This window comes from Pelodiscus sinensis, chromosome 4 (genome assembly GCF_049634645.1).
Source record: "Pelodiscus sinensis isolate JC-2024 chromosome 4, ASM4963464v1, whole genome shotgun sequence".
NCBI classification, from domain to species: Eukaryota; Metazoa; Chordata; order Testudines; family Trionychidae; genus Pelodiscus; species Pelodiscus sinensis.
Window position 1 is genome coordinate 94,130,507 of NC_134714.1, and position 72,089 is coordinate 94,202,595.

Consider the following 72,089-nt stretch of genomic DNA (forward strand, 5'->3'; position numbering starts at 1 on the left):
AGCTGGGCTCCTTCTTTACACCTTGTCTTCAGGCTGAGCATGCTTAGGAGCGATGGACTGTTTGGCTTCTTCAGTCTGCCATACACAATTAACCCCTGCAGGACCAGTGTGGAGTAAATACACACCTGCACAGAGTTTGGCCAGGCCACATTTCTACTCTATGTAGAAACCTTGGACTAGGGATTTCTCTGCTATAAAGTTCAGGAGGAGGAGGAAAAAGACAAGTGTTTTAGCGGTTGGAGCTATCTCCATTTTCTGTGAATTGTGAGCAGGGCCAGCAGCTACTTAGAAAAGAGCAATGGCATCTTACATGAGGGTTTTGCCAGAGAGGAGTTGCTTACATGCCGTGTGTTATGATCCCCGTTGAAGGAAAGAGGATAGGTGAACCTTTTGTAAATAAGCAAATGACACTATGGAAACACCTTATTTTGTATCCTTGATTCCTTCTTCAAAAAGAATATGGACCATGTAGACCTCAGATTTTGCTATTGCTCAGCAAAGAAGCAGAAATGCATTCTGCATTGCTGTTCTTATGCTGCTGTATCTGTACTGTGCTTTGCACAAAGCTCCACTAGATCTCTGAAGAGTAAAACAATTAAATTGCAAGATTTTCTCATAGGCTTTTAACTTGCCGTACAAAATTTACCCATACAACTCTTATGGGGTGATGCATGTAAATCAATTTGTGCACATAAAACATATGGCTGAAGTGAGTATTCAAAAGGGTCTTTTAGAGTTTTGCCATTTATAATTTGCTCACAAATATTGACTCCTGCTGAGCCAGGGGAGGGATCTGGTGGAGTGGGTGGGCCTGGATCCCCCTATCTCCTGCTGCCAACACCTCACCGGGGGCAGGGGGTAGCTTCTCCCCACCTTAGACCTAGAGGCTTGCAGTTGTTCACCAGTCACTTGAGTCAGAATGCTGCTCAACTGAGACTGCAGGTTTGCCATTCTCCTCACCTGAGGCCCTGAGCAACCCAGACTGGCAGAATCGTGGCCAGCATGAATTTAATACTTCATATATATTTCCCCAAAATGTAATTTGGCCATTTGTTAGTGATATGAATATATGTGAAAGGGAATGGGAGATAGAATAAATGCACTGGATTTTTTTTTTGTAATTGTAAATGGCAGTGTAAGCAGTAGTAACTTTTTCATATCAATGCAAACTTTACAATATCTTTAAACTGAGTTCTTGTGATACAATCAAAGTACAGTAACATTGTCATGAAACAATCCAGGGTATGAACAAACATATGTTTCCCAACAGAGATATTCTTTAGTTAAAGGTCAGAAAAAAATCTCTAGGGTAATTTAAAGTAGTCATTCTAGATTGGGGGGATGCCAATAAGAGAGGATCCTAAGACAATTTGAGCAAATATAATTTATCTGGGGGAATGCAGTTTAGTCTGCATTTATGAGCTGGAGTTTTAACTTTGAAATTTCAGTTCTTCATGAACATAAGACAGAACTGATTGCTTACAAAGGGTCTATATTTGGAGTGTGGGGAGAGAGAAGAGGAGAAGAAGGATTTCTGTATAAATGAGGGCTTATTTTATATGGACCTAAACATTTTCTGATGTCAGATGTGACACAATTACTGGGCTCACTGTACAGGAGTCTATAGAATCTGCAAAGCTTTTAAAGCCCTTTGAATAGTAATCCCAGCATTTGTAGTTCTATGTTACCTAGAAATAACGAGTGAGAGAGAGAGAGAGAGACTGTTGACATGAAATAAGCCAAAGCAGTTTTGGAATTTATGCTCTGGTACATCAGCTTCAAAGGGAATTTACAGCCAATGAGGAGGCAAATTGTTCCTTCTTAGACAAGTTGGAAGTATTGCTTTAAGGTATCTGTGGTAAATATTTTTATTCATGTAGCTTGTCTGTATCTTTTAAAATTCCTACAGGCTTAAAGTTAGTTAATTGGGGTTTCCACTTTTAAAACACAATGGCTTTGTAAGCATAGCACTTGTCATAAGACTAGCGTGTCTGCTACCTACTGTAACCACATACAAATGATTTTTTTTTCTCTTCCAAATGCTAAACACAGGCTCTGTTTCTATGACTCTATCTTTAGCTAGGTGATTATATGGCTGTTGTCACTGTAGTATCTGAGGGCTGAGATGACAATGCAAACTCTGAAATCCCTTGTCTTTTAACATGCATAAACCAGCAAAATCTAAATGGATTTGTAATGTTTAAATGTAATATTACAGACCAAATGATTCCCCTTTTCTTGGGCAACAGAGTAGAGCCTGAAGTTGTTTCTCTTGGTAGGGAGTGGGGTGCAGGTTGGGAGTGCTGAAGTGTTCCTCTGCCACAGTGGCTACAGAGTTTGCACTTTAGGGTTAGTTGAGGGAGAAAATTGAGATGCGGACAGGAGAGCCAGCAGCACCTCCCCCTCCCCCAGATTGTCTCCATCGCCCAATAACGCTGTATAGAAAATCCAGCATCACTTAATACTGTCTGGGCCAGCATTTGCTTGTGAGAGTCTCTTCTCTATACTGAATGTACTCATCCTCTTCTTTACTTGACAGGGGAACCTCCACGGCAGCAGGGAACTTGTGTTCAGTCTAGTTCTGTACTGTGAGGGACTCTAGAGGAGGGGATAGTGGCCCTCTGTATGGTTCCCTGGCTGGATGTAGATGCATGCTCAGAAGGTTTCTAGTCCTCACCATAGATTATTTCCCCATGATCAAGCTATGAAAGTTACATCCATGTTACTGGGGGCCCAATGCAAAAGACTAAAGACTCCACACTAAAGATAATGGGGAGGGGGGTCTCTCCTTTGACTTCAGTGGGCTCTGGATCAGCTCACTTATGTTTAGTTCTTATACTGCATTCCCTGCCATGGTTATTGAAAGACAGAGCTCCAGTAAGCACAATTTGTGCTCATATACAGCTGGGGGTTGTCTTTGCAGGCGTTTGGCTAGTAGGACTGCTTGTACTGATGTTTTGTCCACACCTGAGCAACAAATCAAGCCAAATTTTAAAAACTGCCAATGAGTGTGTGTGTTTGTTTTAAATACAGATGACACTTTTGTGGTTTGAATTATTTTTGGGAGGGGAGGGGGGTTGATAGGTGTGAGGAGTGCTCAGGTTACAGGTCTAGTGACTCATTCTTTACCCTTGATTTGTATAGTCCTTTAATAATACAAAACTACAGCAGCTGGATGATGTTTCTATGACAAACCAAAACACTGGGAATGCAAATATAAGCTTAGCTTTGAGTTGAATTGTTTTTTCTAGCATCACCCATGAACAATCCTGTACCTCAGGCTGCAAGAATGAATTTTACAAAGCTTGATTCAGAGAAGCAATCAAAAGTCCCAGTGCTAATCCACACATTTTTTTCTAAATCTCTAGCAAAGCCAGGCTGTTTCTTGAAACTTCCAGTACTTCCTCATTAGGGACTTGTTGTAAATACCACTATAGAGACTCCTTTTGCTATATTATCACACTTCTCTCTTTGGTTAACAGGAGGGGTCTGAAAAAATAAACAATAAAATGAACTCTTTTAAATCTCAAAGATAGTTTGTGGTTTGTGTGAGATTTTGATTCTGTTTATATTTTAACCAAACCAGTGCATTCCTTTCTAATTCAATAGTCTTGATAGAATGAGACTTTATTGGCTAATTTGCATCCTGTTGAGAAATTAATTGGAAGAGGTAGGCAGTGAAGCAATGGACTGAACATACCTGGGACTGCATGAAATGAATGTCAGAGCCTTCTCATTTCAATTTAATTTTGCATTTCGGTCCAATTCAAAACATATTTTGCCATGGTTTTCTAGCTGAATAATTTAAAATCCCTTGACTGTGACTCCAAGATTCCAAGTTATATAAATCTTTTGTGTCTTACTAGAAAAAAGGGGAAAAAATTGGATAAGGGTTGCTAAAGCTGAATTTTAGTCTCTGCAGTCTTATTATCATCAGCCACTCAAGACCTGCTTTTCTAGTTCATCAACTGGATTATTTACACCGTCATATTTCAAAAGTGAACCTAGAGGTCCTGGTTGCCTAGCCCATATGTTAAAATAACAAAATAAGCCTATAAATATATCCACTTCAGTCCCAACACCCCCTCAACAGCATTTGGAAGGAGGAGAGAGAGAGAGAGAAAAAAAGATGATCACTGCAGCTTGCCTGAAGAGTAAACAAAAGTTCCAAAGCCAAGACCCACTTGCAAAGAACAGGATTAAAGCACGGCAGGAAGAGCTCTTTCATATTATTCCACACACTGTAACCATTTTAATATTTGTTATGGCTTTTGTTAGCCTTATTTTTAAGACAACACTAAAGGGTATATGCATGTGTGTTTAATATAACTGATAATCTGCAGAAGTACAATTTACTAGGTTATGTGAAGGAATTATTGGCACTGATCTCTTGGGAAAGTTGCAACAGTGGAATCTAAAAAGATTTTTTTTTGTAACTTATTTGAAAGTTTTCCATTCATCATGAAGATTTATTGATCATTCTGTGACTATGGTATAATTAAGCGTACAAAGGCTTGGCAGTTAAAGCAGAGGCAGATCCTTTTAGAAGGGCTAACAGTATATTAACCCGAGGAAATTCCAATCTGAAATAGAACTCTGTGGGGGTCAGATACAAGTTCAATGTAATGGATATAAATATACATGGTACCATTTTCAAAAAAACAGGTACATGACCAAACTATAAATATCGAATGTATGTCTCATTTGTTCAGTTATTTATTAACATTACATAAAAACCCCATCACCCTACTTCAATTTTAACCATTTTTCATACCTGAATAAAATCAGCTGTGCCAGATTCATAGATATTCATGGTCCTGGAATTCATGAATTAAATGGAAATATATAATTCTAAAAAGAATCTTCAAGTTTTTTTGGAAAATGACATCTTGACATACCCCCCCCTCCCCCAACGCAGTTATGAGAGGGATCTCTGTATCACCTTGAAATTTGTCTTTCACCAAGAGAAGTTGGTTCAGTAAAAATATATTACATCATTCATCTTGTCTCAGCTACAAAACAGGTGGCTATCAGCTCTCTAAATGAAGTGTTATTGCTAAAATGAAGTAAACAGTGTTTTAAAGCAAGGAACACACATCTTCATAGTAAAACTCAAGCTCATTTTACAATTAAGGAAAAGTGACATGGTCCCTATCCCTTCCCATACCCAAGGTTTTTTGTATATAGATATGTATTGAAAATATTGTAAAAGAATACAAAATGTTATACTTAAACATATATTAATTAGTACACTTAAATATAGCTTAATTATATTTACAATATGATGCAGATACTATTAAGTTTTAATGCCAACTTCAATGTTTCCCCAAAAAACATAACATTATATAAATATACAATAAATATTTGTTACACATCGTGAATAATAGAGAACAAGTCCACAGACATTAACTTACATTTGCACAAAAGTCTTTACTTTAACAAAGCAATAGGCCTGCTGACATGAATAAAATACCTTTGCCACAAACAGACCACAGCAAGACTTCAACTGAGTGTCTTAAAATAAAAATCTCATTTCAACCAAAACTGCCAATCTGGGGTCATGTGTGTGTTAGACCTGGCATGTGACAGCCATGGAAACATACTCTAATTAATTGTCTGGTTCATCTTATAGAAATTATAAATATCAACACCTTAGGGAATAATTTGTAATGTAGTAATATACTTGCATAGAAGATTAATTTGCTATTCCTGTTCCTCCCAAAAAGAATCTATGGATTTTTTTTAAATATACAATTATTAAAGAAAAATAGAAGTCAGATTCTTCACTCTTTGCCACTTTGTTTAATAAACCACTCCATAAGTAGACTCATTAATTTCAATTACTCAAGAATAAGAATCTGGAAGAATCTGGACATAGATCAAGGTACAGTATTTTTAAGAATCTGCAACATATAGTTCCCACATCTGTCCTAACCATGTCTGACAGTTTTGTTTGAGAAAGGACAAACCGAAAGATAATTTTGTAAATTCACTATCAATATGTTCTGTCTAGTATATACTATGTTTGAAGACACAGACACTTCTCTCAAATTTATTAAAGTCAATTAGAAATTCTTATTTTACACCTATGTTCAGATTAGATTCCTGTTGTATTCTAGATAGCCTTCTATTGTCACATTAAAAAATTGGCCATAGACCTATACACTAATTTTCACTAATGAGAGATAATAAAACCATTGTCATATCTAAAGTTAGACCTCAGGAGAGTCAGTTGCTCTTTTGGCTAAAACTCCAGCGTCTGGCAAAACTTTCATTAAAATTCCATATTAAATACCATTGATTTCAGTGAGGCCAAGTTTTCACCCCTTCTGTCTATCGAAAGAGTATGGAAATATTTTTGAGGTTGTAATTGCTTCATACAGTATTATCAGGGTTATAAAAAATAAGGATATTTAACACACACAATACTGAACAAAATCAAATTCTCTCCCACCCAACCCTTCAGTGCATAAAACAAACTCAAACTGGAGCTCTGAGATCTTCAGGTAAGTACCTTATTTGTAGTTCCCATCTGGGAGCAGCATGCCTGAAGTCTCTCCATAAAGCCTGAATTTTGCAACTTCACAGGGATAGAGAGACATCTATCCGAACCTCTTGGATTTTCATTGTTAAAGCAGCAAACTCTTGCTAGCAGGCCCTATGCTTAAACATATTGAGGATGGCAGAAGAAATTGTCATTTAGCAGGTGGAGTAGCTAAAATCTGAGTTTCATTTCTTCTGCTGCACTGAAAGATCCAGAGTCTGTTTACCTTTAATATACGGACAATTTATTTAATCAATCCCTGGCTGACATGGCTCATTGGGTTAATTTATGGGATAACAACTACTTGTTGGTGGGTTATGTGTGTTCAACATAAGACAGGGATCAATTGTGAGAAGAAAGTACATTTTACAATACGCCTGATCTCTGGGGATTTAGAATAGAGATGCAAAGTTTTGCTAATATTGAATTCTGGATGAATATTGTGAAATTCAAGTGTCCTTGTCTGAACTATTTTCCAATGATCTCTTTTTATCCTACCTATCTGAATTGCATATAAAACTGAACTATTGGACTCATTCTAGAAAGCAAGTTTCTCCCACTGTATTCACTGCAATTCCTGTACTTAGTCCATACCTACATTTTGCCTTTATTTAATCATGTATCTCTGTTTTGAGTTAAAGTTTCTAACTAAAAAATACTGATTGTGTGCAATTGGACTAGTAGACGTCAGCTGCAACTGGATATTCGCATCTAACTGGATTTGGTGTTTGTTATTCCAACAGTAAGTATCACACCTACTTTCTTACCCTCTTATTTATTCATAATGCTATTTGTTTAATGGATTAAAGGAGCCATGTGCTGCACCTGAAGATTTAGAATCTCTTGAACATATCCAAAGTTATTTGGTACTTAAAAGCTAGAGGTAGAGCCCTCTTTTTAGCTCATTCCAGAGCCAGTCTTCAGGAGTCCTTCAGGCCTGAATTCTCTCAATTTCTCATGTGCCATAATTCCCAGAAACTCCAAGGATAGAGCATATTAGATATTTCCTTTGTCATCAGTGGAGAATTAGGCTCCAGTACATGCATCAATATGCAGGGCAATGGCATTGCTCTGCTGCTGAACACATGTTGCCAAATTCATTGCAGATTTACACTCATAATGCCCCACTCAAACCAATGTGTTGTAACTCATCATTGAACTGGGCCCCGAGTGTACAATCTTGTAGTGTCCCTGAGTTGGGTTTACTGTTCTCTGTTCAGACCACATTATCGTGACATTTTATTGTGCTTCAACAAAACGTTTGATCCAAGCACAAAACTTCTTTTATTAAATTTTAAGTAATTGCTCTCAACACTCTATATGATGTTTTCAATATGACAAGCATTAGTCATATGGGGAGGCATGAAATATTTCAGAGATTGCAATCAATTTCCTGCCCAAGAGAGGAAGGGGAGAAAAACTCCAAACACCCGCCCCTGCCAGAAAAAAACACACACACAAATGTGATATAAGTAAACGCAGTTCTTTCAAAATATAGTCATTAAAAAAGAAGAGAAACAAGGAGCCAGGCAGCTACACAAGTTCTGTCCTTGAGTCTGAAGTTCAGCAATGTGAAGCGGAACATTAGCATTCTTTTTCAGTTGCCTCTTTTTTTTTTATTTAGTCAATAGCCTGATTCAATATTGCAAACACCTTCACAACATACAAAAGAAAAACCAAATTTGTGTTATCCAGCACATGTTTCATAATGCTTTTACCCCTTTTCCAACCTTGTGGGAATTTAAAAGTAAAAAAATAAAACAGTAAAACTATGACAACAGCACCTTGACATTGTTTTAATTCCAACGCTATCAGAAGTTAAAAGCAGTAAACAGATATAATACTAACAGGAATAAAGATACTTACTGTGTAAAATGTAAACGGAATGTTTTGGTTCAAATTATTTGTCTGAAAGAGAACAGTTTATCATCAATTCACAATTGAAGCAGCATGCAATTTTATTATTTTTTTAAATTTTTATGTTATCAATTCTTGGCAACGGCAACAAACCACAATGTTATCGAGGAATGTAATGCAGAGAGACTTATTTGTTTTAGTTGTGCGCAAATGACATTTGTTCCCCTTCAGGTCATGGATATGTTCAATAAATAGATTGTGGAACCACTGTACTGTATAAACTTCAGTTATACATGCAGTCCATAAAATTATTATTTTACTGAATAATTTACCCTGTTATGTATATATACAAATAGATAATTTTGTCTCAATATAATCTATACAACATGAATCCACTATCTTCCTCTTTTAATGGTCAATGTACATACACAGGAAGTGTCTATTCTTATAAACCTCCAGCCAACTCTCTTTTTGTTATCCATGGTGAGAGCTCGCACATAAGACTGGGTAGTTCGGCACTGGGAATTCCAGTGCCTCTTGTCTATGCCCCTGCAACCCTCTTTCGTGTAACCTTTGGGATTGCATTTGGTCTCATAGAAGTATTGCTTCAGTTGGCCTTTGGGTACGGGAACTTTTTCCAGGACCGTGACCGTTGCACCAGACATGTCCACTGCTGTCTTTTTTTCTGCTGCTGTTACCCACTCACTAGTACTGTCACACACGCTCAGTTCCCCACGGCGAGCAGGGTCAGAGTGGCGCCGGACCCTCATGGACATATTTGCAGCATCCAAGTAATTTTTGTACTCCTCAAGCAGAAAGAGCAATGGTGGCTCCAAAGGCACTTGACTGCTTAGCATAACCCGAGATGTGTACAAGTCTGCATCTTTGTTTTCCTCACTGGGCTGGACATCCTGTTCCTCATCTAGAAGCTCCTCTATGACATGTTCAAAAGTGTCTGCCAATGATGTCAGTCCTCTTGAACCAGTATTGGGCCCACTTAGGCTCTCCAGAGTCCCATGGGTCCGAAGACCTGGGTAAGCCAAGCTGCCTTGTCCTCTGACACTTGCTTCTTTCATAGGGGCAGCTTTCATGCAACTGAAGTATGAAATAACCATAGTAAGGAAAAGGATGGTCATCACTCTTCTTACTTGGTGGAACTGTTAAGGACAAGACAAACAAGAAACAACAGAAGTTTAAAATTTCATCAGTGCCAAAACAACTTCAGAGCTATTTAGTTGACTCGAGGAAAAAAGTTTACTTTGTAACAGCTGTTATGAATATCCGTGGAACAAATGTTCAGATTAATATCAAAGGTGCATTGTTATTTCCGTTTCATAAAAAGACACTCAACATTTGTCCCTTGATTTAGATCTTCAGCCAACACATAAGCCAATGAATAGGCAACCCTGCCCAAAGTCACTCGATAGTAAATGTCACACTTCAAATACTATCTAGGCTTACGATTTAAGGACCTTCCATTAATGGCACAAGTGTAACAGCAGATTAGAAATGGCACTAAGCAGCCGCAGCACATCTGTAACAATGTAAACAATTTCAGAGATAGCTGTACCAAACAATAGACTTTAACGTGGATGTAGCAGTCGGGCTTAAAGTAGGACTTTCTTGGCTACTAAAACAATTGGACATTGTGTAGGTCACAACATGGACATTCTGGGCAAAAAGTAAGTAAGCTATACTTAAACAGTGCTCGCAACAGCCGCACTAAGTAAAGGTGGCTCTACCAGAACCTACACCAGCAACTGTTTTCCTGTGTGGTTGTTGTTTGTGTGGCTCAGACAAGATTTCCATTATGAGTGTGCACACAGGTCTTTCATTCTGTGGCCCCAACCATGTCACAGCCTATCTGCCTGAGGTTGTCTACAGCACCTGCAGACACAACGGCCATAAGCTGTACCTATGTTTTGAAAAATACCTTCCGTCACCTATGGAAGGTATACAATTATAGAGTGTTAGCAGGTCTATTCTTGGCCTAGAAGTAGGGGGTGTACAGAAATGGACAATGCAACCTGACAAACCACCCCCAGAGTGGCTACTGTAATAAACACCTTAAAACGCAGCCTAAGTAAATAAACTGTCACCTGGATGTGATGGAAATTTTTCAACACGTTATATTGAAATGACAATAATAAAACTGCTGTGCGGTACCTGCCGAGGGCCAAATCCTACTGTCGTTATTCAGGCAAGCTAGCTGGTGAACTCGGCCTGGATTTCAATGAAAATTTTGCCTGAGGAAGAATAGCAGCATTTGGCTTCGGCACTTGAGCACAGGAGCTAGCATGAGCATCAGCGGCAGGCCCAGCTGTTAAGGCCCAATCACCATATCAGCAGTGTCCTCCTGCCAAATTTAAATATCATGACTGTCTAGTTTGCCTTTTGTCACTCAGCCCACAGACAGAGGTGTGAGGCGGACAAGGTAAGAGAGATGTTTGCTTAATTTGCTTGCCCATCCACAGAGACAGCAGATCCCATTGGCTGCAGATCACCGTTCCTGGACAGTGGGAGCTGCGGGAAGCAGTGTCCCAGTCCATGTCACTTCTTGCAATGCCCATTGGCCAGGAACAGCGATCTGTGGCTAATGAAAGCTGCAAACAGCCATTCCTGTGGAGGCACAAGTAAATAAAGTGCCAATGGCCCACCAGGGGCTAACACTGGTGAACCGCTTCTGGCTTATTTCATGTCCCTGTTTTAGATGCTACACTGCACATCTGAGGTGCTCCTATAAGCAATCCACACAATCCTTGAAAACCAGCAGTGACAAAGAGAGCTGTGTTTGCTGATCTGGAAATGCTTTTACAACATCCTCTAAATCTACTTGTTACTTTTCCCCCCTTCCGATCCCTGTTCATGCCAGTCCACAGCTTGCTAGAAAGCAAGGGCATTATTCACATATTTGAAGCTGCAGCTAATAATCATTTCAGTGTTTTTGAAGTTCATTCGGAAGTACCTCATACTTGGCATGTATTGCACACTGGAGTAAATGCTGTATTTGTCTGGCAACAGGGTGCTCTGTAAGTCTTACTTCATTTCCTACAAATATTCTGTGGGAAACAAGTACTCCCAAATTTGCAAATGGAAAACAAACCAAACTAGTAAGGTCAGATACTAGAGGGACACTGTCCAGGTTTGAGGGCCCAGTATTCACTTAGTGAAGGTTTATTTCTTTCAAGGGCAATTTACTTGTGGATCTCACAGACTCAACTCACCCCTCTGGTCCAAATCATCCCTCTTGTTTTAAGTGTGTCATTGTTTCACGGATAGTGTAACAATGGTGTAGACGGAGCTTGGTCCTGCCTTGAGGGCGGGGGGCTGGACTCGATGACCTCTCGAGGTCCCTTCCAGTCCTATTATTCTATGATTCTATGATTCTATACATTGACATTAAATAAGCCTTATGGTTATGACTCACAAGAACACAGTATTTGCTCTAATGATGAGAAATAATAATATTTTGTACATGAACGGTGTTTTTAATTCTTGGAACTGGGTATCATTAACCGAAGGGGATGTCTACACAGCAGGGCAAAAGTTGAATTCAGCTACGTCAATTGTGTAGCTGAAGTTGAAATAGCTTAATTTGGCTTTTGGTGCTGTCTACGCAGCAAGAAGTCAAAGGAAGAATGTTCTTCCTTTGACTTCCCTTTCTCCTTGTAAAATGAGGGTTACAGGAGTCGGAGTAAGAGGTCCTCTATCTCAACATTATTTCGAAATAATGTGAGTTATTCCAAAATAACGCTGCTGTGTAGACATAGCCTTAGTGACAGACAGGGCTCTTATAGCACTGAAAGCTTAGCTCCTTTTGGTTCAAGTAGCACCCTAAAACTAAGACATTGAACAGTATGTGGACAGTTTGAAAAATCTGCCCTAATTTGTCCAAGATCACACATTAAGTTAACAACAGTTCTAGATACAAAATCAAAATCTTATGGCTTGCATTCAAGTATTCATTACTCTTGTTATTTGTATTACAGTGGTATCCAGAGGCCCCAGCCAATAACTAAGTTCTGTAGTGCTGGTAGCTGTACAAGCGTAAAGTAAAAAAGACAAGCACCATGCCAAAAACTTTACAGTCTAAATCAGGTGGGCGTAAAACACAACAGGGTGAGGATGAGTGAGACAGAGGTAATAGGGACGCAAGTTTGTACACACAGATTGAACCTCTCTAGGCTGGCACTCCTGGGACCTGACCAGTGCTGAACCAGAGAATTTGCCAAACTATAGGAGGTCAATATTGTCTAGCAGCATTACCAACACTTCCATTGCTTGCTGGGCTCTTTGAAGACATTTAGGGGTAAACTAGAGCTAAATAACAGCACAGAACACTGAGAGACAGGACTGGTGGCTGTAAACAAACTTGTTGGGACCACGGGAAACTTGGCCATGCCACTGATAAGGACTTCCGGGTAACTAACATCATGCCAGACCATGGATATTGCTGGACCAGAGAGTGCCGGACGAGACAGGTTCAATCTGTATTCTCTAGGTGTACAATTTGTAGGCCTCAAAGTTTGTTTTTAAATTAGGAAAGTGAATAAGTGACAGAGTGAATCATGAGCAGGCTGCCTACCTAGCCATTAATATTAGGCAGTTTACAGTGGGCAACATGATGACAACAGGTCTTAAGAAGGGATTTGAAGGCGACCAGAGTAGTGTGTATGCAAAAACAATTTAGGATGGGCATTTCACTCAGAGTTGCCCTAGGTGTTGTGCTGGCCAAGATGGAAAAAGTTTTTGTACCTTCCTCTCCCACAAGGGGCTGGGGCCGGGGAGGCCAACCAGAACTCAGTGGCACAGCCATTTAGTACTCCTAGAAGTTGGTGCCTGCCTCTAGCCACAGGAAGCCATAAGGAATCATATGGAATAGAGGCAAGACAGTGCTTCTGGGAGACTGAAAGGCTCAATCCCTTAGTTTACAGGTATCCTCTGACAGCTGGCCATTGGTCCTTCCAGTCTGTCAGTACTCCATACCACCTACTTCAAAGTCAGTTAGCACACAGTGCACCTAACCAGTTCTTCCCCATGGCATTGTAGAAAAGCATCCACCTTAATCTTGATCAGTTTCCCCCCTCAGAACATGACATCTGATTATCCGTTCAATCCCATTAACAATCCTCTCAGCTATCTAGCCTCTAAACTGCCAGAATTGTATAATGATAGCATACATGCAGATTTATTGTTGTAAGGGTCACCAGTTCCCCCATCCTCCCCCCCCACTTTTGTGATTTAGGCCGGCAGCAAACAAGAATTATATTTGGAATCCACTTTAAAGCACCACAAACACATGTTTCTAGTATGTGAATTTTGGGACCTAAAATTTCAAGTCTCCCCTTTAAATGAGTTATGGGTCAAGTTACATATCCATTGATCCATCACAAAAGCTTGGACTGTATTTCTTTATATAGGAAAGAGGCTGTTAGTAACTTGTGCATTGGGCATAATCATTATCGCTGGCACAGAATGAAGTCAAAATGTGCTAATATGGCAGGACACCCTTTTAACACATACAAAACCTTTTCATTTCATAGGCAACAGTGAGGTCATTCTGGAAGCACAGATGCAGTGAAACAAAGTCGCTAAACTTGTAATATGAAGTCACAATGGTATGACAGTGTTAAGTCTCCGTTCGTAGATAAAAATCTTTTGGTCACTTTCAAAAGCTGAAGACTTTCGCTTTGTTACTTTAAAAGTATTACCTCAGACACTGCAAATTTATTGATGGATGCAAGGTTCATCTCTCACTTAATGATTGGCACAAGATCCTTAATATTGTAACGCAGTGTCATAAAAGGTCACCGGAAATAGTTATTACAGTTTGAATGTGAGTTTTCAGTTCTTTTCCTTCTGTCTCCAGATCACTAAAGTTACAGCCTGTCCGTTACCATAGATGTCTTATAAATCCAAATGCTAATACAGGTTACATATGCATTTCTGTTTGGTCCTTAGCTACCATGCTAGCACCCAGAGGAGAGAAAAGGGGGAGCGACCTGTATTTGCCTACCTTCCAATCTTCTTTACTAGCAGAATTTCTAAATACCCTTTGGTATTTTATCTGTGCAGGTGGGGGAAAGCAGTGTTTCCGGGATCGGTGCATGGTACTTTCCCTCTCCATGCAGAAAGACAATCATCTCCATCAAACCTTGCATGGAGGTGGCCTCAGCAATTCTAGGAATCTGCACTCAAAGGGAGGCCCAGGCTATGATAATCTGCTCTCCCCCCCAGAGGCCAACAGTGACAAATACACTTAGAAATGAATGCAGCATGCCCTATCACTTTCCCAGGAGAGTCCTGGGGCACAGACAAATGCTGTGAAACAGGACCACAAACCCAGTACAGATCCACAAGGCTCCCCTGTAGATCATCCTTTCTCTATAGCATATCCATGGAGATCTCTCCAGGTATTCCAGGATTTGAGGACAGATAGAAATTCTGCCTGTTTTGGTGGGAAAGGGTGGTAGCTAACTTCCTGCAATGAAATAACAACTTATTTTCCCTCCCTGCCACAGCCTTCCTCTTCTGCTTTTTCTTTTGCTTAGCCAGGGCAAAGTCTTCTTCCTTCAACTCAAATCACAGACTGGTACCTGATCCTGCATGTTCTCTAGGATTGCTGAAACTTCTTTCCAAAGTGTATGCTCTGAGATGATGTCTTAGGCTCCAAAACAAGCGTGACACCACCCACTTGTTGTTATTAGTTTGTACCGTGGTAGCATCAACAAGCCCTGACTGATAACTGAGCCCCATTGTGCTAGGTACTCTACATGCACAACGTAAGAGATGGTCCCCGGCCCATAGAGTTTACAGTATAAATAGCCATCATAAAGGAGGTACTATTTTGGAAGCGTGAGTCCTGGGCACATAGAAATTAAGAGAATTATCTAGGAAGTCTCTAGCAGACCTAAGGAATTGAAATGAGGTCTCCTGAGTCTTGTGTTATGATCATAGAAATGTCCTTCTTCTCTAATACAGCATGGAAGAGCAGAAGCAACAAAAAGTGATGTTATACACCATGAGCTGGAGCTCAGATAAACTTATCCTCATTTGCACTGGTATAACACCACTGAAGTCAATGGAATCACACTAATGTAAGTAAGATCTGAACTAAGCCACATAACAAACAATGGGAAAGCAACTGGTTAAATGTTGGTCTTGCCAATCATCCAGAACTAGTTTACATCTCAAGTTCTATGATTGTATATCTGTATACTCTTTCAAATAAAAATAAAGAGTCCCCATGAAAAGTCTAATTTAATGAGACTTCATTGAAATATTTTTTACACATATACACACACAGAATTTAAGCAGATTCTAAAAAGATTAACAGGTCCTATTTCCAACAGAGAGACCCAGTCAACGGCTGTGTATAAAGAGCATTTCTCCACTGGATCTTGACACTAAAGCCATATGGTTTCGAGAGTTAAATAAAGGGAACAAATTAGGCAGTGAATGGTATAATAGGCCTTTAAATTATCAAAAATGGAACCCCAGGTGGGCAATAAAATTAGCAGCAAGTAGCTATTCAATTTCTGTCTTGACATTTTCTAAGACTTTTTAAGTTCGATTTGCTACATTGTATTGAACGGCATAGGCATGAGTTCCTGCTCTATTTATCTTTACCGAAGTGTGTGAACAGATACAAAAATGAAATGCGTGTCAGCACATGATTTGCAAAGACTAAATGTACTGAGAACAAACAAGATTAACCTTTAACATATGCATAACTGGATGTTTGATGCGTGTAGTTTATCCTTAGGGCTATTTGTGCATTCAACTTTATAATTATTTTTATTGCTGAAAACAAAGGAAGAAACCACATGCACACAATCTAATGAATTAGCGTGTTCATAAACTGTTGCGTGATGTGAGGGAAGAATTATTCCCTACTCTTGCTGGCGCCTATAGCTTTCTCAGGTAATAAAACCAACCAGCTATATTACCAGAGATAGCAGTGACTGAACCACACAAGAAAGTCAGAGTGGGTTGCAAACTACATCTTATCAAAATGAGATATTTTTATTGTCTCACAGGAGTCTATCACAGCTGCTATGGTCATGATAGTAACATGTGGCTCTGGAGAAGTACACATCTATTCAGGGCACCACATGTCTAGAAAACATGAGATATGAGGGAAGATTTAAAAAACTGAGTTTGTGTACTTTGGGAAAAAGAGAAGACTGAGAGGGAGCATACAGTTTTCAAGTACCTAAAAGGGTGTCGTAAGAAGGAGGAAGAAAAATTACTTTCCATAACCTCTGAGGATAGGACAAAATGTGATGGGTTTAAACTGAAGCAAGAGAAGTTTAGGTTGGACGTTAGGAAAATTTTCCTGTCAGGGTGGTTAAACACTGGAATAAAATTGCCTAGGGAGGTTGTGGAATCTCCATCCTTGGAGATTTTTAAGAGCAGGTTAGGCAAACACCTGTTAGGGATGGTCTAGCTAGATGGTGCTTAATCCTGCCAGGAGTGCCTTTATGACTTCTTGAGGTTCCTTCCAGTTCTATGATTCTTTATGTTTTTTTATGGAGTTGACCAGAGCCCTTGCTCCCAAGGAGAAGGAAAAATGTCAACAGCAATCAGGGCGGGGGGGGGGGGGGGGGAGGAAAGGGGAGGAGAGGAAAAGGCAAACCGAGTCTCAGAAAGCCACCAAACATTTGTGCCAAGATGTCCTGACACTACATTGAAATATTAGCTTGATGATACCGCTGGGAGCACTTGTGCTACAAATTCCTTGGGCTGGAAAAACTATGGGCCACAAAAGCCATGAGCCCGGATGATGGTAGGGAGATTGAAATTTGGGGGAACAGAGAGCCAAGCCCAGCTCTTCCAACAGACACTCAAGGTCTTCCTCACCCTCAGAAATACATGAGGCAGGCGCTCCTGGCAGCACCTCTACTAAGCAACCTATGAGAGGCCCACTATCCCTACAATGGGAGGTGGAGACAGTGCCAAGGTGGCAGTATAGGAAGATGAAGAAATGGCAGGCTACCCTTCCAAGCCTAGGAGCTTAGTGACATCCCAACTCTTGTTCATCTTCATTTCAGCAGTGGGGTGCTGTCCATTGGGTGGTGTGTGTTTGTGATCATGCACATTATTTTAATACTTCTACAATGGGAAATGATTGTTTAGTCCAGCACACACACAGCCCCCCTTCAATGTTTTTATGACACCCAACACCATGGAGACCTGATCTGGACTTCCACAGTGAATAAAACAGCAGACTCCCGGGAATAAAAACAGCAGCTTTCCAAAAAGGAGTTCACATTGCAATCCAGGCCAAAGGTAGAACACTACTCAGAAGGGGAATGATTCAGAAACTTGTGAACATGGGACTCTCACTGAAACAGTGCTACGAACTGAGCTACACAAAGTGCTAATGAGCATGCACTAATACAGTTTAATGCACTAACCAAAAAACAGCTTAGAATTTAAATATCCAACTGTACAGAAAAAGCATCACTCAAATAGTATAGCTACCAATAGGTTTACTTACCAGTTGCCGAGCACAGGGATGGGGTGGGGTGACATGCTATATTGCTTGCACCATTGTATAAGAACTATACAGAAAAGGCATGGCTTTCAGAAGTGATGTCCAAGCATCAGCAAAGACTACTGACTGGAAGTAACCTTGATTTCCAGACTCAAGTAAACACTGAAAACTGTATGCCGCAATCTTAGCACCACTTACCCTTGTGGTATTTACATCAGAAGGATTGATTCATCAGCAGCTTCTAGGAGGAGACATACTCTTTATGGAATTGACCACTTACTCTTTTTAAGTCTGCAGCAAAACGTCACCATTCTATGTCAATAAGTTAGCAAGTCCCACAATGAGGGTAGGTGTTTCTTCTCACTCATTTAACAAGCCACGATTTGCTCAACCTGCTCTCCTTCAATAGTTAGGGTTGCCAGTCCTCCAGGATTGTCCGGGAGTCTCCAGGAATTAAAGATAATCTCTAATTAAAGATTATGTTGTGATGCAATCTCCAGAAACACATCCAACCAAAATTGGCAACCCTAAGAGCCATTAGTACACAAGCTCTTGCCCAGTTGGATTGTAGCCATGATCATGCTGGCACATGAGTTGTCATACAAGTTTTGTTTGGGGTTTAGGTTGCCTATCAGCAGTTGGAAAGCTTGCAGAATCTTCCATACAAGAACATTGCTGCAAGCAGTAATTCCTTTCTAGCCACCTACAGGGCCACATAGGTGGCAGTTTGGATCCGATGTAAGCAACAGAACACATGGCTCGTGTTGCTAGGAGGACTAAAAGTTAGAAAGTATAATGCTCAGGTGACACACTCACCTCATGACATGGGCAGATACATAAGGCTGTAACACCTCAGCTGATCCTCAGGGTGCTTTCTAGATCAGAAACAGCAAGAGGGATGCTACAAAAATTTGTTCTATGCAAGATACCTTTGAGGTCTTGCCTGTGTGTAGCATTAATGTAGGTGACAGAATAGCTGACTGGATACCTTGCAGTTAGCCAAAGTCAGTCCTCCAATGGCATGCTGTGATAATCACGACCCAGAAACCGTAAATGCCTGCTATCAGAGCTTAGATGGGTATTAACATAAACTGTGCCTGTATTTTTGTTAATGGTGTTGTCAGTCATTTTCTGTCCATCCACACTGTGTGTGGGCTTCTCTCAGCACATGCTAAGTCCATTCATCAGCCTGGCATCTCTATGGGAATACTTTCTATACATGGGCAAGCTTACATTCAGGTTCCATAGTGGCTATATGTTAAAGGCAGGAGTCCAAAATTCCATAGAATGTAAAGGATACTATTGGTTTGTTAGTAAGAATCTGATTGGTTAGTGGTTGAACTCAGGAAGTTTGAAAAGTCTCCATGATCTATGCCATGGTGGGGAATTTTTGTTGAACACAGACATAAATACTCATCAGAAAGCTAAACCACCACTGTCACAGCACTAAAGCAGAATGCTGGGAATTGCTGCATATAATTCACCCTTTGATTCCATGCTTTGAATCTTTCAAGCTAACATACGATATTAGTATATCAGTACCTATAGTAACACATTAGCAAAATTGCACTGCAGAAGGTTGGATATTGAGCATGGTCTTTTTTTAAAATAATGTGTGATGACAAGAATCATGCAATAGAGTCTGCAGTATCATTATGGTAAAGCAAAGTTTTTGTTGCTGTTTTTAATAGAGCACAGTGCATACAAAACAGTAACTTTACAAAAAATATGGGGTAAGAATCAGATAACTCTTTTGTTAGGCCTCTATCTTTACTCTAAAATGTGAAAAGAATGACTTATTTTCTTGAAGGAATATTCTTCTGGTTTGTATTTCTATAAAGAGAGCACATTTAAATGATCTCTTTCCCTACGAATTCAAAAAAGCTTGCCCTTGCCCGAGCAACTGTTTTTGTATTCTTTATTAAGAAATGTATGTGGGTTTTTTTCAATTTTCCATGGTAGCTTGTTCAGCAAGTGATAACATAGCTTTATTTCATACTTGTCACTAGATCTCATGATAGGCTCCCTGACACTCAGACATTATTTCTATCAGGGAGCCTGCTATGGTAACCCCCAGAAAAGTATAGGAGGCCAAATCCTTAGAGGGTGTAAAATGCTGAGTTAAGCTATACTGATTTATGCCAGCTGAGGCGATTGCCCAATCAGTATTTCCATGGACTGATCTTGTGGGAATGAAATTAAATGGGGTCATCACCTGAACAGCTGCATCAGAGCAGCAGTCTTTTGCCATGCAGAAGAGAGGTTCCAGGGAGATAGATTCCTCACGCACAACACTCCTCAGGGACAGATGCATATTTGGGAGTGATTGTATATACAGTACAACTATAAAATGAAGGAGTGTAGATGGCTTCCCAAACATGCCTCTCCCCCTAAATGTCTACTATAACTATTTGAAGAAGTATACAAGTAGCACTCATACACCAGTGATACATAAAAATAGCCTGCTGCCAATCTAATACTCCACCCTTCACTAGAAATGCTTTGCTTCTGGGAAATCCTCACACAAACACAGTTGGGGGAGGAGGGAAGTGGGTTTGCTGCCAAGATTCAGCTCTTGTTGCAAGACCCTCAAGCTCCAAATGGAGGGAAGCACATAAGTGTTTTTAAGCAATTAAGTTACATATCTATGAAGCAACCACAGGACCAGCTCCTTCCCAGAGATTCTGCTGCCTTGCAGGGAAGGGGAGTCTCTGATCAGTTAGCTGAAGAGAATGAGGAAACAAATAATGGTTATGGAGGAAAATATATTTGTTCCCCATTCCAAACAAAAACTAAACAAACAAACAAAAAAAGTCACACAAAAGGGTGCCATGCCAGCTACCCCAAAATTTCCCTATCAGAAATCAAAAATAGCTCTGTATATGGACAGATAGACAAAGAACCAGGTCCAGTAACTAGAGAGCTATTACTCCTCAAAAAATTAAGTGCAAGGGAACACAGATCTAGCACTTAAATTGTGTAGTGCCAATATGTATAAATTCTAACATTCTTATAGTGCTTGTCATCTGAGATCCCACACTTGTCTGAGGGAGGACTTGTATTAAACATCCCATTTTTCTGATGAGTAGACTGAAGCCCTGAGAGATTTAAATAACTTACTTAAGGTCACACAGCTAGTCAGTGCTAAGCCAGGAAGACAACACAGGAGCCCCTACTCCTAGTCCCCTGCTCTAACCACTACAGAACGTTGCCTACCTGTTCATATTACTCATACTTCTTGCAAAGCAAAGGTCTCTTTAGCAACCCCAGAGTTTCTATGTCACTGAGAGGCAGGGCTGCTGATTAAAACCTTAGGGGTATTATTTTGAATACATATGCTAGCTTACTCCCATCTGTGTTGTTAATTAGTTCCTGATTGTGGGTTAAATGTAGGGCATGTTGTCATAACCCAAAGTGGGGTGGCCAGACCTCCTGCTCTTGCCATATGGCTTTTCCCCTCTCCCCCCTTCACTCTTCAGTTTTTAACCTGATCTCTGTGCTTTTAATATGGGGGCTCAACAACAAATTATATGTTGTCAAAATAGAAGTGACATGCTAAAGTAGAAACATGCTCTTCCATGCTGAGGCTTCTGGGAGGGTGAGAGGCATCACATCCTCCATGGCTCATACACAATGATTATGCTGCATGTGAAAGCAGCTTAAGAAAAGCAGGAAATAAATATTCCCCTGCAGAAGAACTGCTGTACAAGTAGGTGATAGCCAAGGCTGCAAAACTCCATTGATCTAGGAGGACTGCATAATATTTTGCCAGGCACGCGTGTCTCCCCTTAATAGGTTTAAAATAGAGAAGAATGGAGCTGCCCCATCTGGAATACAGATCCATTGCCCTCAGAGAAGAGGAGATCCGGGAAACAGAGCATCATCTTGATCCAAACGATCAGAAAGAGGCGGGCAGGCACACTGGATTCCATTATGTCCAAGGCCACATCAAGGCATGAGGGCCTTGGGTCATATCACAGAAATCAATGGCTCATATTCTGGGATACACTTGAGGATTATCAGTCATCATTAGTGCTAAGAACTTGCAACTGTCAATGAAATCAATTCCCAATCAGCTGAAGTGGACTGCAGAAGCAGATTGCAGGGACACTGCACCAGTCAGCATTTGGCCCCAAATCTGTTTGCTTCAGAGCAGCCTTTGTTTAAACTTCTTCCTGACTGCACTCAGTCCTGTTTTCCATTTCTCATTTAATGGCTACTGGTCCATTAGTAAGGAGGTTATAGAAGAGCTTTCCAAGAGCATGGTTTTATAGTCTCATACAATCAGGGGACTCTATTCAGAAAAAAAGGCAATATTGAACAAAGCTAAACCAAATCCAGATGAACAAGCTTTCTGCACTACTCCTGTGAAACTGCCATCCCTAGATATGCCAAATCATCAGAAGAGACTCCATAGAGGTTTAGTGCTCATCTCTCTTACATCCTTATATTACTCTATTATTCAATGTAGTCTTGCACAGTCTTATTCTCTCACTGATTCTGCATGAACTTTTGGTTTTGGACAGCCAAATAAAGCATCATGAGGTTTTGTTTTAAATTTACCATTATCATTGTAAGGCTGGAAAAGTAAGTTCTGTGCCAAGGTTAGTAAATGCTATGACAATTTTACAGGGCAACTTTAAGAGGGACTTAAACTCCACACTGTTTGGTCTGCACCCCAAAGAAAACATGTTGCAGAGGTGAGAGACAGGGCTCTTCAACAAACCAGATTCTGCCAAGAGAAAACAAGTATATTGGTTTACGGATACGACACCATTGCAGTGTTGAAGTACCAGGGTTGAGAGGAGGTTGTACAATGGATTCTACCATTTTCTTTAGCCACTTAATACAAGATCCTATACACAATGGGTAGCGTAAGAAGAAAATTATTATAATCTAGATGCTTGCTGCTTATATAAATGATTGTGATGTGGAAGCATGTTTTGAGGTCTTTTAAACCTATGTGTTTGTATAACAATATTTTTGTTCAAAAAACCTCCTTGCAATTTAGACATGTGGTATTGCTAGCAGTCTACTCCTACATAAGACTGCATACATTTGTGGGCTTATATGGCTACCTGAGCTGCAACAGACCAACTTCTGCTCTCAGTGTGCACGCATAACTCAAATTGTAATCAGTAGGAACCTCTCCAATATCTGAGATCATATCTGGTACAGTGAATACTCACCATATAACTCTTTTTAATGTAGCATAGCATCATATAAGGCTTCTGCATCTGGGGTCCTAACTTGACTATAAAGGATTGCCTTCAATCATAACAACTCCTTGAATGGCAACAGAAATTTAAGGAACGTAGATTAGTCATCCACCATAATACACTGTGCAACTGTAATTGTAGGTTCTGAAGAGTCTTAGAAATAACCAGAGTCAGCATTGAAAAAGACAAGGTGCTAAGTAAATATTATAGACTAATGGCTGAAACTTAAATTTGCTTACGAGTTAAAGTCTCAACTTCCATTGCAATTCTGTGGGAGCTGGGGACCTCAATCTCCTAGACATCTACTCAAGCTTGGTGGCTTACGTCTACTTTTAAGTCACTGGTCTCTTATGTGAGGTCAGGGAGAAATAATCAAAAAAACGACGAAGAGTTCTGGGAGTCAGGAATGCAGAGACACACGAGTGTTCTGTATGAGCAACTCCTGATGGCTGCACCAAGGAAGGGCATATTCCCAAATGGAAGGCAAGTACTATAATTTTCACCAGACAGAAGGATATAAGAGATATTTAAGAGGGGAAGTTGTGGAACCCAGAATAAAGGAGGGCATTCTCTGAGGCAGTCGCACATAGAATGGAAGCATCCACTCTTCACTGTCCAATATTTGGAGGAAATAAACACACATCTGCACAGCCTTTCCTCAGTTCAATTTCAAAACTGTATTGAAAGATAGTGGCTGAAATTCTGAACACAGTCCGATCAATGGCGGAGGTTTTCAATTTACTGTACTTCAATGCAGAGTGGACTTCATAGCCTCAAAAAATTCTTAAAATTCCTATCAAAACACCCTTACTTTCATGCTCAGTAAAATGATTTAAAATAGGTTTTCATGTATACTAAAATAAAATATTTGAAGGGATTTTCTACTCATCTATTTGGTGTACACTTTGGACATGCATCAAGTCTCAATGACACCTGCAATAAACCCAGAGAAATTTAACTGGCAAATATTTCCCCAGCAATAATATAAAGCAGGCATTTGATTTACTGAAAGTGATCCTTCTTTGTTTATTTGTTTACTCCACACAAACTGGACCATGTGAAGATTATGACTTTTCTGATGAGGCAGATAAGTAGACACAATTTTAGTGCATAAATATTTAAAAAACAAGACATTATGCACAGCTAAACCTAGATTCTGTCTACTCAGAAGCAGTTAAGATAATAGTCTCATCACTAAATTCAATCTTCAAGAGTTGCACACAAAAGAAGCTGTTGGCATACCTGGCAAATGTGTGGGACTTATCTCTAGGTGGCGGTAGTAGTTCAGATTTTGAGCTATTCAGATCTACAAATATTTATCTAGAATTTAGTAATAAGTATTCCTCTTAACTCCTTCAGATACCTTTTACAATTATTCTCCTCTGAAATTAAAACATCGTACCTACTTCTCTGTAAATTTATAATACAGTCGGAAATTAAGTTAATAGGATTTTGGCATTTTGCTGTCAAAGTGTATAGAAAAAGGCAAATAGATTTAATTGCCCCCAAATTAAGGCACATTTATGGAACAAAGAGCCATTACATTTCAAGCATTTTAGAGGATTTACATGCTTTCAATTCTGTACACACTGCCATGGTAAATAATGAGAGTTTTAATTAACTAGTTGAAAAGAGAATTACTTCATGCAAAGAGACTACATTCTAAATGAAGTAAATCTACAACTGCTACAGCATGATGACAGCTGTCATGGACTCATGAAAATGTAAGTATTTACGTAAAGTCTTATTTTACTTTTCCTAGTGGTCCAATGGAACTCAACTTCAGACAGCTGAATCAATTAGCGATGTCTAGAGATTATGCTGTAATGGGATGTTTGGGACAAGTCAGGGTAACTAAGGGACTATAATCATAGCTAGTCAGTATTGTCCCAGCAAATCCTTTGTTTGTATTAGAAAATATAAACTACTCCCTTCCTTTTCACTTCACATATTTGAGTGATTTATTAAGAATTGGAATTAATACTTATCATGATTAAAAGTATCCTAATTTCATTTTGAGCACCTCCTTTAACAAAGCTGATCTAGCACGATTAGCAAATATGTGGTTAATGTCATCATATCTTCAATATGTTAACAGAACTCAGCTAGTCAGTCTGGCTCAGCTGAAGTTAATGCAGCTACTTTACACCTGCTGAGGATCTGTCCCAGTATTGTGAAGAAAGTGAAAAATTAAGACCCTAAACCAGCAAAGACACTTTTGCACAAATTTACTCATGTGAATATTCAGAGATGTTGGTGAGACTTCACATTTGAATACAGTTACCAATATCCATGTCTGAAGGATCAGCACCTAAAATTATAGCAATATATGTCTAGCTTAAATAATTGTAAGTGGTATTCCAACAAAAGAGCTGTCCTATTAACACACCCGTCTAGTCCAAAATTTAAAGAATTTTCTTCCGTCTTATATGGTGTCTATTAGTATTTAGTCTGCCTCCAGGTGGCACCAGGATTTAATCTGGCAACATCATTTAATACACAAGTTAGTATAAGAGCAAGCTGTTAAATGCACACACAGGGTAGTTAATCTACATTATTACTGTGACAGCATCCTGGAGTCTCCATTGTGATAGGTGCTGTGCAAACATGGTACAAAGCCACTCCCCCCAAAGAGTTTACAATCCAGGTACCAGACAAAAGACAGCAGATGGATAGTCAGACAGGAAAACATAAGGCAACAATGAGTTAATAGTGCTCAGCATGATTCACAGTAGTCACAATTTACCAGCTGTCAGTCTCAGATCCAGCTGTACACCAATCCGCTTGTTTAAAAGCACATCTGTACTGTTTGTTCACTGCAATAAGATGCCTCAATGGAGATATTACTCACATTTTTCCTTTTTTGGAAGTAGAGTCTGTAATTTATTCCACCACGTCTCATTTCAGAAGTATTTTTTTTAAATTACTGAGCCAGTACTCAACTTTAGCTGTCTTTAAAAACAACTATTTAAAATACAGTTCACTGTTTGATATAACCAAGCATGCCAGCATATGAACTGCTGTAAGAGATGATTGAGAGTCTTTCAATTAAGCAGCAATTCTGCAATTAGGAGGAACTGAGTGCTCATAACAATAATTTGAAAACAAGTCAAGACAAGTTAGTAATTACTCTACTAAAAGGATATATCTGCTTACATCAGAGCCTCTACTACCCCACGCAGTGCCAATATGAGATTTTCAATGTAGGCACACAACACATGCTTAAAACTGCACTTCAGACATACATATATATCTATAAGGCAAACGCTTAAAGTAAAATTTGAGGGCCTTTTATTCTTAAAGCAGTGGTGTACTGAGTATAGAAAAGTGTGAAAGCTCACTGATCTCCATTCTCAGGCTAACATACCCAAAGTTTGAAATTCTTCTACCCATAACTTCTCCTTAACTTCTGCTTTTCTATGTGCACCTTTGAGGATCTATTCACTGAGCAATAATGCAACAACTTCTACTTCTTCAGCTATTATGTCCTATTGTTTATAGTGAGAAATTACTGTCAGGATAATAAGTTAAAACTGCAGACTACTTTCAGTGCTGGATCTTCATTATGCGTGCAACTATAAAAAAGATTTATTGGATGTTTATTTTCCTACGTGTGTCTTGACTGAACATTAGAAAAATGAATTTAAAAAAATGTATCTCTGTACTGTGTTTTCAGCTGGGTCCTTCAGTCTTCTGTGGCAACATATAAACTAATGTGTTTTATGTTTGAAAGCATATTGATGAGAGCCAGCCTTTTCAGTTTAGCCTTCTCAACCCCTTACACGTATAATATACACTTCTTGCCCTCTCCTTCACACCTCTACACCCAGTCCTCCATTTCAGCAGGATTATTCAGATAAGAATTAAAATGTTGAGCCTGAGGGCCTACTTTAACCTGACTTTACAGCGTTAAAACCATGGGATCCTCTCTGCAGTGCTAGGATGTGGTGGGTCTGAACAGAAAGCATTATATTTATATTTGGGTTTTCCCAGCTGTGGTTTGGTGAAGTTGAACTTTAAGTAATAGTATGACAGCAGAGAATTGGTTAATTTATGGAGCATAGTAGAAAGAGTCTTCCTGGATGTGTTAACTAACAGTGACTAGCAGCACTTTTCAAATGATTTTATATTGGAGGAGGCAAAGTTGGGGTTTTGTCCTGAGCCCAGAATAAGGGACAACATACTGTTGCGCCACCCCAGGAGTGTACCAGAAGAGTCTCAATCTCTCTTGCAGGTCCCCTCATAGTCTGAGTGACAGGTACCCTGCATATGGTCCATCTGCACAGCTAAAGCACCACACATGCCCAGTGGGAGGAGATATAATGCCTCTGTGAAGACTTCCTCTTCCTGCACATCTGTCTACCCATGGTTCAGACAGCTAGTAAATGGATGCAGAAAGCGTTATTCCTGCTTACATCACTGCATAGCTTCACAAACCAGGCCACCATTGGACCCATAGTAATTCAAATGCTACAGGGCCAATTTTGATACCCTTACTTGCATTAATTAGTATCTTACTCAGCAGATAGATCTATTGAATTTTGTGCAATTCAAGGACTAAATTACTATTCATTGTGATTAAGGGATGAGAAATTGACCCTAAATCAATAATATGACCTTTTATTGTGAGGTAACTGATTAAACACATTCAAATAAATTACAAACTTCTTATTCATGTTGGTGAACAACTACCAACCCAAAAATCAGTGGGACTTGTTGAATGACTAAGTGTTCACATGTATAAGTAGGGGGTTCACAGCCTGTCCCCTCTATGTGTAGATGTATATGAAATAGCATAGATTTTTCATGTATATGTATTTTTATCAAACCACAAATGACAGATACATAAATACTTGCTGAAGAGAAAATATCACCAGGATAGATTCCCTGCATACATTAAAACTCAGTTACTAGAAGCATAAATAAGTAATGAATATTGATCTCACAATGGCAATAACTTCAAAACAGCAACCTATAATAAAGTGAAAGTAAATATGTACATTGTAAAAAAACTTTACTGTTCAAGTGAAGACACTAATAGTATCTCTGGAATTAAAAATTATGTCCATAATTATATTACATTATAATATTACAAGAGTATTTTTTTAAAAAAAGTCAGTAGCAAGGTATCCAAATCATTAATTTAGTTTTTTGGCCATTCAACACAGCTTACCACTTAACACTAATTCCTTTTCAAAGGAAAGAGAAATATTTTCAATGCAGCCATGAAACAAGGACAGAAAAAAAAAACATCAATTTTTACCATCTTCCTAATTCTTAAAAGAAAGAACACATAGCTATTATCTAATTTACTTAAAGATAGAAACTTTTGCCCCTTAAAGAGTTCCCTTCTTCATTGAATGCACCCAGAGCATAATCAGTTTAATTGTTTACTGGACATTTTCATATTCTTTCTTCAGTTTAACACAAAGTTGATGAACAGGACAAAGACTTTATGACATTGGAATTCCAGTTATGGTAACCAGCATGTTTTAAATTCCAGGAAAGGTTACATTTCAACAAGTGAATCTTTCCATTCACTAACTGTACCTCAGTTGATAGTATAGATACATTATTGTGAGCGGCAGTCAATGAGTTTCTTCTCCTTATACTCAAACATTCCATTTACCATTTCAGGCAATATGTTATACATACACTTGTGTGTGCCCCTTGCCAAAACTACACCGCTTAATTCCTTCAAGCTATCATAGCTTGAAGCTGTCCATGTCATATCCAAGTAACTTTAAATCTGGAGAAAATCTAATGTCGCACAAAACAATGAAAGCCCACGCGTTACTTTTACGACTATAGAAAACAAAAACCAGTCTTGAATGTGAGCATGTAAAGTATCAACTTTTAGCAAACAAAAGATGTACAATGTTGGTATTCACTGCGCTATGTTACAGCTTTCCTTCAGGGTGCTGTACTGGAAAGCTGTTTAGCAGCTTGAGTTACAGCAGTGTAGCCAGCAAACTACCATGGCAGAAAGAGATCCAGTACTGGGGAGATTACTCTAACACCTAGAAATCCACTTGGCCTTCACTCCTGTGCAAGTGCGCGTCTTCCTCTCTGTTCGCCGGGCAGTGCGGTTACCGACTGGGGGAAAAACCCCACAGCAAGCTCACTTAAGACAACACACACACGTTGGAAGTGATGCCAGCTGTGCCCCGCTCTGCCCCGCTCGCTACGGCTTGCCAGACGCAGCTACCCATCCCGCCTTCCCTGCGGGAGCGTCTCTCCCTCCCGATGGCGCTTAGCGGACAAAGCGGGCTCAAGTGGCTCCTAAGATCCGTGGAAGACCCACCAGCCTGCAGCCGGGGACTGAGCTGGCTGGTCACAGCTCCTCGCGGCTGCGCCAGCACCGGCCGGCAGAGGGCCGCCTTTCCCACCAAACCTCTCCCGGCTCCCACCATGGGCACCCCGCGCGGGGGGCGTGCGCCCAGGGGCGGCAGCCTCCCTCCGCCGCGCCGCGCTCCCTGCCGCCCGGGGGCAGGCGGCCGCGCTCCCCGCCCGTAGCGCGGGGCAATCCCGCCCCCCGCCAGCCTCCTGCGCAACTCCCGGCTCCATTACGGCGCGCGGGGCTCTGTGCAGCCCGCCCGCCAGGCTCTGGCAGCCGGGGAAGCCCGGCTCGCTTATCGGGTCCGCCTGGCGCGTCCCCGCCCGCCCCAGCTCCCAGCCGCCGCCGGGGTGCCCCGGCTGCCCGGAGCGGATTCCAGCAGCAGTCCCGCGCCCCGCGGGGGCTGGAGAGGAGCGGAGCACTGCCCGGTGCTGCCTGGGACCTGCCCAGCGCGCAGCAGGCAGACAGGTGCCTGCGCGCCCGCGGATCCGGCGGGGAACAAAGGCAGCGGCGGGGCTGCTGAGCGGGGAACCCCAGGACCCCCTAATTAGGTCTGGTTCCGGCTTCGGGTCCCCCCCGCTGCCGCGCAGCCCAGCTCCCAACCCTCCCCGCCCGCCTCCTTTCCCCCCAGCTGCAGAGCCCCTAACCGCGCTCCCCCCCCCCCCCCCCCCCCCCCGCTCCCGGCTCCCTGCCTGCCCACCCTTCCCCGCTAGCCATGCGCTCCGCTCTGCACGGGATCCCCTCCTCTCCTGCCCTGGATCTCCCCCGCTCCCCAGCTGCGCCTGCCCCCGAGGACTGGCTCAGGGGAAGCGCGGACAGAAGTTGCTCTGGCGGCCCCCCGCCAGTGCCCAGCCCTGACACTCAACTTTCCCGGCCGGCCGGCCGCGCTGGCGGAGAAGAGCGAGTTAGTTGGGGCCAAGAGGCGCCTCGTACCTTGTTGTCCACACAAAGCCTGCTCGGGTCCCTCCGGAAAGTCACATCCTCTCCCAGCCGCCCAGTCCCACCAGCCGCCTCCTGCAGCCCCAGCAACACAGGAGGCAGCTCAAGTGTCTCATCAAAGCTTTATGAAGGGTGGGAGGGCAGCAGAGTTGTTGTGAGGCTCGGATCTCCCCCCACCACCCTCCTGCTGGTGCAGGAGCCTCTCACACAAGCCTCTGCCTTGGCTTCTTCTCACTCAGGAATTATTTAGATCTCCGTTTGGGCTTCTATTGGTCAAACTGTCTCCAACAAGCAGCTCCAGCAAGCCCGAGACACCAGCGCTGGGCTGCTTGGCTTAAAGGAACCGCACGCCTTTTCCCCTCCATCAAGCCGAGTGGGAAAAGCCCCTCGGCCAGCCCTTCGCTCGCAAACACCCTCTCTCCCGAAACTTCTTGCCCTGAAAGGGGTCTGATCCACAACCCCCCAAGCCCCTTCATTCTCTTTTCGTAGGTAACACCCCCCCCCAATCAGTTCCTGCTCGGGTGGAGGGGGGACGCACCAGAATTCCCCTCTGCCAAATTAGTCTGATCCACACACTTCGGGTTCCCCAGCGGCTCCCTGCTGCCCTTCGTGTGCCACTTCGGAGTCCCCGCTGCCAGGCAAAAGTCCTGTTTTATTTTGCTACAGAACACGGAGAAACCAGGTAAGGACAGCGAAGAACCCAACACAAATAAAAGCCACCGGGAGCCTGAGTCGGCCCCTAAATCTGTGAAAAGCGTGAGAATATTAGTTTACTTGTGAGTGCATTACACAAACCAGATCCACTTAAATATAGCTCCCTGACTGACCCCTTCATAGTTTGCTATTAAGAATGCAATCAAGATAATAACAAGCATTGTTTATTAATGAACGCTCCAGATAACGTTACGCTAGTCACTTTCTGGAGGCACGCAGGGGCATATTTGCAGAATCTAGACAGCAAAGACTTTCTCTGAGGCATAACAACAGACGGAAATCCAAAACCCACCTGGCTTTTTTTTTTTAGTGGCTACTTGTAAAAGTCAGTGTCAACAGCGCTGCATGGGGGACCTCTGACGAAACTCCCAAATTGACTGTGGTTGGTTTGGGGGCGGCTTTTCTTTCCCCTTCAAAAATCTGTCCTGCCGGTTTCCCCTTCTGTTTGTGCAGCAAACCGATTAAATTATTGATAGTGGAAATTGCATAGTGGAGGTAATAATGGCATCCCCTGACTCAGTAGCTCCATTTGATCTTGGTAAAGACAGAAAGATTTCATGCTCGCTCGCTCCCTCGCTAGGGTTAGCTCAAGCCTCATCAGACCGCTAGTGCTCTGAATGGGAGTGTGGGTGGGAAGCCACACTAGCGCTTGCTCTACACTCTTGACGTGTATGTCATATGATACCCTGGCTGCCTCTAATAGACACACTACTGCATGGATTACAAGAATCAAAATACCATGCATTGAGAATGATGCATCTTTTATTAACGGGGTTTAGTTTCAGTGCCTTACACATGTTTATAATGTTCTCACTTTAGTTGCTCTTATTTCCCCAAAACAGGCACAGTGTGATTTAGTTTAATTTCAAGAGGGGAGCATCTCTCTCTTTAATAAGTTGAAGCAAATACATTTGGAAACCTTAAGGCTGGTCAATGACAAAAGTCACATTGACTTCAGTACCTCATTTTTGCCTTCAGACAGCCAGTGTGCCTTTACTATGAGGCATTTGTGCTCACTAGGCCAGAAAAGTAGTGATTGTGCCAGGCCTTTGAAATCTGAGGATACCTAAGACTTTCTATAAAAAACAACTTAAGGCAAGCATCACAACTTACACATGGTTAGCCTGGTTTGTTTCCCTACTACTGTTTTAAAAACTGTTTTAAAAATCTGATTAAAGTATCACATTACATTCAGACTTGGAGGTTGGGTTAAATAAGTTTGGCTAAAAGTGTAGTTGTATCCTGGAAAGAGTTCCACATTTATTGTTTCAATGATTTCTCGATCAGACTAACTAAGCCTACAAGTAAAAAAAAAAATGCCATTTCAAACTGCCAGCCCTCCACCTGGCCTCTAAAAATCATGCTTTGTTCTTTCCGTCTGGCATACAATCGCATGTAATAACAATTCCACTGGCCAAATATTGCCCTCAGTTGCACTTGTACAAACCCACTTCCATTTCTGTGTTTAAGGATGTCTCTGCCACCCTTTTGCCTATTTTTATGTGCTCATATCTATACAACCAAGTCTCTCTCTCTGGTGTTGCACAGATGTACTTGAAGGCAGAACTTGCAGACAGGAGGATGTCACACTACTGGAACGAGTTTAAATGAGTCAGAAGTTAATACATCTATTTTAAGTTTGATCACTCTTCAGTAGGACCATTCAAATTTACAACTGTAACTGCACAAGTATGAGAGTCTTGTCTGCAATTAGGGACATCCATACATAAGGGTTTTTTAAAATAATGATGGGAACAGAACAACATTCTTTTATATTGAATATTCAGAGCAACAACTCTGAATGAGCCACTATGCAAATGTAATAGCAACAAGCTAGTAAAAGGTTATATATTAGCTATAATTTAATTAATATATTTTATTTCTACAGGGAGATGTGAACGTGAACAGTATCAAGAACCTTATTAATTGGTTTCTGGAAGTGGTGGTGGTAACAGAGAATCTGTAAGATATTTGTGATTAACACTGAAGGGTTTAAACTGTGTTTAAACTCTGAAGGGTTTAAAGTCAAACAATTTTTTAAAGCAGTTCAATGGCATACCTGCATAGTAATTTTTCCATATTGAGGGCTGGTTTGATAGGACACTATAACTTCCCAACTGTGTTACGACTTGTTTTGGCTTTGTCTGCATAGGTATGACCAGTGTTTTTAACCTGGGAAATGAACCACGTTACAGCGCTTTAAAAACGATGGGATCATTAATCATGCTACATTCATTTGCACTGTGCTCTGGTGGTGAAAAAAGGACCATAAAGCTGATTTAACGAGGCAGCTGAGGATTCCCCCTGCATGCAGGAATCTCCAGCTGGCTCTGCCTCCCCCACTTGTCTTTTGCCTTGGCATAGGACATACCTGGGGGGGACCAGGGCATGGTCAGAGTACCATTGTGCTCTGATAATGCCTAGTTGGCATAACCAGCCCCTTGGGGAGCCTTGCTAGCCAGCCTTTCAAGGCCCTGCTTACTGGGGAAATGAAAATAATGCTCTGTCTTGGTTTCAGTATTGAAGTTTACCATACAGTCTATGTTCCTGATTTTCCAAGCCTTGGCATTATCTTCAGTGTGGGCTTTGCATGAGAGGATCAGGCCCGTAATTTATTAGATTTTTGAAACAACATTCAGAATACAAAGGCAACCCCATGGGCAATTCTACCCATCATTCTGAGATGTTCTGTCAGCTTTATGAAATATAGAGCCTACTGCCTACAAAATTCCTATTGCAAGGATTATTCCTCCTAAGATTTCCCACTGACTCCCAGGTGAACCCATAAAGAGCACGCTTATTGTATTTTCACCTCATTATCATCTGAAAAATGATGTCTCATAACCTAACAGTGTCAGGTGAATATATTTTTCCCCAGTGGGATTTTCCAGCATTAGCATACAAAGATACTTTGAACAAAAACCAAAAAATGCAGGCTTCATGGAAAGGAACAAAGTGATAAGAAATTATTTCCTTATCAGATAAACTTCACTTTCAATCAATTTGCCATCTCTTAGTGTTCTTCAAGGGTCTTGGAGTCATTATCATGGCACATCAACAGATACAAAGTTTATTTTGATCCCTAAATAATTAAAATGGTTTTTCCTGTACATAAAATACATTTTTCTCTCTCTTTTTTTCAACTCAACAAATAGAAAGAGTGTACAAATAAAGGTTGCCAATCAATGTAATGCTGATTTATCCCTGCAGCAACAGGAGATTGCAAAGATCAGTGCTGTCTTGCTGACTTAAATTTGAACTATACCATAAGCACCAATGATGTAGTAGGTAGCACATAGAAGAAGGGGAAACATGTACTTCTGGTTTCTGTCCAGACCAAACCCTAATAGGCTGTAGTTACTTGATATAGTAGTGTGCAAGTTCTTAAACTATCCCTTTCCAATGCTAGTGGAAGCAGTAAAACTCCAATATTTAAAAGGAATACTTTTCTTTTTAAAAATGTGTATTTAAATAACAATAGGTTTTGGGGTAATTTTTTCAACAAAAGCATTTCTTGCTATCTTTATAACATCTGTTTTATTAGCATACCACTATCCCAACTTGTTTTTCAAAGAGAAAAAGATCAAGAAGCAACCATTTGGATTCCCATCACTTCTTCTTGTCAGGAAATTTAAACTAATCCTGATTATACAAATGTACTCAAGTTTTGAAACTGGAGTATTTTTTTTCTATTAATAATTTGTTTAATTATGTTTATTCACATCTCCTAGTTACCTATCTTCGATATTTTTTCAGATGAAAGGAATGGACAATTGATCAGAATCAACCTGACCAATTCATGTGATGCTAAAAATCCCAATGAGCTACATAATTTGAGTTTGCAGACAAGCCATATTTGTAATAGAATGACTGAACTTTGACTCTTTTGTATGATTACATGACAATCATAGCACAAGAAACACAACAATTTAAGGTCCCAGAGCTTGATCCTGTAGTGGGAAGGTTCTAAGCACCTTTGTTTTGCTCTTTGCAAGTTCTCACACCTTGCAGGATTGAGCTATATTTGTCTCAGGTATATAAATACTGAGTAACCAAACTTTATGAGAATGAAATCACCATAGTGGGGATCCAAGAGACAAAATTGACCCCTTCAGTCTAGGGCCAGGGTGCAGCCAGGAGCCAATCATCTTGTGGCTATTACTCCCCTTTGGCTACAGCCTCTCCATGACGTTTACATGGTGTGTTAAGACCACTCGATCCATGTCAACTTGAATGCTATAGCCCTGCACTGGGCCTACTCTGTGGCTAACCCATGGAGACTTCCTGTGAGTCTGTTCCTCTGGTGGTCTTCTGTGAAGCTAGAATATGTGGGTGTCAGTGGTGCAGAAGGATCATCATCAAGCTGAATTTCATCGGTTGTGTGCAAGGTCTACTCAGAAATTTAAGTGCCCCAGTCACTCTGCCACTAAAAATGCAATTATCAGCATCACCAACAACAATAACACAGGAGCATTTATACTTTTTATAATAGTCCCTCTGCTACTACAGTGCGCATGTGATAAATCAATGAAATCTGCCCTTCAAGCCAGGTGATGATACCTCAGTGTTGTTAAAAAGGAAGACATCATCTTGTACTACAGAATCTTCATCTTTCAAAGAGTACTATAGAGCAAGAGAATTGGCGGCTTTCCAGGAGAGCAAAAGGTGCAGTGAATGGTTAAAATAGCTATTTGCTAATCATGTCTGCTAGAGACACCAGCATTTTAGTTTACAGGTGCATAGCACCTTCTATCCAAGGATCTCAGTACACTTTACACTAAATAATTCACTCCTAACACATTTGTAAGGTAGATATGTATTATTGGCTTCATTAATTTTTGCAGATGAGGAAACTAACTTACGGCAAATCTATTAGCAATATGTTCATTTAAAAATATATATATAATGCATCTCGTCTGTCTTTATGTTTGCATTGTGCAGACATTCATATCATATTTCATTGGCACAACTGTTCATGGAAAATGAATTTTCATCTCACATATGCCACTTTTCACAAAAGCTGACTGATAAATTTGTACACATGAGTATGTAAAAAAAATAAGACACATTTGGCCAATCACCGCTAACCAACACAGATCAAATTTCAAACACTAGCGGAGAGCCAAGCTGTACTCCGTATAGGGCACAAGGGTGGGGAAAGGTGGCAGCATACCACCTTCCCATTCCTCTGTCCCCAGGGCTGCTTGGAGTTGGTTTGGTAGGAGAGGCAAGATGGAGCAGCCTTAATGCCAACTTGCCTCTCCTACCAGGGATCCATTGCAGAAGCCAGGGATTGTTGTGCTCTGTTCCCATCTCCAGCACTCCTTATATGGCTGGGGGGCTAGGAGGCTTAAAGCCAGCTGTACCGGCTCTATGCCAACTTGAGATTCCCCATGGCAGAGGCATCAATACCTACCCTGTTACAAGTAAGGAAGGGGGTCAGCATCTGGATTAGGATTTGGTCAGTATGTATATAATGGTTTCTTGGTCTTTTTTTGGTATTTTAAAATAATCTAATTTACTGCTTAAGCAATTTTAAGAATGTACTTGGTAACTTCTAAGCAGGGCATGAAATAACTTTCAATATGTAGAAAATACCTGCAGGGTATCCAGTATAATAAATATACTGTCTGCATTGACTCTTGTAGTACTGTACTATTAAAGTTGCAGTAATTTTATAGTACTGCATCTGCTCTGCACAAGGCTTGACAAGAGAGGAGAACAATCAAAGACACCAGTACAGTGGAATACAAGATAAGGAAGGCATAATTCAGGAGGCAAGGCCTGGGAAGAGCAGGAGCAAAGGATATACACAACTTAATACAGCTGCACAGCACACAAATGGCAATGCACAGACATAGAAAGGAGGATGTACAGCAAGACTTGTCCAGAAGGAGAATATGTTGTATTTCTACGTGTCCTGCACTCACAAAATGCATAGAAACTGAGGATTAGTTTAATCGATGTCATTACCTTACTCCCATGTGCTCTTGCAGGCATTAAAAAGTTAGTGCTTGAACTGAGAGCAAAGTATCTGGGTTGTGCATCGGAGTATCTGGTGACTACCGTGCACTATCTGAGCAATTCTAATGTTCACTGCATGACCCTGGTGACTAACAAAGAAAGGTCCTGAATGCATATCTCTTGGTGATGATGGGGAAGAGTGGATGAAATAACAAAAAGAGGGATCAAAGGCAGTGGCAGACACTGTAAAGAAAAAGAAAATCCATCCCCTGCCCCCTCCAAAAGAGGCTGTATGTGATTCTGCAAGGCAGGGGAAACATGAGCCATAGTCAAGTAGATTAGATAGACAGAGAGAGATGTACTTCTGAGATGAATCCTGCTATTGGAGCTCTATGATTAATGGAGATCAGAAAACTACTGCTGCACTTGAGGGTGAAAGGTGTTGGGATTGAGTCATCTCCCCTTTCCTGTACATGGTCAGAGTGTTCAATTAGATGTGTTATAATGAATTATTTTTAAATTTTAAAAAGATCAAATTCTAGCAGTATAATAAACTAAACCGATCATCTAGTCTACCCCTGCAGTGCACGTTTCTTACCGAAGATGTACCAGTTAATAATCTACCTATAGCCTGTTTTTGATAGCTCTTAAAAATAACACTGCAAATCTCAGGCTCAAACAGCTGTAACAGACCTTAGAAAACTCTTCATGATAATATTCTTTTTATTTAAAAAAGAAACATCCTGTGGCTTGATATTAAGAGGGGTCAGAGCTGGGGTTGCATATGTGAGGGGAGGCATCTATGTGTGTGTCTGAGAACAGAAGATTGCCCCTAGATTTTACTTTGTAGGATGTGTAACAGGGCAGCCTCACCACCCAGGGCACCTCCTGCTGGTCACTCATGGAATTAGCATTTTTAGTGCCACAGCACCCCCTTCTGGCTGGTGTCTTACCTGCTGTTACTTGTTATTCTCCATTACTTTGCGTCAGGGCCCACATCTCTCCCAGACCATGGCACCCCTCTACCAGGGTACTGCCCTACCGTAGTGCTCCCACACACTGCAGCCCTCCCCTTCTGGAAACCCTCAATCCCCCTATGCCACTTTGCCTCAGTGACCCACTGCTAGTCTTCATCTAGCCCCTGCCTTAGGGGCAAAGTGCAGTCTGAAATGGCCACTCATTATTAGCAAGGGGGTATAGACCTGCTGCTTTTGCCTACTCTGGCTGCCTCCCCGCAACCCTAGTACTTTGAGGCCTTGCTTCAGGCCCTGCATCCTGGGAACTTGCCTGCCCAGAGCTTCCCCAGCTCTACTCTAAATCAGGAAGCCTCTAGCTTTCCTGGCAGCTAGGTCCCACCTACCACCCCAGCCAGAGCAAGAGTGTCTCTTCCTTCTTCTCTCCTGGAGCCCTTATTTATACAGTCCACAGCTGGGCCCTAATTGGCAGCTCTCTGCTGCAGCTGCTTGCTCCATGGCTCCAGCTCTCCAGCCCTCACTCAGGGCTGGGTTTTAACCCCATAAAGGGCCAGTACGGGGTAGACACCCCATCACAGATGTCATGCCAATAGTTTTGCACTGTTGCTGTATACTTTTAAACAGCTGCCACATTCCGAGCTCAGAAACGAGTTAAGGGGATTCCTGTTCAGGTAAATGTTTATAAAGCTCCTTGAGACTCTTGAGCATTCGGTGTGTCACCTATTATAATTATTTCCAGTAACCCATCCTTTTGTCACTTCCAGACTGGGGCATCCTATACCATGCACTGCAATGAGTCTTGATTTTGAGTCTTGAAAGAGTCTTGATCTTTCTACTGAATTTAGTGGGCTTTGGATCATCCCTTTCAAGCAAAAGTACATGTAAAGATGCATAATCCTTTCAGTTTTTAACTACTCAGTGGGCATTTTTAAAGATGGATTCAGGATTTTTTTAAAATAGCATATTCAAATAGCTCATCAAGAGGTACTTCTGTGCATTGCACTGTCCATGTTCAAGTGTCAGAAAATGAAAAATCTGACACAATATGGAAGACAATTTAGTTTCAGAGTATAAATGCCAGTGCTTTAAGACAAATTAAATACCATACTAGAAACTAACCCCAGGCCCACACCTCATTCTTCTCATTCCATGTTGATAGCTTGCGGTGAGAGAGAGACCTTTTTTAGATGACTTGTGGATAGGACCAAGATTGGTCTTAATACGCTTTTGTTTTCTGGATTTCATTTTATCACATACTTGGGATTGTAAATCTGCCATTTATTCAGTAAATGGTATCATTGTGGATGTAGACATCAAAGCATTCTTCAACCGAGCTCTACAGCGGACAGGTATCAGTCTTACAGAAATATAACTTTTTCTTCAGATAAAATTAGACAAGCTCTTTATTGTGGCTAAAGAATACTTGGTACAGCTGAAGGGATGCTGTGTGTACATGTAACCCACACACCTAGTGTGGTTCACTGTCCAATCAGTGGCACCTAGACCACAGCAACAGTTAAGAACAAGAGACTTCAACAGCAGGGGCTGAGAGCCTGCTGGCTTTTAGCTCAAAGGGTAGATGCTTCTACACTAAGCTTCGGAGGCCCCAAGTTCAAATGCGCCTGGTGGAGGTTGTATATTCTCTTGATCCTTGATATACTTTGGGTCAGTTTATTCCCTCGTGCATTTTACCTCAGCCAGAAGGATGCCAATGCCTCTGCAATGAATACCGATATCCGTGTGAAGTTAGTTTCATGGGGACCTTACAGCAGCTGCTGTTAGTTGGGATGTTGGGGATAGCCTAGCTATACCTTCTTTCCTCCAGCTATATCTCCAGTGCCAGCCACAGGGAGCAGAAGTTGGTGTAGAAGCCACTATGGCAGAACTATGCCCAATGAGAATACCCAGAAGATGCTCTGGGTAAATTGATGTATGGGCAGCTTTGCACTGGCAGAGCAATTTGTATAGTCCATTGTTTTATTAACTGTAATTGTGAAGCTCTTGTGAGTTTTTTCCTTCCACTAACTTGTATATTTCATGCTTCTAAACTTTCAAACTTTAGTGCATAGAATATGTGTATGAGCCACCAACTGAATCTCTGGACAAGGCCCTACATGATGACTATGTTCCTTGTGCTAGAATAGATTAATAGAAATTAAAAGATGTGTTAGATGTAGGTCCCCCCCACACACACACCTTACAAAAGCAAGTTGTAGACCCCAGTCAGCTGTGGTCAGATGTAAGTAACTACAATATGATTTATATTTTAAAATCAATGTTTGCTTTTTATGACATTTTTAAAAATAGCTTTCTGTGTGCTGTACAACATTTCCTGGATGAAACCAGTTCACTTCTGTGCACCAAATCCCGACATGCCCTGCTTGGATGATCAAGGCCTACATTATGCATGTGGTCTGCCATTTGTCATGTGGCTAATGTGCTCACATGTAGTATGGACCCACTTGACCACAACTCCACACATAATGGCTATGTCTAGACTGCAGGCTTCTTTTGGAAGAAGTTTTTCTGGAAGAGATCTTCTGAAAGAGAGTGTCCATACTACCCAAGCACATCGGAAAAGCGATTTGCTCTTTCGAAAGATAATGTCCACACTAAATGGACTCTATCTCGCATGTAAGCTGTGATCACTATGGACGGAGTGGCCACCAGGGCACCTGTGCTTTTTCCTCTTTCTTCTTCTATCGAAAGAACTCCCTCTTCCCTGTCCACGCATGCCTTTTTCCGAAAGAGCTCTTTCGGAAAAAGGCTTCTTCCTCATAGAAGGAGGATTACCAGTGTCGGAAAACCCCCTCTGTTCTTTTGATTTTCTGTCTGAAGAACACGTTTTCAGTGTTGATAACTGGAGGTTTTTTTCAGAAAAACAGCTGTTCTTCTGAAAAAACTCTGTAGTGTAGACATACTCATAGAAACAAGGCATTAAGGCACATCTACTATGTTCCCACTAAGCTCAATAGCACAGTACTTCTCTGCATTACCCCAAGCACATCTGAAAGTTGCAATAGTTACCTTGACCTGGCACATATGAAGGAATGGAGGATTCCCTTCTTTGGCCCTGATGTGTGTTTTAGTGAAATTTTAGTTGGCCATACTCTTAGTCTGAGTTTGAAGTGTGATCTAAAGCTTACAGAAGTGATCAGAAATGCACCTGTTGACTTGAGGGTGACATTGTACCAGGCATTTTCTTTGCTGGTTTGAAGGTTGTGATGAATGGGAGGGGTACTACTCTTCTGGACATCCCAGCCATTCTTAACTAAATTGCCTTTAAAAGATTAAAACCAGAGACAGTGGGTCCTAGCAAGGATGGAAGTGACTAGTCGACTATCCAATAAGCATATGCTTATCAGAAAGTCGACTAGACTAGTTGCTTCCCCCCCTTGCTGCCTCTATCATATGGTTTATTTCCTGTTCCCATATTATTCTGCTGTACTGAGAATGCTTTTAAGTATCAAGTTTTGGTTTTATACTTTTTCCTCACGTTGCATTTGTGATTCTTATTAGCTTCTGCTTTCTCTTTAGCTGTAACTTATTTTTGCTATATGCAATACACTGACCTCATTGTGTCCTTAGTTGCATGAATGTAGCCACCATTGAAGTCAACAGGGATACATAGAGTGTAAATTGGGGCAGCAATGAGTGGTTTTACTTTAAACTCTTTTTTCTCCTACAGAGAATGTAGACGTTATACATATTTTCTTTCTGTTCATTGCTCTGCCATGCTGTATTTTCTAAGTATGAGCCTTTACCTTCTGGGCATGTATAGATTTTTCCCCTTTGGTTTAATAATTTGGGTTATATCTCATAATATGAATAATATGCTATGATATTGTACCTAGAGCAAATTGATGAGGCCTAAAGAGCTCTTCTGTGATGGGAATTAAGATCAAAAAGGATATAGAATGTTAAATATTCAACGTTTTTCCTTGGATTTTAAATATAGTAAAAACAGTTTTGATGCAAAACTCATTGCAACAGAACATATTACTTAGACTCTCAGATCATGTCATCTTTAAATAGGAGTTGCATTGAGGGAAATCCCTTCATATGTAAATTATGACATTTTGTTTATGGCTTCTTGTTATTAATCTTTAATAGCTATTTTAAATAAGCACCTTATAAGTAGTTGTGTCAGTGTAAAAAAAAAAAAAAGTAAATGAGAACTAATAGACTTTAAAGGTATATTTTCAGTCAGATTTCTAACTAGAAACCTATTAATTTTATACAATTAAAAATAAAATTGAACTTTTTTTAAGGAAGTTTAACTGTTAATAAAGATTACTTGAGTAATCTGGAACTACTCTTCTTAGTGGAAGGATTCCTAATTTTAATTCTATTAACACTTTGTTAATTAAGTGTTAATGATTTTATTAATTAAAGAAAGAGCATTGTGAAAAGAAGGTATAATTTAAATATCAAGCTCCAATAAAGATGTAATAAATGTGACTTATTTATGAGAAAAATATACTCACTGGTTAAAAGTTAGACTTGGTGTAAGTAGTCACAGCATCAGCCAAATTTGTCTTTTTTTACATCAGTGGATGCCTCATTCATTGAATGCATGATGTGGCCCAATGTGGGTAAAGTCTTATTTTAAATACTGTCACATCTCAGTGCTCCCATCCATAAAAACCCTCTTTGACCACCCTTCTGTTGCCCCCACCTCCCACTTGCAATGGCATTTGTATTAAATAACTTGCCAATAGTCAAAATGCTCTTTCTGTTCAAAGCTTGTTTGTAGTAACACTGGTGTGTGGAAATAGCGAGAAGGTTGGAAATGCTTATGAGCACATGGAGTTCTTTTTACCATGTGCACAGGTCAGAATTTGAAATGATGTCCCTTCTTTTAGCCATAGCTCTGTTATGCTTGGGTTGTACCACGCTCTCATTCAGTCTCTGTCGTGCCACGTTTCAAATGGCACTTATGAAAATTAATGGCGTGAAACAAGTTCAACAGTGGCTCCAGTTTATAACTGCACCTTGTTACTGCATTAGATGTAGACATTCTGAAGAGTGAGGTGTGGTCATTTGCATGGGGCTTCTACCTCACAGCTGGATTGTGTCACACCAGTGCTGGTATCTATGCTCTGGGACTATGAACTAAGGAATACTGATAGGTGCACAGAGGGCATTTTTTGTTGTGCTCCACTACTTGTCAGGGGTTCTGTTTGTCCCCTCATCAACATATCAGTGTTTCGCCTTCCCCCACTACTAGCACCCCATTCCGTTCTACTCCCTCTGTGTTTTTCTTTTTCTTTCTGTCTGGGACAACATTTTAAACCCTATCTGAGACAATGGGCAGAGTTGCAGCATTCAAAAGTTCTCATGTTATCATCAAGGTGACTGTAGGACCATTCTTTGTTGCTAACATTGTTACCATTTTGGCCTGCAAATGCCATTTAGGAATCTTAATTGGAGACAGTGACATTGAAGGATCACGAGTCATAGGCAAACTTAGCCAAAATAGTTTCAACTCTTTGGTTGCAGTTTCCCCAATAGCTTCCTAGGGGATCATGTACTGAACTCTAGCTGACTGCTAGTTTCCAAAGAGGAATAGGCATTGCACTCAATCTCCATCCAATCAGTACTGGCAGAAGAAAGCCAGGAAGTTATTCTGTTAATCAATGAGCCAGGCAGCTATCATGCAGAAATAGCATTTGGTGAAATAGCCACTTGCGGGCAGAGAGGGATGTCATCACATTTCTTTGGTCTTGCCCGATTGCTTGCTGTCAGGCTGGCTTGCCCATTTTATGTTGTTAGTGATTGGCATGGAGATTGAGAAACACTGTTCTAAGTGGTCCATGAAACCATTTTGAGAAACCTGCTAACAGGCTGCTCCGATTTCTTTATTTACTGGCTCCACGGCCACAGAACCTTGTGGCTCCCATTGGCTCTGGTTCGCCATTTGCAGCCATGGGGAGTTGCAGGAAGTGGCAGCTCAGCCCATACCCCTTCCTGCAGTTCCCATTGGCTGCAAACGGCGAACCAGAGCCAATAGGAGTCACAAGGCTCTGTGGCTGCAGAGCCGGTAAATAAACACACCGGAGTGGCCAGTTAGCAGGTTTCTCAAAGCGGTTTTGCAGACCACTTTGAAAAACACTGGTGTAGAATTATTATTTTGTGCCAAAAACAGCAGATTGGGGAAAACCTCTGCAATTTTAAGAAACCAGATGATCTAGGAGAGAGCTTTGCCACAGCCAAGGTAAGCCAGGAGGATTCTGGAAAATGTCTCTGGGTGGGAGATTGATGACTGAGACTAAGTAAGCATGAGGACGGAGAACAGAACAGCAGACGATGGGTTGAAACTACTATTGTCAATGGATATCATACATAACTGGGGATTGGAAAGTACTATTGTGTGCAAGGCAACTACTGAGTGATGAGAAACAAATGGATTTGATATGGAGTGGGAGGAGAGAAAGAAAGAGAGAGATTCATGGTTGGATTCATCTCTCTCATCGTCCCATGGCCCAAATGTACACATATTGTGACAAAGACCCAAAATGAAGGGCACAAAATTGTTATGAAGAAATTTAAAAATGCTACGAGATGCATTCTTTTGGTATGAATGACTCTTTCTGTACTCTTGGTTTCATTATGTTGGATATAATTAATTTTCTACCATAAAAACGAGGGGATAATACGTATGTAATTCAGGCACCCTATGGACTACAGTGTGTGATATCCCTTGCAATGAAGGATATTTGCGAGATCTAACCAGACTTACATTCACTGGAAAATACCAATGCTAGAATTTAGCTCAGCTTAGCATCACCTTCTCAATAGAGCTGGTCAGATTTTTTCAAACAAATAGATGAGGGGGAGTTAATTATAAAAAACTGTTTTTTATTTAAAAAATGGCATTCCTCATGTAATAGCTTTGTAATATTTTATTCTGAAAATTTGACTGGCAACATTTTGATAATATTTTTTATAATATTTCCAATAAAATATATTAAAATATTGAAAAAAATTGAAAATGGATCTGTTTTGAGCACTTTGAAACAAAATAACTTTGAAATGTAACCTCTTTTTGGCAAAAACCAACAATTTCCAGACCAGCTCTAGTCCTCAACTTCAAGGACCAAATTTGCAAAGAAGTCTTTAAGTCCAAGGTCTGCATGCACAAATCAGGTGCAGTTGAAAACTGTAATTAATTATACACATAAATCAGGTGTAGTAAGAAGAGAGCCTGAAATATAAGCCCTTGTATTGGAGGCCTGCTATGAGGCAGGAGCTGTTTACAAAATCTGACTATGAAGTACAAATCAGAAAGCACTTATGCAAATGCATTCAATATTAAGGATAATAGGAACATGCTGAGTTTTTTTTCTAAAAGATAAGGTTAGGATAACAGTAAGCAATACAAATGTTTTCGTAAACCCAACATGTACAAGTTGACGTTGGGGGCAGTACTAACTTGTTTGTATTAGGGTATAAAAATGTGTCTCAGCGGAAGTAGCTTTGGTCAGCTTAGGGCGCAGTGGAAAGTCTCACCACTAATTGAATAGAATCCATTGTCACAGGCTTATGTGTCTTCGTATTGTTGTAAAGTTTGCCCGGTGCTATTACCGTCTTTTGTCAACAATAAATCTGGTCTGGTGCCTTTGTCCCTTAACTGATCTTGTGGTCATTGGGTTGTTTGCTTTAGGTCTGCTTTGCTAGCTGTCTGTGCAGGTCTGAGGTGGCACACAGAGGAGACACACACACAGCCAAATATCTGTCAATATCTTGCCACTTCCATGCCTATTCAGATGTCTAGTGAGTTATTTGCACATACACACAGATATAGGCTATAAATTATAATTGAATGTTTGCAGGTAGACTTTGGCCTACTTTAAAAAATGATTCTAAAATTGAAACACCATAATTGACTGTGGGAGAAGACGGGAAGACAAGCTAAGCATAACAAACTTTATAAATGTTAGACACAAAGTTCTAACCCACAGGACTGGTTGATACAGGTTGCAAGTTCTGTAGCTATAATATATTTATATGGATCTTGAAGTACATTATACCCTGATATCAGATCCTCAACAGAAGTAACTATCTAGAGGGACAGTTTACGCCTGGTATGGAAGTGAAGTAACAGTTTAGTTTTACATGCCCACTATATGTGGCGTAAGTGGGGTTGAGCTAATCCCTCCCATACACTCACTTTTCTTGCTCCTTAAGGATGGGCTGGACAAGTGTTGGGTAGGAGTAGAGGGAGCCCTGAACAGCACAATGAAGAATGTGCAGTGAATAGCCACTGTTCCACTTGTGTGTACACTGAACATTGTTAACAGTATGTACAAGGAATAACTCCCCATAGCCATCTGTGTGTATGATTGGGTCTGATGTGGATATGCTGAAGTTTCCATAGCTTTATAATTTTATGGCAACACTTTAGAGAAGGTTATAGGTAAGTTTATATTGTTACATCCTATTTGTTCTATGAATAGGTGCTATAAGTTTCCAGAGTCATCAGTCTCAACATTCTTGAGTATTTCTTAATAAATCTTCATCTACAAATAAATCTTGCGTATAAATAGAGATACATGGTTCATATATTACTTATCAACTTGTATCTCAAAATACCTTGGAGGGGCAGTACTGTTATGGGAACAATTGTTCATGGGGAAACTGAGACATGAAATGATGCTTTGACTTGCCCAAGGTTCCACAGCACAGTTCCATGGCACAGCCACAACTATACTGAGATCTCATCACACTTTGTCCACTGGCCATGTGTGTGCCTTTTCTTCCATTCTTCCTTTGAAGCAGCCCAAACAAATTTCTTACATATTGATTGAACCTCTCTAGTCTGGCACCCTCAGGACCTGAGCAGTGTTGAATCAGGTGGTCAGTATTGTCTAGCAGCATGACCAACACTTCCTCTGCTTCCTGGGCTCTTAGACATTTGGGGGTCAATCAGAGCTAAATAACAGCACAGAACAGAGTGGTGGCTGTAAACAAACTTCATGGGATGACGGGAAACTTGGCCACACCCATCATAAGTGGACATCCAGCAACTAAAATTATGCCGGATTCCAGATGTTGCCGGACCCTGGATGTTGCTGGACCAGAGAGTGACCAATTAGAGAGATTCAACCTGTAGTGTAAATTTCCTCAGATTCACATTGCCTAGGGGCTTCTTACAGAAAGGCACATTCTCAGACCTCTTTGTGTTTATGCTGACTTAAAGGATCATTTGCTATTCAACTCTTGATGCGTGAATGTTTTAAAGGTTTAAAGGTTTCTTGAATACTTCAGCACGTATTTTGACATTTATTGTAATGACTGAATTCTAGACAGATGCCTGTCATCCAATAAACTTAAGACATCATTTTAACTATGGCATCTATAAAAAGTCAATAACTGCCTCATCAAAGGGCAATCGTGTCCAATGTGGGTGTCTGTCAATTGTGTTTTGAACTGCTGCAATAATCTAGATGTTTACACCCACATTTCCTCATAATGATCTTCATGAGGCTGAGGTACTTAGGCCTGATCTTTAGTGTTTCCTGGATGTCAGAATACTCACACACCTTCTGTAATCCCTGGGCTACCAGCACCCTTTCATATCCTTCTCAGTTGGTCCATCTAATTATTTACTGAATGGCTGTTTAATGCATTATTCACGACACAGAGTGAATTTCAAGATATAATGCCTTCTATTTTAAAAAGGAAACAACTTGCATAGTTAGATCTCTTTTGTTACACAAAGCATATAAAGATTTCAGTTAATGGTACAGATTTCTTACCCCTACCAAAAAGGAGCCATTATTAGAACCATGTATAGCTCTGTTTCTTTAAAAGTGTCTATATTTCCTGCATCACTAACCAATGCATCCACTTCAGATGTTTGGAGTCTACTTCCTGTTTCAAGAGGGAATTCATTCTTTCCACATGTGTTAGATTCAATAAAGGTTTTAAATGGAAAGTGAAAAAGTTATAAATGGTATAGTGAGAAAGTTATAAACCTAATGAACATGTTACTTAATCATTCTTATTGAATGTCAAAATAAATTGAAGTGTACAATATATGGCATATTATATGGCTTAACTCTCCAGCTTATTAAATTATGTTTCTCTGTGTGTGCTATGTCTGAAGAAAGACTGATAGACTGGTGTTCTCCAACCACCACCATCACAAAAAGGGCAGGGGAGGGGAGAAAGAATGGAAGGGGCTTAGCGAAGAATTATAAATTTAAACTCATAGGGACACATCCTAGCTCAATAATGCCCATTGGCTAATATTTTACACTAATGCTCTAGTGACACAAAGGTGCTATAAAAATGTGTGGATCCCTATAGTTGCCATAGAGCTGGTTCTAGAGAAATTTCTTTTAGCCCTTGACACACAAGAAGTTGGAATGGTCATGGAGATTGTCAGCCAGCGTGGGACCATTAGAAACCAGCCCCATTCAGAGAAGATGTTGCTTTAAGGTTTGCCAAGGACAGAAGTGGCCCCAGATTTTCTGGGAAGCAGGAGAGCCCAGTGATAGCTCAAAAGTGAGAGTCAGACCCATGTCCATCACTGATGTCAATAGAAGGAGTTTTTCCTCAGCAGTCAGAAGATTTCGTCCTTTGTTGTTACACTCAAATAGAAATAAAAAAATGCAATATACAGCCAATGGGATCAGGCAGTACTCCCATTGCAGTCAATTGCAAAACTTCTATTAACCTTAATAGCAAGAGAGTCATGTCCAGTTTTGCCACAGGATAAAGCTCATACAGCGTTTAAGTTATATATAGTAGGTATATATAACTGCTTGCCAAAGCCATGAGTACACGGACAGATGAAAATTTGAAAATGTTTATGCAACTAAGATCTTAACCCTGAAAACACTCAAGCATGTGAATAACTTTATTCACACAAGTAGTCCCATGAAGATTGCCCTAATAAGGAGCTGAATGGGACTAAGCAAAATTAGTCATGTGCATACATGATTTACAAAACCGGGCCTGAAAACAGCAAGCTCGAAAGGAGGCCAAAATATTACCAATGGATACTGCATGTTCTGCAAGTGTAAAAAAGCCAGACACTAGTATTGTTCCTTTGTGACAGGAGTGGGAGTGGTATTTCTAAACTAGTTACTCTTTGTGCCAGGAGAGGACTTCCTAGCAGCACACAAAGGCCCAAACCCTGCAGTCTTTATTCAGGCAGACTCCCATTAATTCACAGGTTTGGTCCAGAGTGTTCTGTATTTCACATTGCCCTAGTCAAATTCACAAATCATGTTATTTTAGTACTTGGCTCTCATTTATTCTTTTATGAAACCCAGAAAGGGGAAAAGTCCTTTACAGACACCTACGCCCAACATACATCAACTAAGAATAGAAACAATACAGGAACAGATGGAAATGTTAATGCTGACACTCACAAGCATTGCATCACACATTTGAGAAATAAATAATGCAAATGGGTGGGCAGTTGTTATGCATACTCCATGCCGGCTAGTATGTTTTTCTGGTGATAAGCTTGCAAGAGAATTCTCAGAGATATTTTCAGTTAAGCAGAGCAGTCGCTCCATGGTGTCTCTCTGGCACGTGGGTGTAGGACGTCACAGACACTCATGTTTTTTGCACTGCACTGGTGTTCATTAGTTAGAGCCTCTTTCAGAACATGTGGCATGTCCATTCATAGGTGGCATGGTGTCCACTTGCCAATGGTGCCCTCTCATTATTTATGATGATGGGGCTACCACAAGATGGAAGGGGCAAAAGTGGTGACAGCTTCATTGACTGGAACCTCATGGAAATACAAACCTGGTAAGTGGGGGGAAGATGGGGGAGAAGGAGAAGCCAGGTTTGAAAATAGATGTGTCCTCTCGGATAGCCTTGCACTTCTATAAATTGTTATTCTGAGAAGTGATATTAAAAGACTACAATGACTTTTAATTTCTTGTGTGTTCACCCCTTGCATGGCTAGGTTGACTCACTGAACATGAATGGTAATGAGAACTACAAATTCAATCCAAATTACATCTCAAGCTTTCCTTTTCTGAATAGCATATTTCTATATTAAAGACAATGATATCATCTTTGCTGCCCCCAGCCCCCAATCTGTTACCCTAAATTGTGCATATGGGGTATATTAATTTCACAAAGAGCATAACATGGAAAATTCTGCATTCTGTGATCTCAGCCTAAAAGGAAGGAGCCGTATGTAGCCACATGTCTAGCCATATGCAGAAAGAACATACATCTCTTTGGCTGATGCTATCTACATATTTTACAACTCTAGAAAGGGCATTTGGAAACCAATGGGAAATGAGAAACCTACTTACAGAGTAATATGTTGCCCAATGGGAGCAAGAGATCTGTATCTGGGCCAGTCCTGTTTGTTAGAGACATCCCGTGCCCACTGATCTTTACCAGGAATAGGTAAAACATGGCAAATAAAATAAATAAATAAATAAATAAATAAATAAAAAAATCCAAGAACTAGAAGTAACAGTTGTACAGTTAAACTAGATGGAGATATATACAATTATCCACGGAGTAGAATAATTATATAAATATAAACTCCCTGGCAACATAACATGATGGAATCTGTTATTTTTGGAAGCAGATGAGTTTTAGCAAGGAGCACAGCAACTAATTAATAATAGAGGCATTCATACAGTAGATGAATACAAAGAAAAAACACTAGTTGGGGAAGGGGGTTAATGATTGTTTTAAATGAAATGAAATTGCAAATTAGGTGAGAGTGTTAAACATAACTGATTAAGAGAGAACACTTTTGATGTTGACCTTTCCTTATCAGGTCTCCCACCATTTTGTGTTTGCTTAATAAATGATTCTTATTTGGGGTTGACTGGCATGCCGCGTAAAGTTAAGTTCCAGCAGTGCAGGGAAATGGGGGGAAAACATTCAGATCACAACAAATCCCCCCCCCCCACTTGCTAATCCTCAACTCGCAACTTGCATAGTAATCCGGGCAGCTTTCCCTGTGCCATTATGCTATGGAAGAACATGGAGATTTTGGCTGACTTGTCTACAGTCAAGTCCAGGATTCCCATAAGGGTTTCTCCAGTAGGGGAGCTAGATTAAAGATTATTAGAGTTTAATGATTGAAAATGCAATAAACAATAATATGCGGGACATCTCAGGAGACTGCTCTCTTGTTTTCTGAGAAGGAAGAGGTGTGTTTTCCTATGCACATTAGAACAATGTACTTCCATTTTAGCGTTATTTGCGGATTTCGGTGTCAGCACGGAACACTTGGTCTAATATTTACAGAGTACCTTTCCAGGGAGGCTGTTTACCAAGTCCCTGTATCTCACAAGCGACAAGGGACAAGTTGAGTAAAGAGTTAGATGACACTGCGTTGAATTAGCCCGAGGTGTATCGCGCCAAGCACGGCGAACGATGTCTCTCGTGGAGTAAACCAAATTCCTTCCTCCCAGAACACCGCAGCCCTGCAATTTTCTCGCTTCAACTGTCAGCTAAATTGGCATCTGCACTAACTGGATAATGCCTCCCTTTACGAGGCGTTCATTGGAAACCTTAGCAACTGTATTAGTCTGAGGCAGGGATTTGCCACACACGACAGCGACCTCTGCAATCGAGGCTGACAGCTGATTTTTTTCAGATCAATCAAGGCTGCGCGAAAGTGTCACAATATTTACTCCTCTTCCCCGAGCGTGAATCGGCTTTGGGGAGGCAATCCGAGGCGGGGGGGGGGGGGGGGGAGCGGAAAGGGAGCGCTGCGCCTTTAACGGCGCCCCCTCCGTCATCAATCTCCTGTTGAAGCCTGCGAGCCCTGCAGATCCGTATTTAAAGCAGCACCATCTGGGCAGGTGGGAGGTGGCGGTGATGCTGGCGCCGCGGAGTTCCTTTGCCGCACGCTTGGAATTGCATCAGCTGAAGCAGAAATCCCCCCTCCGCCCCAGCTGGGAGAGGCGAGGCGGCAGCTTCCGAGGGGCTGGCTGGCTCCTTCCCCGCAGGACTGTGTGCGCGCGCGGGGAGGGGGGATCCCAGCGCATCCCTGCCGCCCGCCTTTTGTTCCCGGCTTGCGTGCGGAGCCCTCCCTGCCCCGGGGTGTGTGTGTGTGTTGTAACCACACCCTGTTGTGAAATCGCCCAGCCTGCGCGGGCTGCTCCCTGCTTCCCCGAGCTACGTGAGCGCGGCAGCGCCGGGGGTGGAGGGGAAGGCGGCCGGGCCCCGGGGAGGGGCTGCGGGCAGAGCGGCTGGGCGCGCCCCCGGGGGCGAGCCGGAGCCAGCAGGTGAAGCGAGAACAAAGGGCTCCGGCGAGGGGAATCTCCGCGCTGCGGGGGCGGGCGCATCGGCCCGGGAAGCCGCCCAGGCTCCGGCTGGGGAGGGAGCCGGGGGCTGCGCGTGTAGCGCCCGCGGATTCGTGACTCCCGGAGACCCCCCCCTTCCGCCCCCGGCCCCGCACCTTGAGCCGCAGCGGCCGCCCCGAGCTGCCCTGCAACCGCGCGGGGGAAGCCGAGGCGAGCGGCCGCCACCGAGCAAGGCTCTGTCTCCCCGCCGAAAGCCATTGCGCGCCCTGGCTGGGCCCCCGGAGGGCAGAGGCCTGGCAGCCCCCTCCCCTTCGCCAGCACTGCCTCGCTCCCTCCCCACGCTCCCTTCTCAGCCCCAGTCAGCAGGGCTCCCTTTGCTCCCCGCGCCTGGAAACCGCCTGGGGGCGAGAAGGCGAGTCCGCTCCGCTCCCCGTGCACCGGGGTAATGCCACCCGCTCCGCTCCGCCAAGTGCTGGGGGAGGGGGTCAGACAAATAAACTCTGCGTGTGTGTGTGTGTGTGAGAGAGAGAGAGAGAACAGTCCCCTTAAAGAGCCGGAGACCCTCCGAGCCTCGCTACCTGCGAGAAGCTTCTGCTACTGCTGCTGCTTTTCCAAACTGCTGACTTCCCAGAGCTTATTTTTAGCCCGGAGACTAAATATTATTAGCTACATTTCTACGTAGGAAGAATCGAAGGGGGGAAAGAGAGAGAGAGAGAGATGAGCAGAAGGCTCACCAGAATGGTCTTCGATTGTTATTTGCGTTAAGGCTTCGGTGGTGTTAATTTCAGAAGCTTCCCGTTTTAATTATAGCAAAGTAGATACAGATCTTGATTTAGCAACACTCTAAGCGACATGCACAGTTCTTCCATACTATCCTATGTAACATACATAGATGCATCAGTGATCTGTCTAGAAATCAGTTAATCTCTATGTAGCTAAAGATCAGTTACATCTCTGGCTTTATCCGTTGCAGCCCTAAAGATCAGCTGTATCTCATGATCTGAAGATCAGTTTGATCTTTATTTAAAACATGCAGAGAGAGAGAGAGAGAGAGAGAGGGAGAGAGAGAGAAGCGATTCTTAGATTAAATCAGACATAAGTAAACTTAACTCTCAGAGAAATCTCATAAAGACTGCCCTACCTTTTCTATTCCTTTCCACACACAGGTCAGCAACATAGGGAACAAAACTAGGCAAAGAGCAGGAAACGATCCCCACATAATAGACGGAGTTAGCAGCTAGAGGTGTTGTTGCTAGGGGTTAGCACCCCTTCGCTTACCTTAGTCACAGCTAACACCACAAGCAGTGGCTAGATCTTGGAGATAAACACTTGCATTTCCCAAAGTTGACACCGCTCTACCAAACCCCGGAGCTTGCAAGACTCTCCTTGCCCCCTCTTCCAGCCTGCACCGTTATTAGGAATTCAACTTCAGCCGGCTCCAAAGAGACGACAGAACTGGGGCTCGCTTACAAGTGCGATCAGCTTCCTAAACGAGAGTCTCTTCTTCAGCCTGATCTTTTAGTGTGAGCTGATGTTCAGGGATAGCCGCCTTTTAAGGGCTACAGGATTCACTCCGGAGTCGAGGCAGATACCTGGGGTGCTTCCACCTCTGCCTAACCCAATGCCCCTGTCCAAGGTACTGAAGGAGCCCCCCCGCTTTCCCCAGCGCTCCCAAAACTGCACAGCGTGCTCCAGTAGGAAAAGAGCTACAATCTATACTTTAATTAAGTGACACTTGATACCGCTTTAGACAGTTCCTTGCATTTCCCACGCCTTGTCACGTGAATATTGCCGTGCCAAAACCGTCCTGTTAATAGATGATCACATGTTGACTGGACCTTTTGCTTTGCAAGAGGCTCACCCATTTCGTTACCGGCTACATTGGTTTGCGGACTTCTTTCCCTTCCCCCCGCCCCCTATCATCTGTAGAGAGACCCAGGGTTCCTAACATTGAGGTCCTGCTCCTTGTAGCCATTACATTTCCTTGTCTTAACTCTCTATCAATAGTGCATACAGATGCCAAGGAAATGCCCACAGGTGCCACACATAAATCAGTCTCTATGCCCACATAGAAAAGATGAGCGAGAAGAGAACTTGACAGAGCCATCAGCACTCAGATATTCCAAGTCCCCCGCTCCAAGTTTGTTCTACGCAGTCTTTGCATCGCAGTCTTAAATCAAAGAGCATTTCAATTAAAGTTATACGGTCTAAAACACAATTCATCCGGCCTCAATGGGTTGTATTCTTGGGCATATTAGATGCTAGAAAGCTGAGCCATGATAGGGGAATACTGTTGTTAAGCAACATATCAAACATTTTTGCAGTTATAAAGAGAGGATTTTTATTGGTACTCACCATTGTTTCTTTGCTGTCCTGGAGACAGAAGTGCCTTAAAATCCAGTCTCTCCAACAGATGCTGGAAGGTAATGTGTCTTGTTTGAAGTCATCATGTGAGAACTTCTGCTTTGCTCAGTGGATCGCCCACCACTTGGTGTGACTTATGAATCTAATAACCCTTTGCAATATCCGCAAGCTTAAACTCTCCACCACCTTGGTGACTACAGAAGACAGAATGCAACTGGCAGGGATTTTTTAAAACCTAAAGATTTACGCAAACGCCTTAGCTCAGAGACACGTTTCCATTTGAGTTCTTACGTGATTTTAATGAATGAGAGGGGTTACCAATGATTACAAACGAACATGGTATAAAACGTGACTCTAACCGCCTCCCAGTATATTGGGAGTTTGATCGAAAGTTCCCGAGGAAAGTCTTTTCTGGACGCACTCTATATAATAAACTCAGCTTCCAGCTCACTTTCTTACAACCTCCTGGCTCGCACCTGGGGCTGTGCAAGATGAGCTGACTCTGGAGATTTGCATTGGTGGCAGGTAAGGAAACATTTGGCTTTTTAATGTCACGTTTACTCTAGCTAACACGGAAAGCACTCCAGAGACTTGTTGCATACTAGCTTCTGCAGAGCGTAGCCAAAAGAGAAATATGCAGTTGTCAAGACTAGATCACTTGGAAACCCTTGTAATTTACAAAAGCAGAACTTCCGAATAAACTTCTCCGTCCCACTCCCCTTTTGAGAAAGCCTTATGAAATAAGATGGTCCTGGGAAAAGTCTGGGGGTAAGCAACGCTTGACTACAGGACTTTAGAATGAAGGGTCTGATTTGTGTTTTTTCAACGCAACAAGAAACATTCTCCCTTGATCGCGAGTGTTTTAGCTTTCTTAATTAAAAAACAAAAAAAAAAAGTTGCAGCCAGAAGTATGGGGAATTCAGCCCCCGTCTAGTGACGGAGCTTGAATGAAGTTATCGCTGCATCTAGGAGACTGTAATGGCTTTAAATGTGAGTAACGACACTCGGATAGCCAACTTGGCGTCTTGTGCTGTGAAATAACCCAATTGGCGCTCGGAGCTAGCTCCGTGGAATTACCCAGAGAAACATCTTCGCATCATTCAGTGTCTCCTCTTCCAGTAAATTGATTAGCTGCAATTTAGTTAATCCAATTATGGGTATTGTTTGAAGTCAGGGCTACTGAGCCTGGGGAAGCTGAACAGGGATGACTGGTGGCAATCAGTCAAGGGGCTTTCAGAGCAGAATGGGCACAAGATTGCAAAAGCTTTAGTCAGAAGGTATAAAAGCATCCAAGCTAATGGTTAACTCTGATATAGATGAAGAGTGAAGTGATTATTGAAATGAGTACACCCTTCTCCAAATGCTAAGATGGATTCCTTGATGGATAGACTCTTAAGAAACAACCCTTACTACACTTCCAGAGATGTATGTTGCACCTGATGTGATGGCTACATGCCAACCTACTTCAATTGACATTGCTCTGTGTTACCCCAAATTCACTTAAAAAGTCATCATGAAGGTCTGCCAAAGAACCCCCCTATAGTTTACGTACTAAGAACAACATATGGAGTAGCATGTATCTAGGGAAGTCTATTAATTCAGCAGAAATGCAGGTGGGTTGCCCACTCTCATTTGCCACTTGTTGTCTCCTAATATATAATCTACCACTTGTTCCCATTGGTCACTCTGGTGCTGCAACAGGAACCCAGCTGCAGACTGTGTTAATAAACAGCCAGTGCCTGCCATGTCAACCAGTGCCTATAAATTGTTACATCCCTTTAATCAAAACTAACCTGATTAGTCAGTGTTATATTCATCTTGATTCACATCAGGATACACAGAGCAGAAAACTTGTTGTCCTTTCTTTAAGGAAAGAAACCTTGTTAGGTTATATGATCACATAAAATATAAGACTATGAATTATTCTCTAAAGCAGCTTGATATAACTGCAATTTCTCCCCACTAGAAAATAAATCCCAATTATCATTTCTATAAAGCCTTGCATGTGTTAAAGTTTTATTATTTTTCTTGCCATAGCTGTTCGCTCGTTTGGTATTTTCCAACCCTAGAGCTCAAAAAGCATGAGAAAACCAATCCCTTTTAAATATAGGCAAGTCTCCCTAAAAACACAATCTGAGTGAATATTTCTCTGTATTTGGAATCAAACTACTGACTGATCAGGCTGAAGTTGAGAATCCAGAGACGGTGTCTCTCAGTTTATGGCTGTTGTTCTCTAATAATATTCAACTGAAAGATGCAGAGGTGTTAATTTGATCTAACGCTCATTGGGCCTTCCCCATGTTTATCATGATAATATGTTATTTTAATTCTGTATGGTGGTTCCGGTGCCTCTTCCCCACTCCCAACCCAGCTCTTAAAAAGTCATGGATTCAACAGTTACTTTTTTTCTGGAAGACAAAGCAAACAGCATCTTCCATGACAACCATATATGTTGATCCATGGAATAACCAGCAGATGCTGCCCTAAGACTGGTACAGCTGGCATCTTCCCCTCTACCTTGTCCTGGGTGCAAGACGTTGTAGAAAAATGAATGAAGTCTCTAGCAATGCTGCCCGGAAGAGTATTGCTGAGACTCTTCCTTAGGATCCAATCATGTATTTTTTTCTCCCTCAGCAGGCTACAAGAAGCAACTATGCATAAAATCTTGTGTTGGCATTAGACTGTGGTCAGTTTCTGATTATACCTACTTCTCTCATTTGCCTTGTAAATTCTCACCAAGAAAAATATTCTGATGTGCCAAACATTTCTTTTTAAAAAAAATGCAAGTCATATTTCAAAGATTAACCATGTTGACTATTTGGCAGGGAGGTTCAATTTTCAAAAACTTATGTATTCTACTGAATGTTTTGATTTTCAGTTTACAGAAGGAATATCTTTAGACATATGGAATCTTAATTCAATAGTTGCTACATTTTAGATAAAAACACAAGAAATCTTAGTTTTGATGTCATGAAACTATGTATAGTCCTAAAAGTTCTAGTCCAACTATAGATACATGATAAATTCCTCAGTGATCTTAGTTGGATAATTTTATTAGTGCAACATTAGTTTTAGCAGTTCTTTCCATTTTCCACTCACTTCCCAGCTCTAGAAATCCAGTCTCTCATTTCAGCAAGGTGTAGCATACCACAGGTAAGGGACAAATACAAAGCAGGGTACCTACAATGCAGGGTACTCTTCTGATTATCTATTTGGTCCTTAGTTCTCATTTCATCAATATATAGGTAGCCTCATTTCCTCTTTAAGGTTGCAAATTATTTTGAATGTCAGGAGCAGGTGATTCCATCCATGTAGTAACGTTAAAAGTGAGAAAATTCCTAATTACCAGAGAAGGTAAGAAAACCTGTTCAATGAGTAGGCAATATGAAACTAATACTGCCTTAGAACATAAATTAAACCCCAAGTGTCAACTCTTTGGCTGTGTCTACACTGGCCACTTATTCCGGAAAATCAGCCGCTTTTCTGGAATAACTTGCCAGCTGTCTACACTAGCCCCTTGAATTTCCGGAAAAGCACAGACGATCTACTGTAAGAAATCGGCCACTTTTCCGGAAATACTATGCTGCTCCCGTTCGGGCAAAAGTCCTTTTTCCGGAAAACTGTTCCGGAAAAGGGCCAGTGTAGACAGCACAGTAGTGGTTTCTGCAAAAAAGCCCCGATCACAAAAATGACGATCGGGGCTTAATTGCGGAAAAGCGCGTCTACATTGGCATGGACGCTTTTCCGGAAAAAGTGCTTTTCCGGAAAAGCATCCTGCCAATGTAGACGCGCTTTTTCCGGAAATACTTATAATGGAAAACTGTTCCGTTTTAAGCATTTCCGGAAAATCATGCCAGTGTAGACGTAGCCTTTCAGTAAGACTCCATAGAGTGAATGTATTTGGATATTCTTGGTTTTTTTTTCACGCCATTGACTTTATTATTTCTTGAGGCAAATTAATAAGGTATACTGCCACACACACAAATACATATTCATTTAGAAAACTATCTGGAAAAGTTTTTGAGCCAGGCCCTTATTTATGGTAAATCAAGATAGATCCGTTAATTTTAAAAAAAGTGGGTCATATTAGGCATAGAGTAATTATAGGCAGAATTTGGTCTACCATTTGGATCCTATTAACCTCCAAGAATTCAGGGCAGATCACACAGAGCAATCAAGGAAATAATGAGAATGTTGTTAAAGTATATAAAAGAGCAAAACGACATTCATGGAATCAATAGGTCTCGTAAGAGGCAACAGGAATTATTTAGGCCATGTCTACACTAGGAAACTATTTCAAAATAACTAAATTCAACTTAAATCCTGATTTTACAAAATTGAAATAGTGTGTCCCCACTATGGGGAAGCCTTGACATTAGTCTGAGGTAGGATCTGTTAATGTGGATGCTCTACCTCGACTTAGAGCCCCAGGAAGCACTGGGGAGTAATTAGTTCGAATTACTCTGGGGAATAATTATTTTGAAATAGCAGCACTGGAGCGTTCACACTACTACTATTTTGATATAACTATTTCAAAAAAATTAGCATTATTCCCTGAGAAAGCAGGAGTACAGACTTCAACATAAGTGGCCCCTTAATTAGAAATTACGAGTTTGCTAGTGTGGATGCTCTGCTTATAAATTTGAATAGGGGTGTGTGTTATTTTGAAATAAAGCCCTACTGTAGACCAGGGCTTAGTGATGGAGGAAGAGGAGAGGAAGGAGAGAAAATATAGAACATTGCAATAAAATTCCTCACATTAGTGTTCGCTGGGAATATATTGGTCAAAATTGATTAGACATACACATTTTCTATGTCAGGAAAGCCAGTGAAGAAATTTCAGGCCATGTTAGAACAAGTGAATAGAAATCAACAAGGCATATGGATCGGATCAGCTTTATCACAAAAGGTTAAAATGATATAGGTGAATCACTGATAAAAAGTTAAGAAAGTTTCCCGCAACAAAGATTTTATCTGAGAACCTTCTATCTGGTTGGAACAGCCTCATAAAGCAGACTAATAACATATTTGATATGAAAGAGAACTTAACAATGACATTGCTTGATTCATTAAAGAACAACACAAACTAAACATAAAACAAGTATCACCTAACATTTATGCCTCCTCCCATGCTGATGAAATGTTGTTCTATGCAGTACTTTCTCTAGCCTAGATTTAAACATTCCATGCAGTGAGGATTCCCTCTATTCCCCATGATTTAATATCTCACAAATATCCCGTTATTCAGCTTAAAATTTCTCTTTATTTCATCCAATTGCTCTTATTTATATCTCCTTGTACCCATCTATATAACTGTGTTCCTTCTTTATTTGTAGCCTTCATATATGCATCAACATATGCATAGTTAAAGAGGACAACACTGCCCTTAATAGAAAGCCCTATTTTAGTGCTATCTTTGTTTTAGAGAATTAGTGTCATCTGAAAACTGTCAAATTTTCTTTGAAGGCAAAAGAAAAGGTTTCTGCAGAGATTGAGGAAACTTCCAATTGTTTCTGAATTTTATGTCCCTAGAAATTTCTCTGAATTAAGAATCTGAAGTTGTTCAACTCTTCTTTATCTCCCTCTGGCTCAAAGGTGGCTTGTTACTAGTTCTTCAACTTTCCATACAGTTACTTCTCCTTTAAAACTCTTGTGCAGCTATCATGGGATACTAGACTATGAAGGCACTCATTTTTTTGTTGTTGTGGATAATTTGGGACAAAATCCCATGCACCTGCTGATTTCAGCTGTAGTTATAGGCCCAATTTTGCTCTTGTTTTTGTCAACGGGAGTTTGTTTTTGCCATTGACTTTTTTGGGAGCAGCCTTTGACACATATCTCTGTCTGAGAGCTAGCCTCTGTTGGCTGGTTGCAGCTTAGAAAGAACATAAGGTGTCATTCTAGAGCTGATAATTAACAGAGATCTTCCTTTGTAGTAATTTCAGAGCTGAAAGACTAGGATTCCAGTCTTGGAGATGAAGACATGGAGGATTTGGCATGGAGAGGTAGATTTTCACAGTCAAGGTTACAATTTCAGTCTTATTTGACGGCTGATTTGATTCCACCTGTAACTCCAAATGTATGCAGAAGCTTCATTTTTTTCATATTGTTAGCTTTACAATCTCACAATTAGATCATTTCCAAGCATTTGGATTAGACAGAACAAGTTGTAATGGGCTGAATTACACACGTCCCCTTGGAGTTGTTCCTTGGTGTGCTGATCATGCCACTGAAACCTGCCGTCCTGCTCTCTGGGGTTCCCCACCACCCTATCATGCTGGGCCAGATCCTCTGGTCTCCCCCAACCAAGGCACAGAGTTGGGGTAACTGTACCCCTTCAGAGCAACACTGACACTGAACTAATTCATCTATAAGGGCTCAGCATCCAGAAACAAATCCCCAAAAGGGACAAAAACCCCACATAAATCCATCCTACTCTATGTAACAATTTTACGCAGTGAAAGCTCCTAAGATCCACCTCCTTTATCAATAAGAGATAAGCACAGTGGTTGCTCCCTCTGAGGTAAGAATTACTTACACTGGGTTTGATAATAAACATAAGCATTTTTATTAAGTACAAAAAGAAAAATTTAAGTGGCTGCAAGTGAAAACAGATCAAAGCAAGTTACTAAATTAAAATGAACAAATACTCTTAGCTAGTTCTAATTCACTAAGAAACTTGTTACATGCAAATTTTTACCCTAAATAGCTTTTTTTTTTAATCTCAGGTAATGAACTTTAAGTGAGAGTTGTTCTTTACTCTAGCTTGGGTCTACAACTTTTCAGAGTTCTGTGTTGTCAAGAATCCTCTTAGGGTGGGTCCAGAAGTTTAACAGGCCAGACGAAGAGAAAAGGCTGATTTCTTCCCATTGCTTAAACAGTCTTTCCTCAGGGCAGGAACCTTTTGTTTGGCACCTCTCTTCCCCCAGAAAAATACCAGGTTCAAGATGGATTTCAATAAGAGGTGGCATTGTCACCTGTCTTTTTAGGACCAACCACAGTTTGGGCTTATAAAACAAGATTATTCATAGGTTGTTGATTTGATCACTGAGTCATTACATTCTGGGGTATCAATAATGGCCCTAATTAAAACATTTAGAATTATAAACAGATCCACACTTCATATTTCTAACTTCCTACGACAATGATACAAGCACAAAAACAGGATATACACATTCTGCAGATTGATATGTTACATGAGGTATTTTGTCTGAAACATCTTTGAGTTATGCATATGCATAATCACAAGCCCGTTTTCATAAGGCATGGGGGCCCTTCTGACAAGTGTATTTTGGAAGACTAAAACCAACTTTAACATTTTGTAAAACATCGTGTGTGTGTCTTCTTCAATGTGTGCAAGACAATCAGAGCCCACGAGGTATCTAAGGTATTAAACCATGACCTCTTGGAGTCACAGTGCCCCAGTTTAGATGGTAACCTCGTTTCTTTTCAATAATGGATTTAGAATCTTGCCCTAGTGTGAGGAATGAATAAGCTCTCTGTATCCTTTTCCATTGCAAAGGTAGTTGCCCAACAACATAAAGGATTTTATTCAATGACGCCTTTCCCCATAGTCTATACTGTCCTGTTGTGTTTAACTTTACTATGCTCAGCATGAAGGCAGAGTTAGCAATCTCTATTCTCCAGCTCCTTTTATCCCTGATGTAATTTCTCTTTTTCCCCACCAGCCTTAAAACCAGTCTCAGTTATGTATATTCATTCCTATCTGTACCATGCATAAGAAAATCAACAAGATTCCTCATCTAACTCAGACTCTAGCTACCTCTCTCACCAACACATAATGTTCCTTCAAAGCACCAGTATGGTTTTGTTTTCTTATAGTTGCCCCGAATATCAGAAAATATGATGTATTAAGAAGCCTCAGGCACTTCACTTGTTACATTGACACCTTGGGATACAGAGAGAACATTTTTTAACAGACTAACAATTAACTCAAAATGTGAAGAGAAGTTAGGTTGTATTATTTAATAACAAAATAGATCTTTAGGTATTTCAAAAAGACTTCATACTAGCTATATTTTGTGTTTATTTCTATCATTCTACTCCAGATAAAACTTACAATAAGCAATACAGAACCAGGATACTAGTTTGTGTCACTCTCAGCTGGAACTGGGTGTATTAAGGAGTTCAGTGTCAGAAAGCAAGTGAAGTATGATTCATTTAAAATTTCATGTTGTATGGTCTGATTCCTCTCTGCTGCCAAGCTCATGCTGACACTTGGCACATCTGGGCACGGGACATACAAAGATGGTTCACTTTAGGCTACCTTTCCAATTTTCTCAATGCTGAGACTTGCCCAGGGGCCAAAATAGCTCCGGGCACATGTCATAGTAGCCTCAGGGCTACTCTAACCTAGACTGGTTGGAACAGTCTCATAGGGATTTTCCCTTATTTGTGTAGGCTTGCTGCAGTCTAGATCTAGCTCTACATACTAGAGTGAGGACAGTTGGTGTAAAGAGGCTTTGCTGACTTTGTGTTAGCTGAGAATTTGCTCATATGGGTGGGACTCCTCAACTGCCCACTTATGACTATCTTTGGGCTCCTTTGCATTGCTCCTGAAGCACAAAGGGACCCAAGAGAGGGTTTAGGAGCTGGCCAGGTATTTTTACATCTAATATTTAATTTGCTGCCAGCTCTTATAAAGCTGTTGTTTAAACTTTTTGTGTGTGTCTTATTCAGATAGCAAACAAAGTGGCAGGCTTCTACGATGCAGTTTAAATAACAGGCCATAAATTAGTCCTTGTGTAACTTCACTTACTCCAGTGGAGTTCAGACCATATCATTTCATTTGGCTGCAAAAGACAAGAGAAGAGGTAAATGTAATGGAAACTATTGGCCCATGTAAGTTCTCTTAGATGACCTGAGCAAAATGAGCCACTAGGTATCTCTTACTAGAATAAAACCAGAGACAGGCAGAGAAATCAGAACCTGGGGAAAAAAGAAACATGACAGCAGTAATCTGTTACTATTGCAACTTGATTACTGCATTCTTTGAAACAATAGTGGACTCTTTCATTTGGCATTAAGATAAAATATTTTTCTTCTTGTAACCAGAGTGCCAATCATACAAAGACATAGAAAGATGAGACAACCATTTTCAGCTGGTGCAGGATTCAATTTGCTTCTTTTAAAGGTAAAATAGTCTGTATGTAGAAACAATGGGATATCTTAATAGGAAATTAAATTAACAACTGATCTGCCATGCAGGCTTCTTTGGGGATGTTCAGTAAGGTCCTGGTTCAGTAAAGAACTTTAGTACTTGCCAACTTTATGCACATAATTAGTATTATTGAAGTCAGTGGAACTGTGCTTGCTCTTAAAAGTTATGCACATTATTTAGTTTTTGCTAAATTGTTTAAAAGACAAGATATACACAAGCCTGATACTACCACCAACCTACAGTCAAATAACCCTCTGACTTCAATGGGCATTCTGAGTAACACATGTAGGCTTGGCCCTTTAATTATGGAGAAAAGAAGCATGTGGTACCTGGGAATAAATACATCCATTGAAGAAAGCATACACTGAAACTATGTCTACATTACAGAGTCTATGTCAGCATAGCTATAATGGTGTAGCCTCCTACCATATACACAGCATAAACTGACAGGAGTTTTTCTGCTGCTGTAAGAATATCATCTTCCTGAGTGACTTAACATGCTGACAGAAGGACTCTTCTATTGGCATGGCTGTATCTACGCTGGGAATTTTGTTGGCATAGCTATGTCAGACAGGGGCACACATTTTTTTTCATATCCTTTACTGAGGTCATGTTTGCACTACAAACTTTGATTGATGCAAGCTACATCAGCATAAAGCTACTATAGTTAGTATCACTTGTGTGCAGAGCCATTAATAGTCTGATGCTATACAGGACAGTGACTCTCAGCAATGTGCATAATATAGTGGATAGATTTTTGGCACTGAGATTCCTGCACAGCACTGATGCATCAGACATCATGCACATCCCTATTTTGGCATTAGACTATGTTGACACAGAGTACAGCAACAGAAAAGGCTACTTTTCTGTGGTTATGCTTGCACTGGTGAGTCATCACTGATGCTTCACCAACATCAGTGTTGGCTAGCCAGGGAAGGTACATGCCACTCTTAGCTTTAAGACCATAGGCCTGTTCAGAAAGCTTCAAGCAGGGACTTTATTTCCTGACAAGTGTATTACCCATTGGTGATGCTGAAATGTCATAGTGATCCTAAGGGATCCAGTCTCTCCCTTATTCCCTGGCTCATGAAGCCATTCGCTGGCCACCTCAGTAGCACCAAGGAAAGATTCAGCTATTACCTTAGCAGGTGCAGAATGAAAGTGGAACATGTTTTGGTAGACTGAAGGGACACTAGCATTGTATACTCACAAGACTGGATTTATGTGGGAAAAAAAGCCATCACTAGGGTTATAGCTGCCTGCTGTGTCCTGCATAATATCCATGAAACAAAGCAGGAAACATTGCCATTATGGTGGAGAGTGTAGTAGATGTATGCTCAGTTGGAGCAGCCAGACAAGAGCAATTAGAAGAGCTCAGTGTGGTGTTAGACAGCTCAGGGAGACTTTGAAAGAGAACTTTAACATTGAACCACAGTAACATGTTATAATATACTGCGCTCTACCTGTGCTGGTTTGGGGCCTGTTAGGAAACATATTAAAGAAATTTAAAGAAATATTAAAGAAAACTAGAAAAGATAAACTCAGTCCTTTACTTTTCCTTTGTATTAAAGTGATATAATGTTCCAGAAATACCCACTTTCTGTTTGACTCTCCTATGCTAAATAGGAAGATGGAAAACAGAGGAGGACAGAAAAAAGAAAAGGAAAATTTAAGAAGAAATACTTAAATAATGTAAAATGGATATCAGGAAAAGTTGTTCTGATGAGAACACTGAACTAACGATAAAAAAACCAGTAACAATAAATCCTTCAGCGCAAATAACCCACCCATGTTTAGGGGTTAACTCACCATTTTTTTACTAACACTTGACTGCTGTTTCTGCCTACTGTCACTCTTTTTCCAATTAAACATATTTCCCAACAAATTCTCTCTAAAAAGGTGGACACGCATTCAGGTAATTATAATCTAGCACTTTTCAGGTCCAGTGCAGAATGGATAAGAATTTTGGTATCAGGTCCATCAGTACCAGAACACTTTATAAATATTCATTAAGAAACCCTCAGAACTCTCATGATCCAAGCAACTCACTAAATGATTACCAAAATACTAAAACCCCATTATACAGATGGGGAAACCGAGAAAATGTGCTTTATAAATGGGTTGCTTAAGAACACACAACTAATGAGGGCCAGAGATGAGATGTCAGAAGTTCCAGATCCCCAGCATTAGCCCTTTCTGACAGAGCATCAGCTATTTGCCATGTATAGAATGTCATTATTTTGTAGTGGTCATTGCCCTTATTCAGTAAACCATGGGCATAACTTTGAGCATGTACTTAGTCCCTTTGAAGTGCTATGAAACTTTTTGTCTTCTTTTTCCTGTCTGCATAATGGGTTTCCACTCCTACTCCTCATTTTCATGGAGTTAACTCATTTAATTTCATGGGACTACTCACAATCTTAGTCACATGTATTTAAATGCTTTCCTAACTGGGATCTGTACCATGTTCTAGATCTACTGTATTTTTTATTAATTACAGGAGACTCTAGCTACAAAATTCAGATCTAGATCAAGACGGCAAAGAACCCAAAGAACCGAAGTATTAATATCCAGGAGTTTTGTGCAGGCCTATCAGGAGCGCTGGAACAATTTGTATAGTGGGGGTGCTGAAAGCCACTGGAACCCTGTATATAGTGGAAACTGCTTCAAGCCAGAGGGTTCTGTAGCACCTTCTGCACCTGTAGTTGCAGCCTATTATAGGTGAATGCTAAATAGAAGTTTAAAAACATTATTGCTAATCATACCTTCCATTTTCATCACACATTTAAGGTTTCATTTGTTTCATTTCCATCCCACACTCAGCATCTCTGCCTTTGTGCTATCAGACTGTTCAGTATTAGGTCAGAAAGATACATTTTTACCAGATCCACCGCTAAGTAGCAATTAGTGATTCCTTCATTCCAAAAGAGGTTATAAAACTGGGTTTTGTTTTTCCAAGGTTAAATGCTAGTATGTCAAAGGAACGTGATTATTTTTATTTTATTTCCGCCTCAACTAAGCTTGCCTATATCGAATACTGCTGTGTTCTTCACCATGGGCTCTATGACTCAGTATCATCTACACCTGCAAAGTAAGTATGAATCTTTTAAATGTGAAGACATGTCGTTGTGCATGTTCCCAGCTATCTGAGTGAAACATCATCTACTTTTTCCTTTTATTCTGCTTTTATGACACACTTTAATTAACGTCTCATAATAACTTTTGTTTATGACCAAAGCATACTTCAGTATAACATTTGAAGGGCTATAGCAAGAAGTACTATTAACATTGAACAGTATGTACTGTACAGCTTCAGTTTATGCCTTTTATTGAATTGAAAGAATGTTTACAAGATAAAGGACTCTTCAGTGAATAGAGCTGGATCTATACATTTTATGGTATATTTAAATATTTTTACATCAGTATCCAAGACTGAATTCCAATATTTTTTCTCAGTATCTCAGAGCACTTTAATTCACAGTTGGGAAGTTTTACCTTTTATGATTAAAATAATATTTCCTAACACAGTCATTATTTCAGTTTACTTGTAATTCTGTATATCTCAGGGACATGGCTTTTGGTTTTAAACAACTGTTGAATTTTGAGGATTTTTAGATATGGCATGAGTGCTTAAAATGTAAAAAAATCATACACTAATGCTTTTGGAATAGCTAGGGTAAAACACAAACCAGCAGAAATGACATAGTTAAGCACTTTTAACTACAGTTGAGAAACTCTCTTGATATAATTTTGTTAAAATATGTATCCGAGATATGGCAAAGGCATCAAACAAGCCAACCTGATTTAAGTATGACATGCCAGCCACTCCTAAAACATGTTAGATTGTGCCTTGGATCAGAGTTTTCTGTTCTGATCATTGACAGATAACTATGCTGGTCAACCTAATTCCATAAGACTTTAAAATGCACATCCTTAACTATACATTGCATATATCCCTCATTGATACAGTAATAACACTTTTCATATGAATAGTATGTGTCATTCTAAGATCTCAAACCCTTTACCCATGTTAATCAGGTCTAGGACTCCATTAAATTTGTATTTCTATTATTGTGCCCATTTTACAGGAAAAGAAATTGAAGCAGAGGGAGAATAAGGGTCTGCTCTTACTCCCACTAAAACCAATGACAAAATGATAATGAAGTCAGTGTTTCAGGAAGTGTGATGCATCCCTCAGCAACTCATACAATTCCACAATACCTAGGCCAGCCTTTGACAGTCCAAACTTCCTGTGGCTCCCCTTGGCTGCAAATGGTGAACTGGAACCAATGGGAGCTCCAAGGCTCTGTGGCTGCGGAGCTGGTAAATAAACACACGGGAGTGGCCAGTTAGCAGGTTTCTCAGAGTGATTCCATGATCCATTTTGAGAAACACTGACCTGGGGGAAGGAAGCAAGCAAGGCTCCACTTCCACTGTGGTTCCTGCTGCCATAGGGAATGCAGGGAAGGGGGGGTGAGAGGCAGGACCACTGCCTCCATGCAGTGCCAGGTCCTTCCCATCTGGTGATCCCCAAAGCCACGCCCTTGGGGACAGATTGCCATAAGGGCCGGGGGGGGGGGGGGAGGTTGGGGACACTAGGGCTAGTAACAGACAGGCTGCCTCCTAACCCCCATAATCCTGGGCCAAATTGTGCAATTGCGTCAGCTGGGAATGACCTATTGGCTGGGAGCTTGAGACCCTTGCCATAGAACTTCCCCAAAATAATTCCTAGAACATCTCTTTTAGAAAATCATCTAAACTAGATTTTAAAAATATCATTGAGAAGAGAATCCACCACAACACCTGTTAAATCATCACAATGATTCAACTTCCAGCCACTGGCGTATGTTATACTTTTCTCTGCTAGTCTGAAGAGCCCATTATTAAATATTGATTCCCTGTGTAGTTACTTATAGACTGAAATCAACTCACTACATAACCCCCTCTTTGTAAGGTTAGAGGTGGGCAAGATCTGGCCCCCTGGCTGCATCCAACCCACCAAGGCTGTGGCCCGCCCCACCAAGACTCTTATGTAGGAAGCAGACCCATATTGCTTAAAGCAGCTGGCTGCTCCATGTGCCTCTGTGTGATGCATGCCAGGGGGGAGGGAGAGGCTTTGCACACTGCCCTTGCACTCAGCACAATTTCTCAGGTCCCATTGGCTGGAACCAGTCAATGGTAGCAGAGAGACTGTGCAAGAGGTGGGGGCAGCATGTAAAGCCTCCCCCACAATGCATGGCACAGAAAGCACATGGAGCAGCCAGCCGCTTTGAGTGGTGTGGGGCTATGGCAGGCAGGGAGCCTGCCTCAGGGTCCTGCTGAGCAGCTGGCTGGGAACCACCTAATTAAGCACCTTCCAGACAGAGCCTGCCTCTGGCACCCCCACCCCTTCCTGCACCCCAACTCCCTGCCCCAGGTCACCATACAAACCCTCTGTCCCCTCCTCACCCCAGGTCACAACTCCCTCCCAAACTCTGCACACCCTTCTATACCCCTGTCCCAGGCCAGACTCCTCTCCTGTGCCCATATCCCCTACCCTCCCTACATCCCCTGCTGCACCTCAGTCCCCTCCCCAGGTCACCACTTAAACCCTCCTCTCTCCCCCTCTCTCCTGCCCCAGGTCACAACTCCCTCCCAGTCCCTGTACCCCATCCTACACCCCTCTCCCAGGCCGGAATCCTATCCTACACCCATATCTCCTCTCGGAGCATGAACCTCAGTCCTTTATCCCAAGCTCCTTTCTGCACTCAACCTTTGACCCAGACCCCACAGCTCCTCCATAGAAAAGTGTGGTCCTTGACCACTTACCAAAATCTTGGAGTGGCTCCCCATCAAAAAATTCTTGCGCATCTCTGAGTTAGAGTAATTGGGTTTCTTGAGTCTATCTCTATAAGGCATGATTTTTAATCCTTCAGTGAGACTTGTGGCTCTTCTTTGAATCCTCTTCATTTTATTACCCTTCTTATTGAATTGTAGGCACCCAAACGGGACACAGTACTCCAGCAGTGGTCTCTCAGAGTCAAATACAGAGGTACAAAACCCTCTTTGTTCCTATTCAAGAGTCCTCTGTTTATGTATCCTAAGATCGCATTAACTCTTTTGGCTAAGGTGCCACACTGGGAGTTCATGTTCACCAGATTATCCATCACAAACTGCAACTCTCTCTCAAAGTCACTGCTTCTCAGACTGAGTCCCCCATCACGTAATCATGCCTGACATTCTTTGTTTCTAGATGTATACATTTACATTTAGCCATATGAAAACACATAATCAGTGACCAGTCCTCTTTGTTATGTACCACTCCCCCCAGGTTTTGTGTCATCTGCAAACTTTGTCAGTGATAATTTTATATTTTCTGCCCTCTCCTTGATAAAAGTGTTATATAGCATAGGGCCAAGAACTAAAAATAGATCCACTCAATGATGATTCCCCTGTTTACAGTTATATTTAGCATTTGTTAATCCATTTAATGTATGTCATGTTATTTTTATATCATTCCAAAGTTAGTTCATACAGACAAGTCAGTTCTGGTGCCAGCAGAAGATCTAGTGAGATGTGGGGTTGCTACAAGCATATTACAATGAGCTCCATGCTCTGTGCCTGTTCTCTGTTTACCTCTGAGCACATTTCAAGGTGTTGATTACCATAGCTAAGCCCTACCTGGCCTGAGATCTTCAGTAGTTAGGTAGCTAACTGACAGACTGACTTATCTCCTAACATTTTGTCATGTTAAGATCTGCTGAGACTGTGTTGCTGTTGGTTCCTTGAACTGAAGTATTTAGGACTAGTGCCAAGGAGCAATGTGGAACTTGCTCCCTCTGATGTTTTGCCAGACCACCAGCATAACAGGGCATGCTACAGGGCTTGCCTTTTTAATAACGCTTCTAATTAATTGGCAACTGTGACAATATCTGAGCCTGGTGAGCAGATAATGGGCCAATAGTTTTTTATAGTTTATTTATTACTCTTCTTTGTATAAGCTGTTTTACATGTAATGTAAAGGTAACCCAGGTGCTATCATGATGGGTGTGGTATAAAGAGTTAGATAACATCTTTCAGGGATGTTTGACAGGAAAATTCAACAGATTATCAAGGTGGTTATTAATAATAATCTCTGTGGTGCTGTGCAATTAAGTGAGACTAAAATGTAACTAGGTCTATGTTTTCCCTGGCTTTCAATTTATTTGATTGTTGCCATTAAAGATACAGTTGCAGTGAAGATGTTGTCTCAAATTTCACTTACTCTCACCTTTCTCTCACCTCTCCAAGGACCAATTCTGCATCTTGTACCCATTGAACTCAGATTGCAAGATTGAGCCTCTGATGTAAATTTCTGGGGAAAAAGTCTAAAATGGAAGGCCCAGTGTGGAAGAAAAGTGGACTAGGGTAGAACTAGAAAGAAGAAAACAGTAAAATATTGGATCAGTAGAATACATTGGAACTTTACAGTGACCTAAAACAAAACAGCAGTTTATTAGTGCCATAATTTACTCCAAAACATTTATTGCTCAGATAAGTTTTAAAACATGTTTATGTATTGATTTTGAAAATTTCCTACAAGAGTAATACCAGGGAAAATAGTGGTAGGATGAAATGATACAGAGAAAATGGGTTAATTAATTAACAGCATAAAACAATTTTAATGCAGGTTGAAAATGTGCAGGCCAGATCCTTAGTTGGTGTGAACTGTCCTCAGTCCATTGACTATAGTACAACTATGTTGATTTGCCCCAGTTTGCATATCCTGTCTTGTGGTTTGGTTCTGTTAACCAAAAAAACCCCCCCCCAAAACAAAAAAAACACCTAACTACTCACACCTCAGTGCGATTACCCTAATAGTTACTTATCTCTATTGATTAAGAATATCTACAACTTCAGGAAGGTAAGGAAGTATTTATGTCTCTAAATAATTTGTATTGGACGTATACTGAGCAAGGCAGTTATTAAAGATTATTCCATGTTATATATTTACTCTACAGGTTGGACCTCTCTAGTCTGGCACCCTCAGGACCTGACCAGTGCCGAACTAGAGAATTTGCCAGACCACAGGAAGTCTATATTGTCTATCAGAATTACCAACACTTCTACTGCTTACTGGGCTCTGAGAAGACACTTAGAACTAAAGAACAACACTGATAGCCAGGACTGGCAAACAAACTTTATGGGACTACAGGAAACTTGGCCATATCCATGATAAGTACACATCTGGCTAACTAAAATCATATTGGAACACAGATGTTGCCGGACC

At 41.1% G+C, this 72,089-nt stretch overlaps 1 protein-coding gene across 5 annotated transcripts; it reads right to left on the reverse strand.

Moving 5' to 3' along the window:
- Positions 1–4,299: 4,299 nt before the first annotated feature.
- Positions 4,300–31,546, reverse strand: BDNF (brain derived neurotrophic factor). Of its 5 annotated transcripts, none has more exons than XM_014574013.3 (2): positions 31,402–31,546; positions 4,300–9,558 (listed from the first exon to the last, which is right to left on the reverse strand). In XM_014574013.3, the coding sequence occupies exon 2, from the start codon at positions 9,535–9,537 to the stop codon at positions 8,797–8,799; it is 741 nt and encodes a 246-aa protein (XP_014429499.1). In that variant the 5' UTR covers positions 9,538–9,558; positions 31,402–31,546; the 3' UTR covers positions 4,300–8,796. The 5 variants fall into 5 exon arrangements, with proteins under 5 accessions (XP_014429499.1, XP_075783892.1, XP_075783893.1 ...); XM_075927777.1 differs by lacking the exon at positions 31,402–31,546 and adding an exon at positions 25,971–26,208; XM_075927778.1 differs by lacking the exon at positions 31,402–31,546 and adding an exon at positions 18,181–18,516.
- Between the last annotated feature and the right edge of the window lie 40,543 nt (positions 31,547–72,089).

Excerpts from the sequence above, each read along its gene's own strand:
- BDNF (XM_075927777.1), bottom strand. The coding sequence starts at position 26,021 with ATGAGACGTGGTGGAATAAATTACAGACTCTACTTCCAAAAAAGGAAA. Across the intron at positions 9,559-25,970 it reads ACTTCCAAAAAAGGAAAAAT|TTCCACCAAGTAAGAAGAGT; the intron begins GTGAGTAATATC and ends TGTCCTTAACAG.